The following is a 72,089-nucleotide window of genomic DNA, read 5'->3' as shown; positions in this document are numbered from 1 at the left end:
TAGAGACCCCTCCAGAGGAGCAGAGCCAAGGTGATGCTCTACATCACCCAGGGATTCCTTTTTGCAAGGGGAATCCTCAGGAAGCTGACTTAAGCCATCTTTTCTCCTGCTTTGCACCACCGGAGTTTAGGGAAAGATCCTTGTTTGTATCTTTTTTCCCAAATAGTGTCAGTGATTGAACTTGACTTTAAGATTTTGGTTTCAATCAAACCTGAATGTTAAGTGGACCTGGGGTGGTGCAAACCCATTTGGGCTGAAACCAAAGAAAACTCTTGCAAACTCAAAAACTATTATGTTATGTACTATAATAGCACAAATGATACTAATAAGCAGGGTTAGGTGAAGAGTGTGGTCCTGATTTTCATTGTTTTGCACCTCTGAGTGGTAATTCACATCTGTGCAAAGTAGGCTAAATCAGGAGCCCTCCTGCGGCTGCTTAGCAGCACTTCAGCCAAAAACCTACTTAACTTGCTACCCAGAGATTCTGTTGGCATAGGGGAGTCCCTGAGCGATGCAGAGTCAAAGTAGCTGACTCCACATCACACCCCCCATTTAAAGGGTATTGGTAAAGAGGGTATGGCCAGAGTATTAGAGTGCTGCTGTGCTCCAGTGATCGCTGGTTTCCAGAGCTGCCCCTTTGGGATCATGAGAGAGATCAGGTGGGTGAATTAATCTCTCTTAGTGGACTAACTTCTGTTGGTGAAAGAGACAAACTTTTGAGCTTACCAGAGCTTTGCTTATACTGCAAACAGCCTTAGGAATCAGCAATTTAGAACAGTCCCAATGCTTCTGCAAATTTGCTTCTCAGGACCAGAGCAATACCCAGCAGGCTGACCGTCAAGAAGCCTCAGGCCAAGCTGTGCTGGATGCCAAGCCGCTGAGCCTAAGGATCTTGCCCAGTGATCTTGTCTGTTATTATAGAGCCAATAAAGTAGATGAACAGTGCTGCTGATCCCAGGAATTCAGTCATATTAGACTTTCAGGCTTACAAAAATGACACTGGCACTAGATTTCCCATATCCCAGTGTGGGGTTGTCAGAGAAGAAATTCCAAAGGGACTGTCCATCACACGGGTAGCATCTGTACCAAAAAGAAGAGTGGGAGATTATTGGATGAACGTTTCCCCAGACTGCTGAGAGAGTTGAGAAACCAAACCAGCTATAGGGTGGTGGTTCCCCCATATACATCTAAATGCTGATGGAAGTGTGTGTGTGGGGACGTGTTTTAATTTAAAAATAAGCAGACTGGTCTAGACCCTTCTGTTCCTCCTCCTATTTTCCAGCACACCTGTGCATGTGGTTATTCCAGCCCTAAGGATGGCTGTAGTAACTACCAGTGGCTGTGCAACTCAGTAGTGAGATTGGACTTGGGAAAGGGATGTAATGGGGCTGCAAGGGGTTCATATAGATATGCTCGCCTCCATCGAAGCAGCTCAGGAACTCACTTCTGTGAAGAACAGGTTTTTCTTTTGGTCCAGTTAGTCCATTCCAGGCACAGTACATATGTTCTCTGGGGCTTGTCTGCCCCAAAGGTTGCCTCTAATTTCTTCTGGATAAGCCTTTAATGGAACACAATAAAACTGATCACTACTCAGACGGCCCTGATTACTGATAGATATTCATCCTTCCCTGCTAGTGCTAATATCGCGGTTATGGTTGTCCTTTTATCCAGAATAAAATACCCCTAGTTACAGAGTGGTAAACTTGTACTGGGAAGAAATTTGGGCAGGGATTATATTCTGCTCTGCTTTGGGTAAACCATCATGTGTTCTATACAGGTGTGTCCCACTGAATTTCAGCTGCATTATATTTGGAAGAAGGTTGGAGCCGCTTTCGTAAGCTAATAAGAAACATCGTAGGAATGCTTTCACTTTTACTCGCACCCATAGCTTTCTATTTGTGTTAAAGAATAAAATAATTGCTACTTAGCTTGGACCAGCTATTGCTTTAAAATTTGGGGTTTTATAAAGCTGACAAAAGAAATAAAAAAAGAAACCAAAATCTGCCATCTCAAAAACTCAATTGAAGTCCCCTGGGTCGGTCAGAACTCACTTTCGTGTCAATCAGCAATTTCAGACGAAAGATGTGATATTTGTAAAGGGAAGTTGAAGCTAAAGCCTCAAGTATAAATATAGCTTCCAAGATCTTTATGAATTTTAATTAACCACACTATTTCCTGTTTCAGCATCTCTGAAGACCAACAACATCTGCAGACTGCTGCAGTAAGATGAGGCAAAATCATATGCTGATTCACCCTACTTTCTGTTCTGAGACATCACCCACACCCTCTGCTCTTTTGCAGTATTTCAAAGTGCTTTTTTCTCTATCTGCTGTTCATTTGACTGGTCACTGATTTGGGTTTTCTCTCCTTGATCTGTACGTCACAGTTGAATGTTCTTTGGAGGCTGCTGATGTACACAAGGGTTTCACATCCCATCATATTCATCTTCTGCATTTTATGTGTGTTTTTCTTATTATTGTTGTGCAAGATGAAGACTTTTGTTTTATGTCAGGTGTGGTGCCTGTGCATTTTCAGTCACTGGAACTGACACAGTGACATAGTGCTGTAGTAAGATTTGAAAAATTATAGATCCAATTCATGCCAGAGGGCAGCAGCAAATTTTCCTGGAGCCAGGACTTCAGTGGAACAAGCCATCTGCAACTCCTGCTTTGTGAGGGGTCCTGGAGTTGGTTGAGGAAGCCCACAAACTGTTAGGCTTGCTGGGGAGGCCACAAGGCCAAGACTCTCCATCTCCCAGACAGTCTCTTATACTACAGCTCCATAGAGCTTTAGACAGAGTTTAAAGCTGCCCTGTCCACAGGACCCACCAGATGAGGGTGGTGATGAAACTGCTGTCTACCTTGCCCACGCTATCCCCACATGTGTAGGCTGATTCATATTTCATCCTCCGGCACCTGTTAAGGGATATATCAATACATAAAATATGAATATTGTAATAGTAATACTTACATAGATTTTATTCTTTAGGTGATGAAGCAAAAGCACCTTAAAGATACCCAAAACAAGCAGCTGCAAATTCCCCCACTGGGGAGGAGGTAGAGACAGAGTACTCTTCACTTAGATGATACTTAGCTAGCATAACAGTTTGTAACATCCCACAGGGAGCTAATATAACTTAGAGCAGCCTTAGTGTCGATTTGGTCCCCAGCTGCCCCAGTATTCAGTGAAGCATGAAGGTGGCTTAAAGCTCTGGCATGGCTGAGCAGCAAGGCCTTGGTGTCTGTTGGTAATTTACTTTGAGTAGAGTTTTTACATCTTTAGCATCCTGGCAATCCTGGTTGCTTCAATCAGACACATAATCCCACTGGGCCTGATTTTGGTATCTCTTACCCTGATGTGAATGAGGAATAATTTCCTTGAAGTTAATGGAGTTGCACTGGCATAAAACCTGTGTACTCAAAGTGACAGGAGAGTCAGGGCCAATAGGACAACTTGCATGAATAAGGCAAGCAAGATTTGGCCCCCCATTTGTGATTCAGTTTTTAACTTTTAATACCAAGTCTGTTGAAACACTGGATCACTGTGTCATCCCAGTTTACAAAACCCTGTCTCTTTTATGTACACTACAAAGAGTTTTCAGTTTTACCAAGAGTGAATTATCTGTTGCAGATGAAAATAGCAGCATAAGAATCTCCAGAGTACACCCTGCACCTAGACCTTGTTTGCACTAGAACGGATGCAATGCTGCAGTTGTGGAAAGGGACTTTGTGAAAGGTTCTTTCCAAGTTTCTGTGGTTCTGTTTCAGAGCCTAGATTAAATTCATAGATTAAAATTATGTAATTTGTCAATATATCTCAAATCTAAAATCCAGACATGGCCCTTAAGCTACAGCTTCCTGTATGCCCACATATGGAAAAAGACTCACTCTGATTCACTAATGCTGGAACAGAGCAAACACTTAATTATGTATGCATATATAAGGGATGACTCTACGAGCCCTGACACAACCATAAGAGATAGTGTGTGTTTCACCCAGAGTATTCTGTGTATTCGAACAGGGACAATATTACTTGTTTGTTTATGTATTGAGCACTGACAGTGTGCTTGTCCATCTACATGATATAGAGGAAGACATGCTTTCTTCTGCAGTGTGTTTACAATCAAAGGAGATATATGTTCTAGATGGGACACAAATTGCTCTAGAAGGCTGCTATTTCACAAGGTCATGCATTTTTAAAATAGATACAGGTCCCAATCCTGCAATCCCCGATCCACAGGGCCAGAGCCCTGTACCTGCATGGGGCTCCATTGAAGGCAGGGGTCTGCCTGTGTGAAGTAACTTGGAAAATCAAGGCCATAATATCACTTTTGTAGTGATAGATTACTGGTGGTGGGCAGTGAGAAAAAAAGTGGTTCTGCCTCATGCAAGGAATGCATTGTGTTGCCCAGCTACTGCTTTCCACTTGGCTCAAAAACTAAGTATTCTCTGTGTTTCTATTTCTGTGAAGAGGAAACACACACAGGATGACCAGACGTCCTGACGTTATTGGGACAGTCCCTATATTTGGGGCTTTGTCTTATATAAGCGCCTATTACACCCCACCGTGTCTTGATTTTTCACTCTCGCTAAACACACCTTAAACACACAGTGTCTGCTAGTGTGACATGTTCATCAAAATATACTTCACATACTCAGTGCTTGTCCACATCCTTTCACAGATGTGTGGAGCCACTTTTTTAGCTATTATGTAGCCCCATATTCCTACTGCTTTCCAGGATACTGCAATGGCAGTGTGTCTGGGATGATCAGTGGTATTTATTGCACCACTGAGATGCCGTCAGGATATGCTGCCCCTGCTTCGCACTCAACCTGTCTGTACCTGGAAGGGTTCTTGCAGAAGAGGACTATAAAATGATATGAAAACTACTTTTGACAAGTAAAAAATGATAGCAGAGAACATAGATCCTTATGGCTATGGCTCACTGCTGCTGAGCAGCAGCCGCAGGTTTGCCACTGGCACAATGAACATTTGCCTCGATGCTGTCCCACAGTATGCTCATAGCAGTTTTGGGAATTTAGAAATGTTATTGCCTTTGGCTGACAGCTCAGCAGCAGAGAGCTATAGGCCCAGTGAAAGCCTGCTTAGATGCTTTTCTAATACATGTGGTTTACTTGCTGGCAGGCAGTCATTAGAGAAGGAACTTGAAGGCCATTCTGTTTGCTGCTTAGAATACTGTGTTGATTCTGTTTAAAAAGCTAGCACCATTCTCAGTAGGTAACAGGGCTCTAGCTGCTAATAAGTATTCGTAATGGAAGTTCCTCAGTTATTGAAGAATTGATTAAAAAAGCCTTTGAGTAGGAAAGCATTCTCTATGGAAAAAATATTTTTAAAAATTCCATATAGCTGTGATTAAAAAGCAAACGTAAATGAGGATGATCATCATTCCTGAGTTCGGCTATATTAATTAGTGCCAGTGGTGGCAATAATATAGTGTTAGTTTAGTCTCTGAAATTGTTAGCTTGTTACAATCACCTTTAAGATTTTAATGTAGACCCAATGCCTAGAGTGTAGCAAGGCAAATGTCTCCAACCTAATTTTTGATCAGCACACACAATTTACCTCTGCCTTACAGCACCATGCACCTTTGCTTTACCTCACCAATATTCCATTGTACATTTTTGTTTACCTACTGCAAATCAAATGATCCTCTTAACAACTGTAATCTAAACAACAAATCTGTTTCCTATTAATCTCTGTTGGAAAGTATTCTCTGTACCATGAGTGATGTAGAAAATCTTCTCCCCTTGAAAGCATGTGAATGTGCTGCAGGGTGGCATTGAAAAGTGAAATTCCCTGCAGCGAAGGATTTGTGAGACTGTACGGAATCAAGGAAATCTCTGTTATAACACAGTGTTTCCTACAGAAAAAGTTTCAATAAAATATTGGTCTTTAGAATGGTTGCTACCATATCAAGATCACCAGCCACTAAACATAGTAGGTAAAATTTGATTTAGGATCCTAGGTCCCATTGATTTTTAGTGAGACTTGGGCACCTAGACACCCTAAGTCATTTTTGAAAATGCTTTTGAAACTTTTATCCACTCTGAATTTGCATCCTTATAATGTTTTCTTGCATGTGCCAATCACAAGGAAAAGTCACTTAATATTTAAACCCTTTGTAGTGTCTTGTCCTTCTACTGCATATTCTTTCTGTCTCTTAGTCTCATGTATTACTCTCATCCTCATCAACATTTCATCCTCATCTGTGTCTTGCTGAGATGATAGGAACATCTATTTTATGGTCTCTGAAAAGTAAGCACAAAGAGAGACAGCAGCAGGACTTGGCAAGGAAAGGCCCAGCTTCCTAAGAAGACCGAGACTCTGTAGCCACATTCGTTTTAGTGTCCTTTGACACTGATATGTCAGAAATGTAAACCTTGAGGTTTGCAAGGATCCTCAGCATTGGTCAACACACAAATGGAGAGATGTGTATAATAGACAAATTTGAAAGATTTTTGCCTACATGTTACATTTTTGGTTTTTCCCGTATAAGGGTTTTTTGGACAATAAGTAAATATTTTAATGTTTTTGTCAGTGACAATTAGCAAAATTTAACTGACTTGGACAAATTAAAAATCAAATTTTTTTCTGGCAAAAAGTATTTCATAAGCTTTTCAGAACAGTGACAACTACTAGTTTGTACTACTTAGTTTGTACCTGTTTAAATATTTTAAAATAAACTTTCAGATAGACTTATGCCCCCTGAGGTGCCCCTTTGCTGCTTTCATCCTATCTTTTACAAACTGCCCTGCCAGTTCCTGGATCCATTGTTAGGTCACTAAAATCTCTGTTCTAAGCCATAAGTAAAAGCACTCAGATTTATTGATTATTATTAATCTGCTTTTTATCACTTTATATAATTGCTGTTTATAACAAGCCCCTTATGCGATGAATACTGATAAAAAAACAAATGTACTTACCACTCTGAAATTGCTAGTAAGGAGAACATTGACTATAGAGGGCTGCACCTATGCATATGTGGGAAAATCCTAATACTGAAGGTCCTGGCTAGGGGAGTAAGTTACTGTATCTATTATCTTCATCTGTTTTCTTAGAGAATTTAGTGCTTGTGAAAGGTTTGAAATTCAGTTTTGAGACTGAATTTTTTTATTTATCCACAGAATATGAGCTGTGGTAATGCGAGCTTTCCCCAACATGCCCCAACTCTCATATAGAAGGACCATCAAGAAGGGTGGGAGGTAGTTCAGCATCCTTGCCCATTTAGTCTTTGATGTTTCTTCTGAACTGCAGAGGGCTCATCTGGGGCCAGCTGTGGTATGATGGTATTTTTTGTTATGTGGCTACTTGTCAAGGGTAAACTCTTTTCAAGTAGGCCACTAAAAAACCATCACTATATACTTAAGAGGTTTGGTATGTAATTTTTCCAGTCTTTAAAACTAACCCATTTAATGCAAAGGTCTGTGTCTAAACAGCTAATAAATGTATAAAATCAAATACTAACCGTGATACTGACTGATAACTGTACTTGTGGTAGAAAAAATAATATGGAAAACATTGTGATAAACTTCATCTTGTTTTGTTTTGGTTTTTTTCCTACCAGGACCAGACTGCTAGTTTTGAAGACGATGAATTCATCCAATAATTCACTGAATGATACAACAAAAGGAAAGGAAATAGAGATAGTACAGGCATCTCTTTACTTGGTTGATTTCATCTTCATTACTGCAATTGGTTTGTTAATATTTAAGACGGTGCGGCAGAACTCTGAAATGAAGAAAAAAGTTCAGTACTTTCTTCTGTGCCATCATCTTCTATGTTGTTCTTTATTCTGCTGTTTTGGGGTTACATACAATACAATACGAGCACTTGGTGTGAAAAGTCCCCAAATTGTATTCTGGATAATCTTTGGAGTGCAAGTAGCAATTGGAGAAGGAGTACTAATAACTTTGACTTTGATGGCACTTAACAGATGCTTTGCTGTTTGCTGGCCTTTTAGATACCTATCACTGGTGCACTCAGTGAAACACAAAGTCATGATTGGTGTTTGGATGATAACAATGATCAAATCTATGTGCTTGTTGATAGAAGGCATAGGCAAGTCTCCAGAAGATATATTTGAAGTGGTACCTTCTTGCTCAATTGTCTTAGGTGGTCTTTTTGCCAGAACAACGGGAATTACTTTAATTTTATTTCTTCTGACCATCATCATCATTAGCTACTGCCTCCTATATAGAGAAGGAAAACGTGCTGGCCATTTCAATAGCTCAAATAGCAAGGCCAGAAAAACTATAATTATTCATGGATTGCAAATGAGTTTTCTTCTGTTTCCACCTTTGATAATAATTGCTGGTAAAAGAGACCACTATTTTATTTTAAATTTAACAGCTTTTGTTGTTTTCTCACTTGCCCAGTGCTTTAGCCCTGTGGTTTATGGTCTGCGAAACAAAGAACTGCAAATCAAGCTATTCAACAGGCAGAAAACTAGTTTATGTACTCATTACATGAAAAATGATAGTGACATAGAGCAGTCTGAGAGGCCAGAACAGTTGAATGACTCAGAGTTAACTGATACTAGATGCTGCACTCCTGGTCCTTACTTTTCTAAGAGAACGTTTGATCCATCAGTGTAAGATAAAGCTTCGCGTACGTTAACACAAACTTATTCCATTACGACAATGATTTAATTTAAATGAAATTGAACTGTGTAACTTAAACTTTCTAACTTCGATAGAATGGCTATACTGTCCTCTCAGATGTGATTTGCAATACATATGACCATGGAACAAGGTACAGTAGAAAACTCTGTGAGAGGGCATTTAGATCCTGTCTAGTGTTTGATGAGGCTCTTCTTGAATAAGAGAGGAACCACAAGTCTGCTTTCACTGGACTGCAGTAAGACCAGGAACCGTATGGAATGGGGTGATATTCATCTAAAGATAATTGCTCATGTGAAGGGAAAATATAAGCTGTGAAGTGGGTAGAAGTCACTGTCTTTCCAAATGAGAAATCAACTTGCTGCAGCAACCTTACTTCTTAAGACCTGGAGAGAAGTAAAGACTCTGGACCCAGATCTCAGCTGATGTAAATCTCTATAGTCTCATTGACTTTAGTGGAGATGTGACAATTTATACCCTCTGATTGTAGGAGCCTTAAGCCTTAAGGGGCTGTGGCAATAAGAAGCCTAATTTTTTTCCCTTGAAAGGGCTTTGGCTGTAGGAAACTTCATTTCTCCTGGGTATTGGTTGATGAGGCCATTTTTTTTGTTGCACTTTGTCTAAAGAAGGACTGGTTTTAGTTTGTGTGGCAGCTGCTCAGGGCATTGAGGCCATTCACTGTCTTTTGCGAGCTGGCAGTGTTCCTACACCATATTTCCTGATGCTGCTGCTTTTCATTTACATTATGCTATGGCAAAGACTCTTGAAAACTCCGTGAAAACAAAAAGTGTGCAAAAGGTTGCACTTATGCATTAACGTGAATGTAGGACATTCCAAATATGTGCCACTGTGGTTATGGGAATGGAATTCTTGAAAGGGGTTTATCGCAGATACAAAATATTAAAATATGCATTCATTCCAAATCAGTTTACTTCCTAGTTTGGAAGTAGCCACTTTGCAAACACCAGTGATACGGACATCATTCTCCATACTGTGGAATTTGCTGGGATGACTAGTTGTTGTTGTTATAATTTATTATTTAGATTACCATAGCGCTTAGGGGCCCTAGCCATAGATTAGGACCCCATTGTGCTAGGCACTGTACAAACACAGACCAAAAAGATCTTCCCTACCTGAACCAAGGCACTAAACCAGTCTGTACGACCACAAATGGTTCAACAGCAGTGGTTTTGAATCGAGCAGAGTTTGAACTTGGTTCTTATAACTTTTAAATTTTTTTAAATGAACACCATATTATAGTTTAAATTATGTAAAGCAGTTCTTCATTGCTTCTTTTCATAACATGGTTTTCAAGGTACAGGGATTATTGCTGTGGTGGTGGTGGTTTTGTTTTTTAAATATTCACTTTAATAAAAGATAGAACTGGTTTTGGCTGTGTTTGCTTTCTGCAGATCTTCTATGTACAGGAAAGCTCTCAACTTCAAATCTTAAGTGAATATTGGAGAATAATGCATAGAAAGCAAATTTAGATTTCCTAAACATTTTTAACCAGAAAATTTAAGCCAAACAACTGACATGCAGGCACAATGCAAGCTTCCTTGTACATATCTGCTATTGCATTTCTGTCCTAACTTACACCTATATTATTCTTATTCTGGGACCCCTCCAAGTTGTAGTGTCAAATTGTATGGTGGTTTTGAAATGTAAATAAATAGAGACTAAGGCCTTTTGTACCATGAGAAAATGACTCCTTGTTGATTGTGAGCGATATTAGCGAGTCATCCCTCAAGTAGTGTTGGAAATGGTTCAGCAAGTAGCATAAGGGATTCTCAATAGCCTGCAAAGTGTCCCATAAGTTCTCTAGCTCATTTTCTGCAACAGATGGTCCATTGTTGGCCAAACAGTTGGGTTTGAGTCAGAGCTCTTATCAGATGTCAGCATTAGATATACCAGTCTTCACATAACTGAACTCAAAGTTTAGGCTACCAGGCTCATTTCTGACACACCCTATGTATATGTGGTAAATATAATAGGACTTGTCTAAATATCAGCAATGCCATTTTATTTTGTTTTGTGGTTCTGAAAAAACAAACTTGAGAATGGTACCTGGCAGCCCCAGAAATTGAAAACCTCTGAGTAGCCATAGACAAAGTACAGGACTGCCTTGCTAATATGCCTTATTCTCAGGCTGAAAAGGCCCATCAGCACTTACAGGGCCAACAAGAACCTGAAAAAGAATACAGGCAAGTAGCTTATTTAGAAAAGGGCATAAATGCACCAATGAGAGCCTTGATTGAAGCTTGCAGTATATAAAAATAAGGAGGAAGTATGAGGCCAACCAACCGTCAGTTTCTTCCATGATCTAGAGGCAAAATAGCCTTTTTGGCTTTGTTTCTTAATTTAAGATAAGAATAAGGCAACATTACTGACAAAATTCTTAACGAATATTTGGAAGAGAAGAAAAACCAGTAAGAAGCTAATTAGATCATTAGTAGTCCAGGACTGTACATCTAAAGGGAGACATCACCTTTCCAAACCCAAGATATCATGTCTATCTAGAGCACTTAACTAGCATGCTTTTCAACCTGTATTTCTAAGGGAGCTGAAGTCATTGCATCTGCCTTTGCCTTGCTTTCTTGTTTCTACATAAGCATTCTCAGTGATACTGATGTGCACGGCTCTGGAATACATGTTTATTAAGTTGCTGCAGAGCCCAGGTTAGAGATCATGTTCCTTCTGATGTGTCCAAGAAAAAGGGTTGAGTTCTTTGGTTTTTTTTCTTTTTTCACAGAACAGTGGATTTTTAAAAGGAAGACATTTTGAAGATAGAGAAGATACCAGATTATAGCACTCTGAAGGTAGATTTGGAGATTCACTCCTCTCTTGTGAATGGAGGAAACAGGCCTCTTCTCTCCCCTGACTAAACATCACGCCCTCCAGGAAGCAGTGTCTCATTCTCTTTTTGCCTCGCTGTTAACTTCTCAGTGGGATACCAGCACGTCCCAGGTTCAATCTCAAGTAATGATTCATGGTGGCTGTCTTTAGGCATAGTTTCTAATATTCTGAAATATTTTCAAGGAACAGTTCTCCAGTTAAGCTGTGAGTTCGAGGCTGCCAGGCTTCCATCAAACAATCCTCTGTGCAATACAGTGAATTTTAGGTGCATTTATATAGGAATACCAGAAATGGGTGAATATTATTTAGTAGCTATCTTATAGGGCTAATTTTTCTGTTTTTGTCCAACCATTTATTCTGTGAACACCTTGTGGGGAAGGGACAGGCATTATTTAATCACCTCAAATGAATAACATAAAGACCAGAGTCTTACACAAATACAGAAATTCCAGATCTGCTCACCATCAGGTTTGTCTGACATGACGATAAAAGCTCCAGAAATGCCACAGCCTTACCTAAACTTGGACTTTCCCTGGTGCAGTTGAACTAGTGGCAGCACCAGAATTTTTTCCTAAAAGTCCACAGTGTAGATGATAGCCAGTGAGCCCAGCAAAGCTGGAATGGAACCCAGGAGTCCTGACTCTGTCTTCCCTGCTCTACTACTCCTCATAGCTGCCACTTTGCTATGTTCTTGTGCTTATTTATCCAACCACCAACGGCGGGACAGATTAAGGAGTGGTACTTCTCTCCCTGTTGTTCCCTAGCATTCTGCAGCTAGTGCTCCACTCTATAGCTTCAGCAGAGGTGTCCCAGGAGGGGGAGCAGAAATTGTGCTGTCCCCAGCTGAGTAAGTGGCAATAATTCAATATAAATAGGCACCTGTGGGAAAAGTTGAAAGCCCACAGTTAAACTCTGTCGCCATTGGGAGGAGGGGGGTGAGTGGGAAGTGATAGCTCTTTTGCCATAAGAAAGACGGCCTGACTAGCCTTTCTAGCCTGGGAGAGTTGGCAGGGATCAGTGGTACTCAACCTATTCACCATTGTGGGATGCATATGCATCTCTTGGTGTGTTAGGCGGGCCAAATCCACACAGTATATATACTACCTGTATGGCCCTGAGGATGTCACATGGGCCGTAGCTGTGTGCTGATTGAGCCACAGGTTGAGAACCACTGGTACAGACAGTATGCAGCTGGAACCCCTGGCCATGCCTGAGCACTGCCCAAATGGGGCGGTGGGGGAGAGGCAGAGAAAGTGTGACTCCAAACCCCCTTCCAAGTTTGGGGATAAGGAGGAAGGGAAAGGCAGATATATGCTCCTGCCTCTTGGGTGGAATTTGTGGGGAAAGAGCTGAGAGGGCAGGGCATGAATTGTGGCTTCAAGGGGTTCCTCTGACCCTGTCTGCATTTAAGAGGTTGGAGGAGGAAGTAAAAATATGGATCTAAGGCCCCTCTACCCTGCCTGAGTGGGAGGTGAGAAGTAAGGTCCCATCCGGGGCCCCACAATGGGGGGAAAGGGTACACTTTATTGGACCCGGAGGCCCTGGGTGGCCTGGCCCAGGCTGCAACCCCCCACTACGGGAGGGGGCCCATGTTAAAAGTTTGTACTGGGCCTGAAAAAATTATGCTTGGGCCTTGGTCCCACCCCCCTTCCCTGTATGATGCAGTGGCTATGTCTCTTGAGCCCACCCTCAGGCTTCTGTAAGGTGTCCAATGTATTTTTGCCCCTCTCCCCCAGTAGCTACCACTTTCAAAAACATTTTATGAAAGATTGTGACACAGAAAATACAAATTTGCACAAAACACAGAAGCAAATTCGTTGTAAAATAGATTGAGAAAAAAGGGGTGGGAGTGACCTTCGAACTCCAGTTTCGTCCCTTCCTGCCACTTCGTACCTGGAGAAGAAAGGAAAATTATGATGGGGGTGGGCTTCGTGTTTTGTTTTTCCTTTTCTCTCTCTTGGGAAGGGGGAAAATACTTATCTGTGACTCTCCCTTCATTGGTAAGGAAGGAAAATGTGTCCCCAAGCCCAGTCCCCCTTCATCTGATGTAATAAAAAGAGTCAGGAAGCCTCATTGTCCCTAGCCCAGTGATTCTCAACCAGGGGTATGCATATCCATGCGAGTACGCAGAGGTCTTCCAGGGGGTACATCAACTCATCTTGATATTTGCCTAGTTTTACAACAGGCTATGTAAAAAGCACTAGTGATGTCAATACAAACTAAAATTTCATACAGACAATGTGTTTATACTGCTCTATGTACTATACACTGAAATGTAAGTACAGTATTTATATTCCAATTGGTTTATTTTATAAATATATGGTAAAAATGAGAAAGGAAGCCATTTTTCAGTAATAGCATGCTGTGACACTTTTGTATTTTTATATCTGATTTTGTAAGCGAGTAGTTTTTGAGTGAGGTGAAACTTGGGGTTCACAAGACAAATCAGACTCCTGAAGGGGTACAGTAGTCTGGAAAGGTTGAGAGCCACTGCCCTAGCGCAACTCTCATCCCTTTCCATTGGGGGCAGGGGCCTGGACGAGCAGCCGCACAGTCTCCCCCAATAATCAACAGGGGCAAAGAACTCCTCTGGTCCCAGGACTGTGGCAGGGAGCGCAAGCAGCTACTCCGGCCCCAGGACTGCAGAGAAGAGAGTGAGCTCCTTTGGTCCTAGAACCACAGTTGGGGGCACATTTTGTGCCCCCTCCAACAGGGATCAAATTTTTATTCCTGCACACACCCCTAATTAGGGGAATGGGACTCAGTTGATTATGGTTACAATGTTAATCTGTTAGTGGTGAGGGTGTGCTTTGGCATATTCATAGAGGGTTTTGGAGTGGTGATGCTCCGACCCTGAATGAAAATGATCTGCTGGTGGGCCTGTTGCTTCAGATCATATGTACAGGAGGTGGAAGGAAGAAGTTTGGTGTATTGAAGCACCATAGAATAGCCCCATAAGGCCATTCTCACCACAAACATTCCACAAACCTGAAAGGCTTTTTTGCATCAGTTCTTGGAAGCTCTCTAAGGCAATGTTGTTTTGCCCACCTATCATGATGGGCTGGAAGTTTTCAAATAAATGGTTGAAAACAGTTTTTCAGTCAAGTGAGCCACTTTCAACAATTGCTTTAGTAAATCTGGCCCCACAGTTACCAATCTGCTGACAATAACTGCTTTCACTGAAACAGTTTTCTCACGCTGATTTCAAACACTTTCACGCGCAAAAAATTTTTGTAGTGTCCGTAGGGCCTTAAAATGTGTTTCCACTCTGAAAACAACTCAGTAAAAATGGCATCATTAGGTTCCCTGATTATTGTGTCTCATTGACCTCAGATCAAGCATGTTTGGATTACAGATAAAAGGATGCCTTCTTTCTCCTAATTGGCAATCTAGCAAACTCCACCTGGGTTCTGGAAGTGAAGCAGGATGCTTCTTGTTAATTGTCAGGGCATAAAGATTCTGCAGATGAAATTATGCCCTCATTAACACCTGTGTGACTCCACTGCCTGCAAATTAGACCTTTAGTGGCACCTGAGCAGTACTCCTATTACCTTCACTGAGGTTGCAGTGATGTTACAAATCAAAATTTAATACATCATTCTGATGGATTTGTTCAAGGAGGAAAAGGATCCAACTTCTGCTTTCTTAGCTGTGTTTATTCTGCAGTTACAGTAAGAGTAAAAATCAGTAAAACCTTATTTCAATCATGACTTGTACACATGTAGTTGAGGGAGAAAGTGCTGCTCCTAGGCAATCTCTTTTCAGAGAAGATTCAAACTTGGTGTTTGTCCAGATAGCACCCTACCATTCAAAACATTTCATTTTTGTTTGAATTTTCTACTTGGCTAGTGTAATTTGAAACACAATGACTGTTGTTTAATGAAACATAAATGATCACTTACACGGGTTAATACAGTAGGTGGGGACAGAGAAAACAAGCACTTGTTAAACAAAGGTTGTATTTCTTCTTCCCAACCCTGACTTTGCTTTGTCTTTAAATTTATCTGGAATGTGATCTCTTTGAGGCGGTGACCTGTCTTTTAATGTGTTTGGAAAGCAGCTAGCACAGCTATGTAAAGAGAAAGAAGCCTGACGTGCAAAATCCATTTCTCTTCTAATGGAATGTTTCTGTGCAATGACATTTTGAAGTCCTTTAGGACCTTGTTAAGTAAATAAAGCTGAAAACAGAAACATCTAGCTCCAATCCTGCAAGGTGCTGAGCACACTAAACTCACACTGAAGCTAATGATTGCTTGGTGGGAGATGCTTAGTACCTTCAGCTATCAGGATCTGGCAGAATCAGGATCTTATAACTGCTCTGTGCCTGGCTTTGTTATTCTGGTTGTGTGGGGAGCCATAGCTATTAGATGACAATTTTAATTATTAATGTTTTAAGAATGTAACATTTCCATTGTTCTGTTTTGTTCAGTAAAAAGGTCAGTGTGATTTAAAAGTGGTTAGGTGAAGACACTAGACATCTCAGGACATTGGTAATGTAATGAATAACAGCCTTTCACTGCTAAGTCACTGGTTCAGATCTGATTCAGGTGCGTAGAGCTCAGAAGCCATTAGCATGTGAAGGATCTATCTACAGCATAAGACACTCTGCAACAACTCATGCCCTTGTTGGCATCACAGCAGGGACATTAATAATTGATTAGGCATGGAGACTGAGTGACTCTATCGTTTCTACGGGTAGTATCTGCAGGTCTGAGTTTAAACATGCTGGCAGGGTTTATGGGGAAACTTCGAACTGTAGCTGACTGCACTGTACTTGTTTTGTGGCTTCAGTATCCTGCACTTTCATAATTCTAAATTAGTTTTTAAAAATCCCGTGGCCTCAGTTGCCTCTCTCAGACACTGATGAAGAGGAAGGGAAGATTTTATAATCCTGTCAAGGAAACAAATATGATAAAGCCAGAGTGCAAAAAGAAGAGGGGGAGAGAGGACATGCAGCATAAGTAAATGAGAAGCTGAATTCTGCTCTCTCACTAGTGTACATCAGGTGTAACTTCAGTTAAGGCAATGGAGCTACATCAGCTTTAAACTGGCATAAGTAGGGGATAATCATGGCCTGTGAGAACAAAAAACAGTGAAACTAAATTCCTGGAGGAAGGTGTGTCCTACTGTCAGATGTCCTGAAAATAATGTTTTCTTAAGACTATTAATATATTTGGTATCTTTTTCCTTGAGTGGTTTAATAAGGTGGTTAATGCTTGAAGTTGGTCTTAAGAGGCAGTTGTGCTGTAGGTGTAATGGCTGCAAGTTGAGCATCTTTGTAGTTCTTTACAGAGAGCTAATGTTGGTTTTGTATAGCGTAACCAGTAATAAGAACCAGTAACCAATAAGTGATGTTTTTCATGGATTGGACTTTATTTAGTAATTAAAGAGAGATCAGATAACTCAGTTTTGACTGAATTTATTAAACAATTGGTAGTAAATAACAGAAATTTTACTTTATACTTTACCGAAATCTGGAGAACCAAGCTTTGCAGTTAACGACAGTCTGATTTGTGTACTGTCTGATTCTGTTATTTGCTTACAACTTGGCATTCTTACTGTTTACAGTTTCATTTCTATTATTTCTTCCTTTTCACACACAGATGGATCTTATTTTTAGTATCTTTCATAACTTTTGTTACATTTCATGCATTTCCAACTGCATCATCAGACATGTTTGCTTATGTCCTTTCGGTGAGTACATCATATTTTGCTAATCGAAACACTTATTTTGATTAGTACATTGCTAAAATATTTATTCTTTACTTCACAATTCTTGCAGAAATATTGCACAGGTTATCATATTTTTCTGTAATAATGCAAGAAGCTAGTATTCTCTCTTTTTTTTTTTTTTTTTTTTTGCATAGCTGCATGATGGGAATCTGGCTCATAGGCACTCTACAAATGTTTATGAGAGTCTGCCTTATCCAATCATTCATAAATATATTAGCATATTGATATTGTTATAATTTTAATATGTAGCTAACACAACTGCTGATTACTCAGAGATCTCAAATCTATAGAGGAAGTTCCTGACATTCAGTTGTTGTGGTTCTTTCACAGATGTATCCATAAACTCCATCCTTTTGTTCTGTTTGTCCGAGATCTCTGTGTGGGGTCTAGTCTGTTATGTGAATTTCCAAGGATTATGACTTCCTTTAACTCCATACCAAGCTCTTCCAGGCCACGGATGAGCAGCAGCTGCCATGTTTGCATAGTAGGTGGTGGAGCTTAAATAACTCTCTAGGTTGAAAGACAAGGTAGGAGAGGTTATATCTTTTACTGGACCAACTTCTGGTGGTGAAAGAGACAAACTTCAGGTCCTGAAGAAGAGCTCAGTGTCACTCGAAAGCTTGTCTTTCACCAACAAAAGTTCGTCCAGTAAACGATATTACCTCACCCTTCTTGTCTCTCTGATATCCTGGGACCAACACAGCTGCAACAAAACTGCAAACAGTCTCTAGATTGACATCATCTTCTTCTGAAGGAAGTTGGTCATTACTTAATCACTGAAGGCAGAATGGGCAATAAAGGGGTGAGATGTGTGCCATCAGCTCAGAGCAGAAAAAAGACATCCATCGTCTTCACCAATGTACAGTGCTGGCGCTTCCCCCGCACTTTATATAATGTCTATTAGAATGGTATTTTAACATACACATAGCAGGTTCTGTCTGTTTATAGCAGAACAGGCTGAAAAACTCTGTAAAGAATATACGGACATTTTCCACTTTTTTGTCACTGAAATTTTGAAACATTTGTAAAATTGATTAATTCTAATCGCTAGGGCCCCGATCTTACGTGAAGAACAAAGTGAGAAGACCCTTATGTCCATATCGAGCGTCATTGAAGTAACTGGCAACCAGGGTGCATCTGCAGTTCTCTATTCAGGGTCAAGGCCCTGGTGTTGTAGGCCTTGGGTTGTAGGTTGTAGGTGCAATGCTAATTTAAATTTGTAAGTGGGCAGCAATCACAGTTTGGGTGCTAGACAATATAGAAATTGCCTTTTGACAAAAATATAATGATCAAAGTTCCCTGGACATAAACTACCAGAGTGATAACTATGAATACACATGAATCTGTTTTACCACAGGCAATGTGCTTGCTTGTTTCTGCTTACAAATAGCATGAAAATAATTTCTGAGGCCCTTTAGGCTGTGGTGGACAGCTGGCTGATAGTTATTCCCCAGGATCTGATTTATTTTAAATTGTTTTTCACGTTCACATACTGAACTGGTATGGATTTCAGTCTTTTAAAAAAAAATAAAATAAAATCTAAGGCCCTAGTGTTTAATCTATGTATCTTCATAACACCCCTGTGAGGCAAAGAAATTCTGTTATCTTCATTTTACGGATGGAGAACTGAGGCACAGTTATTTGCCCAAAGTTACACAGGCAGTCCACGGTGGAGCAGATAATTGAACCTGGTCTCCAAAGCTATCACCTTTGCTCCTGGACTATCTTTCCTCTCCTAAATGAGCGTATTTAGTTGTTTTTGGCTTTTGTGACACATCTAGGATGTTATTGTGAGTTAGGCACTGTAGATGGAGTTCAGAAGGTTTTATTGATGGATGTATTTCTTATCCAAGGAACATAGATTTCAGGGTTGGGACAAATGGAAGTATATTTTATTTTCATTAGCTATTTATAATTTTAAATTGGAACTGCACACAAAATAAAACTGGTTACAGCAAAAATGTACTGTATATTTGGCTAAATAAGACATATTTAAAATCTTCAGATATACCTTCTTGGTAGACTATGTTGAAAATTCTGCACTAATTGAAAACTCTAGCTCATCACCTTCCCACCTTCTGCCAGCTGGTGGAGAGGGTTATATATTGCCTACTTCCTGGTATATCTTTCTGATTTTTGGGTCCCGACAATATTTTGCCTCTTACCTTGATGCCATATGTAAAACCTAAGAACTATTAGCTACTAGCTTCTGACAACCCAGTAAAGATTTCAAATCTCTGAAACAAGGTTAGATCCCATTTAAGTCAGTGTAAAACACTGTCCTTTTATAGTGCCAGGCAAAAGGAAAAAGGGAGCTAATTGCCAACAATCAATGAAAATTAAAAAATTCGAGCTAGTGTCATGAAAACAGGAGGAGCAAGGACAGTCACATGGCTAGAATTATTGAAATCGGTACAATTCAGGGGATCCGGTAAAACCCAAATTAAGGTACAAAATATTGTACAGTTGTACGAAGTATTCAGTGATGTGGGTATTTCACTTAGGGTAGTATAAAATGAGATTACACAATATTTTGTTACTAAATTGTATTTTTCCTGTAGACAGTGTGAATAAATGAGGCTTGTATCAATAGTGTTTAACTTCAGTATGTTTCTACATTGTCTGTGATTATGTGAGCCCAGAAAACTCAAACACACACAAAATTAAGCAGCTGATGGAAGAATGACAAGCAGGTGCGTGCTTCAGTGGTTTTGTAGGAATAAAATTGTAATTGTAACCCTGTAGCTTAATTCAGAGGTTTTTAATTGTAATTGTAACCCTGTAGATTAATTCATAGCTTTCAATTCATACCCTTATTTGTGTCAACCTCTATATGGTTATTATTGAAATCGTGTAACATTTGAACTTCTCTCAGTCATACTCCACATTGTGAATATAAAACCCCATTTTGACCTATGTACTCCATCTTGTGTAAAAACCCCATTTTGACCCTATGTACTCCATCTTGTGTCAAACCCTTTCTAAACCTTTAGATGAATAAGATAGTTATCTGAACAAGGTATGAATGGAGGCTGTATGTGTGTGTGAGTCAGACCCAAACTGCCAGCTTGTCTTGATGAAGTTGTCCTGATGAAGTGTGAAGTCCATCCTAGGCTGAAGAGTGTGAACATAGCCCCAAAAAGCAAAGAAGGATCCACCCCAGAAAAACTTAATCAAACTTAATCAAGACATCAAAGAACAAGCTGAAAGTCACGTCTGCTATTGTACCAGCAATCAAGGGTCACAGAGAAGCGACGTGACACAGCAGAACTGAAAAACCTATAAAAGACTGGGTGAGATTTCAAGGCTTTGGGGGAAAAACAGCGTTCTACATATCATCTAAAGAAGAGCATCGGTGCGCGCCCGACAAGGACCCTGCTCTCCTCGTGCCCAGCTTCCCTGGCCAGGTAGCTGCCACGAGCCATGAACTCCAGCAACGAACCCTAGCTACGATCTCAAGCCACAATCAGGACTGGTAGCTATATATAAAACTATAGAACGCTTTCTGGTATGTTTGGGCGCGTGCATGTATGTGTGTGTGTGTGTGTATGTGTAGGTTTAAGTTAGTTATTACTTTAGTTTCTGTCAATAAATGCGGCATACTGCCTTTTCCCCTTGAAAAAGTCCCGAGTGCTTAATTTTGCACAACAGTTTATGCACAGGCCTGAGAGTCAAGTAGTATGAAATCTATTCTTGGCCCTGACGCTAATTTGTTGGGTGATGCTGAGTTGCTCAGTTAAGCTGTCTGGGCTTTATTCAGTGTTGCCCTATGGCCAGTTTGCCTTAACTACTGCTGAAGGAAAGTGGTCGGAAGGCAAGTGCAAACCCCCATGGAAAAACACACTGGCACAGGCGGCTTCTGTACCTGGTACAGAACTGTGTCCACTAGCTCTGCTCTGGCTCCTCGGTCAGCATTCCAGAATGATACAAGGCAGGCTGGACAAGGGAAGAGACTGATCAGGGCAGTGGGAGCATGAACAGGGTGGACCTATGCTTCAGTATCCCTGCAGTAGCCCAAGTTAAGTTAGCCCTCATGGCTTCACTAACTTACGCCAGGGGCCCCATCTGTCCACAGTATCCTCTAAAGAGGAGAGGCACAAGCTTCCCTCCTTTTCATCTCTGTGTTTGTGCCCCAAGACAAACTGGAGATCCATTGGCTTATGGCCAAGCTTTTTCAGGGTTCATGCTCTCTGCAGCTTCTCCAGGCTAACATTCCCTCCCAGCTTTGCATTTCTACCTGTCCTTAATTGTGTGTGTGAGAACTGCACTTGAATTTTTGGATATGTCAGAGCTCCAAGGTTCTTTGATTTATTTGTCCCTCCCCCATGTGTTTTCAATAGGAGAGAAAAATGAGTTACCTAATAGTTTGTCTGAATGTTGGAGCCAGTCGGCACAGCCAGCAACATTTCAGTGCTAGAATATGGTAACTCAGTTTGGCAGTGTTCCACTCCATTGGCTCTGTATGTGTATGTTGAGGTGTGCATGGGCAGAAGAAGTTCTAGACATCAATCTATGCCTGTAAGAACAACTGCAAGACTGAATTATTTCAGTAGGTTCAAATATAGCCAGTCATTGGGGATGGATTCCTTCCCACGGTCCCTCAGAGTCAAAGTTCTGTAGAAGTTTTAGCATTCCACACTGATAGTGCCTCTTTGCAAATTCAACTGGCTCCAGAGAAACTGGTTGAGTTACCTTGCACAATTAGTATACATACTATTCTTTAATGCTTCTTTGCAGAGCTACTGTCACTGGACACACAGGACCTACTATTCCACCTCAGTCAAAAAATCCATTAGCCAAACTGTTAGATTACACCCATTCAATCCCATTGATCAGACAGCATTGTCTAGTGGCTACATGGGTGTAACAGAGAAGAAATGAGTTGTCGAGAGGAGACTCTTATGCATCTGTCTCCTCTTACAGGCCAAAAAGAAAATCTACATCAGTAGCCAATCAGCTGTGTACAAATAAACTGTGCTTTAGCCCACTAAATTTTCCTCCATTACCTTGTCATCATGCTACTGCATGATTTTATCTCAGAAATGTTGATCAAAGAGTCACCTGTTGGTTATTTTGTGTCAAATTTTGTTGCATGAGAGACTTAGCTAAGTATAGTTTAGGATATTGGCTTTTCAAAGCCTTCAGGAGGAAATGAAAGAGCATCACTTGGTTTCCAACAGATTTCAGAGAACAATTAAGTGCCTAGTTTAGTGTAAGCTTCCTCCTAGCAAATATAGTGTGGTTTTGAAATCCCATTTTTTAAACTTTTGTATCTGACATCCCCTTTTCAGGTGACAAACAAAGATCTCTCTTAGCTATGAGGAGTGCTGCATAGTCTCTTTATTTTATACAGTGCAACAGTAAGATTAGTAGGCTTGAGCACAGGGTCCAGGATTCTGTTCACTAGCACCCTGTATGACATTGGGCAAGTCACTTAGCCCCTCTCTGTCTCTCCATGTGTAAAATTGGAATGATAATACCTTACAGGGCTGTAATGAGGCTCAATTAATGTTTATAATCAGCACTGAGATCATTGGATAGAATGTGCTATTGAAGGGCATTGTTATTAACAGAGCCTTTTCTGCAGTTGCATTTTAACAGGTTAGTGCTGCTAGTTTTGCCATTAGTTTTGTTCTTAAAATTAACAGAGTTTCATTCTGATGACGAGAACATCCTCTGCCTTTGCCTCCCTGGGCAGACCCTATGGGGAAGGGGAGAAGTAGTTTCACTTTTGGGAGGCCAGAAAGGTACTGAGCCATTGTTTAGAGAGAATGATTTCATTTCTCAGATGATATAAGACTGATTCTTTTTTACAGTAGCTAGAGCCCCATCTACGCTGACCTCATTGTCATGTCTAAGTTTAAACACAGTTCATGGTAAACCAGTCCAGTTTGGTTGGTTGGGTGAAGAGCTGAAACCCTGTTGGAACAATTTTTTAAAATGGTTTTCTTGTCTAGGTAGGAGCTGCAAAATGGCTCTTAAACATGATAGTGGGACCTGTATAGGATGGGGTGTGATAGGGTGAGGCCACTGTAAGATGAGGTGTGACTGGGTGGACAAACCCCAGACTGGAACATAAAAAAAGGGATTAAAAATCTGGAGTTTACAGTTAATATTCCTGCTCATTAATATATAACTGGTTAATAGTCATGAAACCAGGCTTGAAGCCAGCTCTGCCCAACAACAGTTGCCAGGAGGGAATAAAAAGGGAAAGCAAGCTTCAGAGCTGGGCTGCGCTGTCGAAGGAATCTTGGGTCAGAGTCAGGGAGGACATAGCGGATGGGCCTCATGGTAGGAACCTTAGGGGCATCCAATACAGAGGGCAAAGGCTTGCCGTGGACTTCATGTTGTCTTATTGGTCATTTGTTTGTTGGTAAGTAAAACCCCAACAAGAGAGTGAGTTTTGACTCTACACAAGTTGGTAGAGTTGTGATGTGGAACTGGTAAGAAAGTAATTTGTTCAAATAGGTTTTAAGATTGGGATCTGTCTGACCTCTTAAGTGACATGTTTGATTTAATGATAACTCTGTCAGATCCAAAACAATTTTTACTGGAACATCTGAAGACATTTCTCTTCTGCTTGCTCTGGCACTAGTACTGTTAAAAACATTCTTGCAACTTTTTTTTTTAATAATGGGGAAAGTATATTATTCTCATTCTCATTGTTCTCTCAAACAGCTGAAGAGTTTCTGCACAAACTTAAAAGAAAAATCATCTTTGTATGAGATCAATCCTGCAAAACTTTAGCCTGAAAGGCAAACTTTCAGAAAGCTGTGAGTGACTTCAAACAGGGGTTTATAAAGGCAAGTGTTATGCAACCTTAACTATAGGGATAGAGCTGATGAAATCTGCACCTACAATGAATAGAGTAAATATAGACTATATGCAATCCAAATTTTCCCTTTCCTAGAGTTTGTTGGTAACTCAAGCAGTGCAAAAAAAAACCCCACAAAGCTCACCATAAACTTTCTCCCAGGCTTGGCTATTTCTAGCATTTTCCTGTAGGATCTCCTTTGTCTCAATCCTGTTTCACATTGCTCTAGAACCAACTTCTCTTATCTTGGTTGACATTAATAAGCATGACTTAGCATGTATGCCTCTGTATCTCTATCCTGGGTGAGAGCATTTGGTGTGTTCAGAAGAACCCCTCCCTATGGAGGATCTTAGTAGGTATGTCTACACAGCAATTAAACACCCGTGGCTGTCTCTTGTCAGCTGACTTGGGCTGCAGGCCAGTAAAATGCCTTGTAAACATTCCAGCTCTCTCTCTGGAGCCTGAGGTCTGGGATCCTACTGGTGGAGAAAGGGCAGAGGAAAGAGGCAGAGCTCAGGCTCCAGTCCAAGCCCAACATCTACACTGCAATTTTATAGCCCCGCAGCCTGAGCCCTGCGAGCCTATGTCAGTGAAATGGGCCAGTCAGCGGTCTTGAACGGCGGTGTGGACATATAGGTGTCTGGTATTGTGTTACAGGGAGCTGCTGGATCTCACTATGGTCAGAGGAGAGAGGAAGTAGAGGATATAAAAGTAGAAGTGCCTATCAAGGCCAAAGGGAAAGGAAAATAGGTTTTAAAAAACTTATTGAGATGTGGGCTGACAAGTGACTCATGGAATTTAACATGAAGAGAAAAATAAAGTAATGATTGCAGGGTAAAAAAATTTAAAAAAAGGAATTCTGCCTTAAATGCAGTACACTAGTTGGGTATGGGAGTGATAGTGGGTAGAAACTTGAATGCATCAGTGCAATGTCTTGCAGCAGTTTAGAAAGCTACCAGGATACCAGGGTGTAGAACTAGAGGGTAGCCCACACACATGTCAAAAGAGGTCACACAGGCCAGCTTTTAATTGTTCAGAGACAGTGAGATAAGACCTCATCTTGAGTATTGTGATAACTTTGGATGTCACATTACAGGAAGAATATTGAAACAACTTGTAGTGCATTTGCACAGGTCAATAGAGCCATCACATCTTTTATATTCTGTGAAGGGACTTTTCTTTTAAAGGGATTCTGTTTGTATTTTAGTCCACACCAGTTTGTTTTCAGAAAATCTCAGGAATTGTAAAATGATTCTTTAGTTTGTCTATAGAGCAGAGGGGTTTGCCTGTTATGAATGTTTCACCAATTTACAACAGTGTGCACAGCCCTCTTTATAAAAAGATAGGTCTGAACCAAGGACAATGATATGTAACCAACCCCTAATCTAAAATTGAAGGTGAATCCCTTTAAACACAGTTTAAGCAGGGTCAGACTTCTTTTCCCATTACGTATCCTACAATTTTTACTGTTTTCTGAAGAATCTTAGCTTTCCTTTTAAAAAAGAGCAGTAGCCTTCTCAGTGTAAGTAATAAATTGCTGCTGCATCTAACCCAGCTATGCAGAAAACTATCCCGTACTATACAAGAAGAGCAAAGGTGTGAATTAATTTCTATTTACATCACTGAAGTGTTAATTTCATAGCCCATTTACGATCATGTGAATGCTCGTGTTGCGAATAGCAAAATACTGTGAAACAATCATTCTGCACACAAATGTACTGTGTATTTAAAAAAAAAATCTTAATTTCTCCTCAACCATCACTTTTCCATGACGGGCTCTTTCTTTGCCTCTGTAATACACTGATTTTTCTGACAGAAGTACATTAATTGGAGTTTTACCTGCCTCCTCATCCTTGGCGTTGTCCCTTATTCCTGACCTTCCTTCTTACATTAGTGATTGGAATATGGCACATCAACTACAGCCTATGGCATATACACCTTATCCCTGGAGAATCAGCAAACACCCTGGTAAAGCCCAGCAAGTGGCAGGGGACCCAATTTTCAGTGAGCCTCCAGTGTTCTGTGTTCTGTTATGGTGTTGTGTATATATGTTGGTCTATTCATTAAAAGGATGTGATCAACACCATCTAGCCTGCCGCACTAAGTGGTGGTGATCACAGTTTACCAAGCTCTTCTGTTTACCAGTCAGTTGTCCAATATCACCTATGACTATTGTGACCCTCCTGTTTTGGCTTGTGCACATCCCTTAGCTGGCAATCCATGCCCCTTTGGATCTGGAGAGGGCCAGAAAGCATGTTAGCTGGCCATAGTACTCCCTCCCTCAAGCATTAGGAATCCTAATGTTTTGCTGTGTGAGTGCACTAGAAAGAGAGAAGAGATTCCACATGAGCCCACTTTTCCTCTGCCTAGTCATCTGTGCACCCAGGCAGTAGACAGCAGGATTTGGCCCTGTGCCCGATGCATAAAGGTATACAACAGTTTAATGGAAAAATTACGCAGTGGTGGGGTACAGAACCCCTATCTATCTAAACTACTCTAAAGTCCTTATACCACGCTTGTCACCATGGTATCTAGGTTCCACCACAAAAAATAGGAAAAATTCCTTGAAATTATCACAGTTTTTTCCTTCAGAATTTTTAGTGCTCCTTGTTCTAAATCTCTGGCATCAACTCTATCTCAGGTTTCTTCAATTAAATTGACTTCTAAAAAAAAACTTGACAAGAATATTTTGAGAAAATTCAGCACGGTGGAGGGTTATATTGACACTTCTGGGTAATCTAACTGCAAGGTCTGATATGAACTTTACTGCACTAGCTGCAGTTAACTAACAGTTTTGTGTCAGGCAGTTTTATAACAAAATGTTCATTGCTTTGGGCTGAATTCTAATACATCTCTGTTGATATTTCATCAATTTACATACGTTCAGAGATTGTTCCAAAACAGAGTTTTAATTTGGGACAATCTTAAGCTGTAGGGAAGATTGCATTTGGATCTGAGGCTTTTGGTTTGGGTCCATCTCTTTATTTTCTTAGATTCAGCACTGTAACTTCTGACAGTTCAGGCGACCCAAACCAGTATTATGGGGGCTGGATTCTATGATTCAGTTGAGCCTAATGGCAATTAGGCCAGTGCGTATAATATTGGGAGGACTCACTAAATGTGGTCATAGAAGGGAAGACAGTCTCCTTCTCAGCCAAATGAATGTCAGTCTGCCAAGGGAGAAATTTAAATCAGACATGAAGCCTGAATCAATTTCTTTATGACTGAGCTCTGTCATGGACCTGCTAGCAGGAGAAATGAAAAGAAGACCTGTTAGAAAGATGATCAGTGGAAACTTCCCCAGTAGGCTTGCTAGCAGAATGACTCGTCTTACAGCTTTATCAGCAGGATGCAGCCCCTCCAGGGATGCTGTTCATTAGGAGTTCAAAGATTCGTAGGTTGTTTTGTTTTGTTTTTAAGGCCAGAAGGGACCATTAAATCATCTAGTTTGACCTCCTGTATAACACAGCCATAAAATGTCACCAGTCACCCTTGTATTGAGCCCAATAACTTGTTTAGCTAAAGCATCTTCAGCCCTCTCTCCCATCTATTTCTCCATCCCCACCTCAGTTATAAAGAGGCTAAACTCTACCAATAATACCAAAATTGTCAACATTAGACACTGGGTGGGATTTAAAAAGTGCTCGATGCTAGTTTAACTCTGCTCCTGTTCAAGCCATTGGTTGACTCCAATGGGAGCAGAGTTAGGCCAACAGCAAGCACTTCTGAAAATCCCACCTTCTTGTGTCATGTGGTTGATATTCTGAAGTGTGCAGTACCAGCTGCCACCACTATGGGAACTCCTGATAGGTCTGGATCTGCTCCTGCTGGTGGAAGCTGCGGTCCACCTGGCTGCCCCAGGGGACTTCCTTGCCGCACACAGGGAATGTCTTCTGCTGTAGTTCGCTCTGGTGATCAGCAGCCAGGTTTGAGTGCCCAGGTTAGCCTAGCCCAGAGGTGAGCAGCCATACTACAAAGCCCTGCCTGAGCTATTGTATCCTCACTGGTGCTGTGGTTCCCCCAGCTAAGACTTCTGGAGGAACACTGCATGATTATTTGTGCTACAGTAAGCTGAGTTGCTCTGTGATTCTATCCTAGTAAATTGTGGGAGAACATGTCTGTCCTGGGCACTTGGGAGGGAAGGGGCAGTGGAATCGGAGGATTGTCAGCTCTAGAGTGATTTGCATCACTGCTAAGTTCAATGGGTACCAGTGCGAGTGAAAGCCTCACACAGGTAGCCTATACCTCAACATGGCCCCGCTAGCCAGGTGTAAAGCACTATCACATTCAGGTGAGAGGTTTTGAGTGTGAACAGGACCCAATTTATAAGCAACCTGGAGTAGGAACCAGGGTTAGTTCTGCAATGAAAACAAGACTCTGGACTGAAGGTGGCTGAGGAAAGTGAACAAAGGCTTCTGTGGAGCTGATTTGCTTCAGCCCTAGAGAGGCATGAGTATTGGACTCCCTGCAGCCACAGTCTATCCATGTTGCCTCTCCTCCTGCTTCTGCAGACCCAGAAGCAAGTATCAGGGAAGTTTCTTAGCTGAAGGAAGGGGCATCTGATAGACTGGTGATAATGGGTATTAGGTAGGAGGAAAAGGATTTTGAGTCTGAGGCTGTGTTTTTGGCCGGAAAGCTTGCGTGTGTATGTGTGTGTTTAGGGGTTTTTCTAAGCATGAGTGGTGGGTTGGAGAACTTACAGATCTGAATGCATGTTTTTTTGTTTTCAAAATATACCTGGAGGGAATGGGGAGAGTTGGGGACAGGGAAGTGGAGGGGACATCTTGCTAATTGCATCCCCACCACTTATGTTGGGCAGCAGCCACCTCTGTCTCTGTCAAGTGAGAACTCCACTTGAATGGAAAGTGTATACCCATTATGTGGCACACACTTTCTGCAAGATCAGGTTCTCAGATTGTAACTTGCTTGCTATCACTTGCCTCTGTAGTGCAGAACCACTATAACAGCAGATAAATATGTAATTTAAAATGCAAAAACATTCTCAGTAACCAAAGATGTTCTAGTCAGTATCTGTTTTAGGTGGTGTTTGTTTTAAACAGTGCAAAAAGGCATACAATCTAATAACAGTAGTTCACATTTGACAAGATGCTGCAAATAAAATGAGGGAGCGTCTCACTTCCATCTGTTTAAAGGAGATTAATTTAAACTATAGAGTATAATTTTGCATATGATACTATGTCAGGGCAACCCAATTTATGGCCAAGATGGAAGTACCTGTACACAGGTACATTGACTTATTCCATGTATTCAGCAAGCTAAAATTCTGCCAAATTGGTTTAATCACATTTGAAATTTAGATGCAATGGTCGTGCATTCTGTGTAACAGATCTTATTTTCTATAACCACAGTTTTCACAGTTAGTTGGTTTCAGTGGATACAATCATATGAGGCAGACAGTGGGAAAGGTTCTATTCTGCAATTTGACTCCTTTGCACCGCTCCTGCAGGGAAAAGGGCCACAAAGCCACCAGATCTCCCCAGCTCAGGATTGTCCCGGTCTGCAGACAATCCCAACTGGCATAGCAGGCACAATCGGTTTGTATACGGCTGTGGCATTGCCTCCATGTTAGAAGTCACGGAGCACGGAAAGGAGTAATAGCTAGAGTGCTCTTGGCTGGAGTACTGGCTTTTAGGGTTTATACCCAGCTGGCATAGATTAGCGCAAACCAGGAAAGTACATAACTGGTTTTAAGTGCACAAGGCCCAGTGTGGAACCTGTCATAGCATCAAAGAACTAAGCTCTTTGGGGAGAGACTGTCATCTTGTTCTCTGATTGTACAGTGCCTACCATAGTGGGGTTCTGGTACATGCATGAGGCTCCTAGGTACTATGATAATACAAATGATTGACAATGTTAATAATATAGGAACTATAGTTGGCTTCTTTATGGTCCCAACCCTCTTAGCTATGCCCAGTGGACATTAGGCATAGCTGAGATTCTACGGTGGGATTTTCAAAAGTGTGTAAGGGAATTAGTCATAACTTTTGAACTAGTTTGTTAATTCCATTAGTTCCATGATAAAAAGAATGCTGGATACCTGGCATTAAAAACTGAGTGAAATTAGCTGTGGCTCAAGGCCATTGAAGTTAATGGATTATTTGAACATAATGGGTATCTGGCCTAAAGAGCCAGAAGACAATTCAACCAAAAATCATTGGGAAATAAAATACAAAAGGCAGAGATCCCACTTTTGCCATTTACTCTTATTATGTAATTCATATGGGGGTTAGCACAAAGTGGTCTTCCACAAAAATGCAAATGAGTATCCAGGAAGTTTGAGAACCCTCTTCTAGAGCATGGTTGTGATGGGTGAAACAGAATCGGAGTGAAACAGAATCAGATTCAAACAGGCCTTTTCTTAGGCCTTGTCTGCTACAGCTGGTTGGAATTATTTTTTAAAAAACAAAATCATTTTGGCAAAAACATCAAGTGTTACAATAGTGTCAAAAGTCTCATTTCGATGCTAGTGAAGCAAAATACTTCATTTTTTCATATCAAAATGACTTTTCAAAAATTTGTTTTTATATGATTTTTCAAACAAGTTAAAATATTTTAAGTTGGAACAAAATGTTTTGATTTTCTCAAAATGAAACATTTTGATCAACCCAAAACAAAACAAAAGTTGGAATTTTGTTTTACACTTAATTTTGAAATTCTTTGGTTTTGTTTCATTTCAGAATGGAAAAGTTTTCTAACTTAGAGAATGTCCCATGAAACTGAAAATCTGGTTCCACCCAGCTCTGTTGTCACACACACAAACTGTACTATTTTAACTCTACAGATGTAGTTAAAGCAGTATAACTCCCTCCCTTCCAGTGTGGACACAGTTATACTGGTATAAAAGTGCTTGTACCAGTATAGCTTATTCCCATGTGGGAAGGAGAATAAGTTGTACTGCTCAAAGACATCTTTATATTGAAACAACTGCATCCAAACTAGCTTTTGTATGGTTGTAAATATTTATATTAAAAAAAATCAACTCCCCCCAATCAAAAAATAGTTATACCAGAACAAAATCTGTATGTAGACCAGGCCTAAGTCTCTAGCTTAGCCTAAGAATTAAAGGGGAGATTTTCAGAAGTGTCTAAATTGCACCCATCACAATATCAGCTCTCATTGGTTATTTAAATTATTCACCATGAAACTTTCTGGAAAGCCTCAGAAACTTATTTCTTTACTAAAATTAACCTTTAAGAGAGCCATAAGTAAAATCAGGCAAATGCATAACCACGGGAATACATGTGAGCACTAAAAATGGCCCATTAGTGCATGCTTTGTCAAATGAATGAGACACACACAGGTTCAGGAGCAACCTTGGTCCATGATCAGTCAGTGGAGGTGAGGCACTTGCACATCAGATATGGGCTAATTGCTGTACAAGTGCCTCCTATTACCTGAACAACAAAACAGCAAAGCTTCTTGCCCTTCCTCAGGCAGGTTAAATAGTACTTGGACAGTTTACTAGGGAAATGGCAATCCCAAGAATGAAAGGGCAGATTATCTGCAGGACCTTATTGAAATCTGCCTCCAACTGCAGTTACACATCTTAAAGCAAACTTAGCAGCTGGATAATTGGGTTGTATCATCCCAAAAACTTAGCATGCTTGCCACACTTCCCAGTAAGACCAGTATACTTTACGCATGGGACCCAAATCCTCTTCCCTTAAAGTCAATGGGGGTTTCACCCTGGCTTTAAGATGGCTACGACAGGGACCATGATATCATATCTTCTTAAATTTCTTGCTAAGTCCTGAATCTTCAAAGATTCAAACACTACATGGAGCTAAACATTTTAATTGTGTATTGCAGTATTTGTATGACAAAAACAGACAGCTCCTAACAAAAGTACTAACTTCAATTATTTTGTAATCCTACATTAGAATGATGGCTGTTTTTGTAAGTCTGACTTCTTTTATTGCTGGCCTGGTTTCATTACTGCGTGACAGATGTGTTATTTATGGAAGGGAATTCTGCATATTTTAAAGCACAGACTGTTTGGATCATTTGATGCCCAGCCTTTAAACCAAACAGGACAAAATGCCAAAGCTGGATATATTTTCATAGCTAAAAATCTCCAAATTTCATAGAAAAATATTCACTTTAACCAAAATAAAACAAACAAAAAGACTATCTGATTAGACACTAAGGATTTTTTCTATTAGTTATTAGAAAGGGCTACATTTACTGTGTGTGTGTGTGTGTGTTATTGTGTGACTTATTTTCAGAATTAACAGTATAGTTATTATTAGCTGTCCCTTGTGGAAGATTGGAATTTACACAGAGAAGTAGTTAGCAATGCACACAAATATCCATTTATTTCAACACCAGGACAGAAACAATTTACATTTAATGATGCATTAGGCAAGTAAGAATGATTTTTAAAAATACCTTGATAAAATATATTCAGACTTTATTAGAATTTAGGAATAAACTGTCAGTTTCCCAAGATTTAAAGAGGTATTACTTGTGTGTAGTTCGGAGAAGGGAGGGGAAAAATATTGACGAGCCACAGAAAACATTTTCAAAAATAAGGAAATCTTCTTTCTGCAGCCAGGTAGATTTTAGGCTTTGCTTTACTTACCTGGCATTTCAGCCTTAAGGGAATGCAATTTGGATCATAGCAAGCTGTTCCATTTCTCTCTCATTCTCCCTTTGGGGACACATTGACAATGGAAATGTAGCACAACAGTTTTTGATTATTAGGCATTTTTTCAAAGCCTTAAATAAGCAGCTTTTTAAAATCTCTGTATATTTTTGTTCCACGTATTAAACATATGACTGTAATTTGAGTTTTTCAGGAAAATGAGGCATTCTTTGAAATGTGTACCTCTAATTATTTATAAAAATCTAATTCCCATGATTACTGTCACAATCTCTGCAAAGGGTGATACCAATTTAATGGCTACAGCCAAACAAGATGCACAGTATTAATCTCAAAAGATAAAGATATTCTGTGAGATTTTGTATTTCTGCGGATGTTTAATTTTTTTAAACCACTTTAGTCATAAAAAACCCGACATCACTTCAGTGGCTGCATTGACCTCCATGATGTTAGAATGTCATTGTGCAACTGTAGCTAAGAAAATCCTCTGAGAAAAAACAAAGAAGCATTGCATCTCACCATAACATGAGATGTGCACATACAGTACGTAGAATTCATACTGTGGTAATGAGTTGTTGCTTTCAGTTTGATTAGACAATCATTGTTTTGTTTTTCTTGCTTTGACAGTGAGTGTGTTTGTATGCTGCTTAAGTCTTCTTAGCATTATTTAGGTCAGTATACTTATGATGGCTTTCATGGTCTGTAATGTCTGATACAATGTGCGAAGGAAATCAGCATTAATTTTTCCTATATTCTCTTTTAGTTTATTACTTCTAAGGATGGAAGAACATTTTGTAATTAATCAAAATTCTAAACAACAAAGTATCTGCCATTTCTATATTGCAGATATATTTAGTTCTAACATTGCTTGTGGTTAACAGGGTGTAGCATAGACACAGACAGCTGATCTTGCAGTCAGACCCTGTGCTCTTGTGGTTTTGTCAATACTGCTCAGGATTTTGACAAGCTGTTACAACATACAGCATTTTTTAAAAAATCAAAATGAAATATTTAGCATTGATGGGAGGGTTTCTGATATTGTCTTTTTATTAATTAGAATATTTTAAAGGCTTAAAAATTGAGAGCATAGCAAATGAATCTAGAATCGAATACATACTGTATGAAATCTTTCTTCATCCAGGGATATTACTGTAGTCATTCCAGCCTTTCTTCAGTAAGCAAAAAGATTGGGTTATTTTCCTCAGCAGAAGGATGCTGTGGCTACACAGACAGGTTTTGATAAGAGCTTGAAATACCTACTACTGTATCATTGCAGAATTTGGAGTTTGCTGAACGGTGTTTAGTGACTGGGGCTCATCTTGCATCACCAGTTGATGACATTTTTCTTTGTTCCCTCCCACGCAGTTGAACCAAGACTGTAGCTGATGTGCAGTGTCACTTACAACATTAATCAGATACTGCATTTAAGGTGAGCTGTCCCTTGCCTCCACCCTTAACAGAGCCGTGCTGCAGTATGTATCTTACTCCTACAAGCCTAAAATGGCAGGCAGGATTAACGTTGCTTGTGCTGTGTGCATGCTGTGTATAGAATTCATTATACCATGCCTAGTATTTCAAATGTGAGTATGTAAATGCTCTATGTGCCATATCATGCAGTATTGAAGACTTGTTTATGCTTCATTACAGGCTTAGATATTTAAGCATCACCTTTAGAATTCTATTTCATTTGCAGTGCAGTGAGCTGTTAGCTTGTCATCACATTCAAAATACAGTATTAGCCCTTAAAAAAATAGCAAACTCTGCTTCCAGATGGTGTCACCTTTTTTCTTCTTATAGGTTAAATAATGAATGTTGTATTGTTAATTAATGTGAATATCAAATTAAAGCTCTTGAAAGGTACATATTTATTATGCAGGTAGGAGGCATGTCCAATCTATTTTTAACTCTTACGCAGTCCACGTTGTGCAATGGGCTTTGGTTGTCGAGTTTATATTTTCAGCAGTGATATCAATAGGCTGATTTTCAGCAAATGTGACAAGTGGCCTTTGCAGTGGTCAGCTTCACGCTTTGAACCCTCTGAGGGTAAGGGGGGACAACGTTGTGTTGCAGTTTTGGAAAACCTTGGATGTGGACATCTTTTTTTTTTTTCCCCCCCTCCCCACTCCTGCATTCCCTATTGATAAATTCAGTTCCTATGATCACAGTCTATTCAAGCTGCTTCCCATCTGATTTTTGACAACTGCTTCTAAAAATTTATCAAGAAGACCGAGAAATCAGTTGATCTCCATCGCTTTACATAAAAATGGCTGGGTATATTGCCATGTTAACACTGCATTAGGAGGTACACACAGGTAGGTTGATATTTGCATGTTTTATAGATTTCTCATTCAGTGCTGCAAAGACATAAAGTGGGTATAAAAATGTATTTAACAGTTAATTTAAAAAACCCCAACAACCTAATACTAAATTGTATGGCTTCTCATATTGGCATGACAATTGTTTTCACCTGATAAAACAATCTGTTGTGAAAGTGAAGCAATCATGTCTGTTAAAATAATCATTTGTAATAAGGGCGTGGCAACGCTTATGCAACAAAAGAATTTTTGAAAAGCCTATTGATTCAATTGCATTTTAAAATCTATTTTGAAAATTATTGAACTTGTAGTTAAAATGCAAAAATAAAACTTAAGATGGGTAAGAAAAATGAAAAATATTTAAATTCTACCATAGGAAGCGGTCTTTCAACATGTTTTGTGAAAGCTTAAATAAAGATTAATTTGCTTTGATAGAGATATTTTCTATATCAGGTACCAGAAGAAAACCTACAGTATTTCTTTTTATGTTAAGGTGTAAGATTTTTAGAATTAGATATAGATGGCCCTGTCAGATTAAACTGGACATCAGTTCAGTGCAGTATAGTCTATTTCAAACAAAAATGGTTTAGAAATTAAAACCAATCAGTTCTAGATACAAAAGCCTGAATTTGAGCAATTTTTAAAAATAAATGATCAGTATTGTACTTCTGAGACCAACTTCTGAAATATATTTATTTCAGATTAATACTGGGCCAGAATCTGTTTCCTTGGCAACCAAATCCTGTTACAAAGTGCGTAGTAGACATGCAAAGGAAGTTATTCTTGTTTCATATTATGCAAATGTAAATTTTGCTGTGAAGTTACTTTTCAGTTCTAAATGAGAAATTGATGTCATTTAATGTTTCCATGCGATTATCATTTCTTAAATGACGCCATGTTTGTAAAACTGCATATCAGAAAACAGCTTTTTCCTGTTTTGCATTGATTGCTTTCAGAAATATACCTAAGAACTCTTTTTAAGTATAGTATGAAATGCAGTTCAATGTTTGTGCAGTATTTGTATAAAACAGAAGTTTCATTATTACTACAGTACAGTTATCACTAAAATGATAGACATCTGAGAAATGTAGAGAATCGAAAACGTCCTTAAACCTTTTTTCACAATCGTTGAATTTAGCAATAAGAGAGCTGCGGCCTGTCATTAAACAGAACCCATTCTGAAGTCCAACCAAAGCATGTTTAATCATTCTCGAAAAGTACTTGTATGTGTTGGGACATCAGTAAAGCTTAATATAAGATCATTTGTGGTTTGCTGCAATGTACAGATCTCAGAGATACTGCACAGTTTGAATAAATAATTGCTTAGGTAAAACAGCTTGTCTAACATTTTTTTACAGTATCTGTAAAATCAAACCCCATCTGTGCTAGAGGAAATTGCTTAGGCAGTCTTAAATTGTGCTAAATGTCTCCACTTAGCTTATAACATGGTGTATCTCCTTATGAATATCCTTTGTACATGATTTGAGAAATTCTTACTGCAAAGACATTTTTGCAGCACGGTAGCCATTTTCCTTTCATGTCCTTGACTTTAAAATGACTAAGTACATTTTGTGTGGAAGAGACTTAATGAAAGAATCATAAACACAAAGAAAATATTAGAAGCTTGGTTCTACACACTGTTTATATTAATGAAAATAGCATTAACAGTTTTCACTGTTATAGAACTAATTTTAATTTCTTTCTAAACAGATCATCAGTTCTGTGCATTCCCAATATGCACAATATTACTGTTCAGGAAGATGACTTTTGTTTTAATAGGCTAATGCTGAATAATCATTCTACACCCATTTGATTTATTTACTAGATTAGCTTGATGCAGTACAGTCATTATTTCCCCATTCCATTTTAGAGAAACTCAGGTGAAAGCATAATATATTTACCAATGTATGTTTCAAATAACATTTTAAAGTATAGTTTTTATTATATTCATCATTTCATTCTCTCTGGTTGCAAGAATTTTATGTACGTTTTATCCTTGGAACATACTTTGTAGATGGTTCCTCGTTGCTTTTATTAACACTCTATTTCTTTGTTGGTTTTTTCATTGCATGATGTTATTTTAAATAAATTTTAGTTGCTACTGAGGTAAGCTGTGCAGTGGCGATCTATTTATTATGTTTTAAAATACTTTTATTATATTGTACCATATCTCAGCGGGAGGGAGGAGCCACTGTACAAATAAAATTATTTTTTATTCTTTATTTTGTCTCTTTGGTTCAAATTAGCATATCCAGAATGTTTAAAGAATGAAAATGCTGTTCTTGGTTAGATCAGTATGTTTTACTCTGGTTGTTTTGACTCTATTTGCAAATTTTCTCTTTTGTCAGACTGTAAATCATTTTTTAAAATTGATATTACTGAACTCTCAAACGGTGCTTCCTTGGCTTCTGTGAAAATTCATTGTCAGCCTGAGAGCAGCAAATTGTTGTTGTGCTGAATAAGCTGATTCACTTATTAAAGGGGATTCTATTAATTATCAAGCTGTTCCCAGTTTAAACGTCCTACATGGATTGCTGTGTGTATGGTATGCTTCTAATGAATGGGAGGTGCCCAGATGCTATCACGATGGGCACCATATGTAAATCTTAACTACATACATTTTGCTCTCTCTGGCTCTGGGGCCTGAAAGGGGTACGTTGGAGCAGATGTACATTTTCATTCCCAAAGTACAACCAGTCAAATGTTGGGTTTTTTGGGTTTTTTTGCCAGTTCCGCTCTGGGTACCAAATGTCTGACACTCCCAATTTTTATAACTGAAAACTATTTTTAAGTCTATGAATTCCAATTTCTGCCTAGCAGAAAAACTCAGCAAATCTTGAGTAGAAAGGAAACCAAACAAAAATTGAGTTCCAAAGGGGTAGCCGTGTTAGTCTGCTTTTAGCAAAACAGTGAGAGTCCTGTGGCACCTTAAAGACTAACAAATGTATTTGGGCATAAGCTTTCGTGGGCAGAAACCCACTTGGTTGGATGCATGAAACAAGAATTGTTCATCCAGCTATAACATCTGCAATCCCACCTACTTTTAAGTAATCTTTTTCAGTATGTCTATATCTGGCTGTAGGCCTTGTCTTTGAAATAGCACTGCTTACAGGGTGAAGCCATCTATGTTCAGTTGAATTTGTCATGGTATCATGGCTTTTGATACAGGTTCTGATGATCATGGAATTCTTGTAACCCATCTTGAACATCTGGTGGATCTTTTAGCACTTCTGACTCCCAGCACTACCATGTGTTGTTTTTAACTTTCATATGACCTTATACCAGATAACTGTAGGATTCCTCAAAGTTGTGTTTTTAAGCTTCATGCTCATCAGAATCTTTGGCATGAGCTTATGAATATAAGAAGGTTTATTACTGTATTGCTATTTCAGATTATCCTGCTGAGTTATCCAGTTTTCTTTTATTCTTATCTTACTTAAGTTAAAATGTTGGTGCCACAGAATAGCTATATCAGTGATATTTCAACCTTTCTTCATTTGCAAACCCCTAAAATATTTCAAGTGCTGATCCTTTCAGAAATCTTAGGCATAGTCTGCAGACCCCAAGTTGAAAACTACTGTCTGTATGAAACAGAAGTATTGAAAAGGGACTCTGCTCAAACTGAAAATAGAGATATAATGGGCTCAGCTTTATTATTTAAAGCTCAGAGGTCAAATTCTGCAGTTGTTGTGAATGTTTTTACAAAGGTGATTAATGGTGCATTTGCAAATGGAAGATGGGCACCTACATCCTTTATTCTTACCTGATTCTTACTTATGAATCACAAGGCCTGTGCCTTGCCCCTAATACTTATCAGTTACTATAAAACAACTTAATTTTCTTTAGTATCTTTTACACAAAACCTTATCCCAAAATGCTTTAAGTGTTAAATAATAGCAGATGGAGAGAGAAACTAGCTAATATTTGGAAAAAGATGAAGAGTCAACTGACCAGAGAGAAAGAGGGAGTTTGCTCCAGAGGGCAGGACTTGCCTAGGACAAGGGACTTTCACCAGCAGTGATGAGAGTGTGTGGAAAAGGAGGCCAGAACAGAGGAGAGAAGAGAGAGAAAAGAGAGAAAAGACTCTGTGAGAGGTTTTAGGAGGTTTTAAAATCAAGGACAATTTCGAATTGACTTCCATGGGAATCGATGCAGTTCTCTGAATGATAATGTAGATGTATCTTGTTATGAAAATACCTTGCAGTCCCCAGTCTCTTGGGTCACGTCTATTAAACTGTGTTAACTAAAGCCTGTTTAAAAGTAGCTTGTCTGGTCATTGAGGAAAAAGCATATCAATTTTAAAAACCGTCCTTTAACCTAGATGAGGTCCTATGTTTCAATCTAGAGCACAGCTGGTGAAACACTTATGCGTACTTTATGCTAAACAGGCAAACCACATTGAAACCCTACTAACATGAGTAATGTTTTAAAATGGTTTGGTTAGCACTTTTTCATTGCCAGTATGTTTGAGGCCTTATAGACATAGATTTAGAACTGTCTATTTCTCTTGATCTGTGCACAGAACTCTAGATGATATTTAGGGGAATTGCTGATATGGCTAGAAAATAGTACTGGTGTCTTGTCCTTAGTTCAACTTCTAAACTTGGGTTTGCCACTTAAGCAGTGTGGAGGCATAGGTCCTCCGTGCAAATGGCTATAGTCTTCATGAAACTCTCAGGATCCATATGAATCACTTTCAGGTCCAGGGACAATACACAAGCTCCTTTGCTCTTGACAAAGTGGTATACAGAAGTCTCCACCAGTTGGATCTCCTGTCCTCTGGGAGGGATTTTTCCCTCATAGAGGATGACTTAATCCATAAAACAGAGGTCCTGATCACTAGTGAGCATTAAAAAATCCCTTGGCACTTTTGGAAAAGGTAGCAGAAATTAACCCAATGTCCTGGTCAGATGCTAATATAGATAATTATACATTGTATTTACCTAAAACTGTCCTTGCAGTTCCAGTTGGCTTCTATATTGTTCATCTCATACGAGGCTAAACTACTCGTAATGTTGCTCTGTGATACTGAACAGTTGCTGCATTCTACCTTTCTATGTGACTGTATTTTGGTAATGATAAAGCAAGTCCTTTATACAGTATGTAAAATTTGTAAAAGTGCATTGGAAGTAATTTAGATGAAAGGTAGATGGTATACAAAACAGATATATTATGATAGATTATTGGATTTTTTAAAGTAATTTTAAATTTTGTATGGCAGATACACTTTTGCCACCTGCCCCTTTATAGTGAAGTTGGAACAGTGTGACATTAAAATAATCATATCTATTAAAATAAACACATCTGCTATGCGTTTTGGGCAGAGTCATATTTATAAAACAAAATAATCTTTGAAAATCCTGAGAATTAGTTAATTTAGGACCTGATCCTTCCCACCTTTATATAGATAATCTTGAAACAAGGGAGTTGTCCCACTGATTTTAATGGTGTTACTTTTTGTGTGTTTGTGTGTGTGTGTGTTTTTGAAGGATCATGCTTGTAGTCATGTTCAATTGATGTGGACACAGTGGACATACTCATGCATGGAATTAAGTGGCAGAGCACAACTGTTATTAAACTTTAACACAAGAGAGGGGCACTACCCGCCTATCAACCCTACTGTCCTATACCGGGTGTTTAATTGGTTCCAGTGCAGGGGTTACAGGGCTCTTTACCATTAAACCCATAATGTGGGGTAGGCTCTCCTCAGCCTACCCCCAAGGAGTCAGTTCTCTCTGAGTCCTAGTACCTCCCCCTGCAAGGGGGACAAAGGTTGCAACAGATTGGGGACCTTAGCCCGCAAGGTCCACAAGGTCTGACCTCGGCCTGAAAAGGCCATAAGGTCTCACCCTATCACATGAGCCCAAGGCCCATCATCAAAATCTCAAGTCTTTTACTTCTGGGAACTGTTCAATTTATTCTCTTACCTGCACTGGAAACTGGTCAGAAGTTGCGACAAACAAACAACTCCACCCCAGTACCTCAGTTAAGTAGTAACTGCATTCCTACTTAACCCACCCTGGCTTGCGGGTGCTGTGAGGAAGGCAAAAAACTCCCTGGTCCTCTGTCAATTTGGCCCATGGGAGGAAAAATTCTTTCCTGACCCCTACACAGGTGAATGGCTTGACCCACAGCATCTGTCAGACTTGGTTCCTGTTCCTAGTTCAGGTGGGTTGGATGGGCTGCTGGAATGGAGCAAAAAGAAGCTCCAGATTGCCCCTGTGTTGGGCTAAATCCTGGGAGCTGGGGAATGCTGGCCAATCCACACTCTTTTCCCCAGATGGCCAATGGGTGCCAGAGATTCCCAGGGGATGAGCTACCCATTGCCCCTTGGCAAGTGTCTCCCTCCCTTGCCACTGGGACTGTTCCCCTTTCACTGCTGGCCCCATCAATTTCCCCCACCCATTGATGCAGGTGTGTGGCATGTAGTTTAAAATAGCAATTATGGGGCTTAAGATTACAGGGGAAAAAACATGATATAAAGGAAATGAAAAAAATACTTTAAATTCCAGAAAATAGTTTTGAAATGTGCTCTGTAATAGCTATACATAAATACACTTTTACTAGACAGTTTTATATGATGTACAGAAGGAAAGATGCAGTTCATTTTCAAAAAGAATAAAATAGATGGCATTGGCAGTTTAAACCAAATATCAGTGAAATACTAAAATTAAGTTATTTCAGATTATACTGTGTATATATAATGGGGGGATACTGTATACTGTAAAATCTAAATCTTACTTATTTTTAATAAATGGTCATAGAACAACCGCTCAATTAATATTGGACCACAATCTGTTTCCTTAGCAACCACATACTAATAAAAGGTGCATTAACGAAGCTGCAGATGTGCATTGGTGAACGCATATTAACCAGCGGAATTCATTTGCATAATATGTGCTCATAGTAACACACGCATAGTGAAAATTACTATGAAAACAATTTACTGAGCATGTCCAGAAGTGGATTTTAAATTCTCAAAGGACCTGATCCAAGCCTTATTGACTTCAATGGGTTTCAGATTAGACCCAGAATTCCTAGGCAAAACTGACACCTGAAAGCATTCTCTGAGAGCTTGATACTGCAAAGAGCTGAACCCTCTGCGGTAAGTTCCTACAGCTCCCAAGACAGTGGAAGCTGAAGTATTCAGAAGATGCTCAACGCAGGATCAAGCCTAGAACCAGTGTTCAGTAATAAGTAGGATCATATCATATCCGACTAAGATCCAGCTCTAGACACGTGGGTCTCACATGACAACCCGTTGCTTGTGGCATGCTCTCTCGGCCCAAAGCACCAGGGCTGGGAGTTGTAGCAATAAAGTACTTTTTCTTCTATTTTAAAGATACATTATGGAAGGGATGAAAGGGGCAGTTGCTCAGGAGGAGAGATTAGAAGGAGGATTGAAGAAACAGGCTGTGATCTCTAGGCAATTCTCGCACTTACCATAACACGTGACTAGTACTGCTTCTTCAGAACAAAGAAGAATATCATGCCAGTGCCTCCATTGACAAAACATAGGCCAGTAACATGTTTTAATGATACATTAAGGATACAATTTGGTCAGGGCAGTCACAGATTCCGTGACTTCACTGAACCTCTGTGGCTTCTTCGGCTTCAGCTGACTGCAGCTGAAGCTGGGGCCAGAGCTGGGGCTTTGTGGCCCCCTTTTTCCCCCATGTGGCTGCCGCCGGGGCTGGAGCTGGGGCTGTGCACCCCCCTCCCCTGTGGCTGTGGGCTTTCGTTCCTCCCCACCCAAGCCCAGTCCTGCCCCCTGGTTATTTTTGTAAAGTCACAGACAGGTCATGGGCTCCCATGAATATTTGTTTATTGCCCAGGACCTGTCCCTGACTTTTACTAAAAATAACCATGATAAAAATATTAATCTTATTAATAATCTATTGAATAAGAATGGAAAGATTCCTCTCAATTATAGTGGATTTTGAATCAGGCCCTACAAAAGATGTTACAGTATGTAACATTAATTAAAAAAATCCATTACCTTAAACATGGTGAACATGTTCATAAATCTCAACAGCCTGTCAAATATATGGTATTTATCATGAGTAGCATTCACTTTTGTACAGTGTTTTTCTTCAATAGAATGAGACCACACACAAATATAGGTGCAATAATTAAAGGTGTGTGATTTTTAAAGAAAACGAAGTACTATATCCTATTTCTGCATTATTTTATTTTAACTGGTAGCATTAGAAGGGACGTATCCATGTTCTGTTATGCTGATATACAGTTGATAAATATAGCTTAAGATCATGTCTGATATTTGCGCTAACTGCAGCATAAAGTCTCTCAGGTTGTGCCTTTGTAGTACGTGTGCAACAGTTCTGTGGAGAGATGAGGTCTGTGTCTACTCCTGCAACTTAGCAGACACCTGTGCAATGTCCATACTTACTTGTTTGGCTGAGGTCTGCGTATTCTCCCAGTTACACAACTGTAAATCAGGACTAACTCCACTGAAATCAGTATAAAACTGGTGTTAGTGAGAGGAGATCAGGGCCTAGTTTTTATGTCTTTATCTAAGACGGTGGTCAGTGGCAGTTTTGCCCGAATAAGGACTTCAGGACTGGGCCCATATTGCTGACTCCCATTGAGTATCTGTATCTGAGGGCAGGATTTGACACAGAACTCAGGTCTAAAATAGACTCATCAAGTCTGCAATATGTTCTGACTACACAGACCCCTAGCTGTTACTCTGCAAAACTGAATTTTGCCTGAGAGTAACTGCACATACCTACCATTTTAAAGAGAAACTAACATTAAGGGATTGGTTTAGGAAAGGAAACTGCTAGTGACCATCACAATCAGTTGGAAAATATGTTTTGTTTTTTAGCTGCAAATATTGGGCCAATTCCCCAAAATGTTCAGCAAATTTTCAGTTTTTTCTCCACTTTGTTCCATTGGCCATAGTTTACAAGTGTATAATGGAAATACTAATAGAAATTTAACTACTGCATAGATTCATAATAGGCAAAATATACAGTCATCCTTATTATATATGTTAACATAGCAGACTAATAACTGTCACTTTGTGCAATCTTTTTACATTAAAATAAATTTGATCTGAGTAAAATTGTCAGATTATTTTGTAATTTTACAGACATAAATTGGTTCAGATATTCAGAGAATGTTTGTTTAATCTGAAACTGGAAAAGGACAGATTAGACTACTTTTATCTTGCCTTCTGCTAGTTAAATGAGTAAAAAGAATTCAGTACGATGACTGTTTTTGTTTAAAGCCATGCAGATGTATCAATTGCCATACAAGAACAGGGGGAAAAAAACCAAAGAAAACTTTACAACAAAGCGAAGATGGAAATACTATTGAAACTATTCAGCAGAGACAGTAAAATGCAAGGTCTGCTGTGTTTCTAGTAGTAGTACGACAGGTCTCACATCTTTTAACTTTCTGTTTAGCAGAAGAATTTGTATTTATGCCATTTAATGAAGTTGCTTGACTTTCTTCTTCAGGCAGAGAAAGGGACAAATGTCAATTGTTCTGGAATATTGGAATGTTGTCTTTGGTTATTTTTTGTAATACCAGAAGTTGAGATTGGAGCACTATTTGCCTAATAAATAGAAGATTGACTCAAACCTTTTTCAATCTTTGAGCCACATTCTGCAGTTAAAATTAGAAGTTATTCATGGTCTCATGTTTACTTGTTTCTGAAGGGCCCAAACCAAAATGTTTGTTTTGAACTTCCTCAAATGTTGGGATTGCTGAGATCTGGTTTCAAATTTTGTGGCTTGGCCCTATCTCAATTAGTTGTATAATGTTATCTACATGAACAGAATGTCAGTTTTTATAATGTATAACAAAAGTAGGTGAATTAATGTATGTTCAATGCCTAAAGCAATATTTTCACTCTCTCTCTTTAGGCCTTTAAGTCCTTTTAGGATGAACAGGTGTGGACACTAATGTAAAAACAATGTAGGACTCAGCTGTAGAGAGCTCAGGAGTGGGCCCGCAATCCCCAGAGAGTTAACCAGAGATTACTTACCGCATGGCTCATTCTAAGAGAGAAAGGTATAGAGTGCATTGGAGTTAGGTTGTATAATGTGTGGACTATCACTGAGGCCTGTCTTTGGAATGCCTCCTTCCTGTATCTGGCAGTGGAGAATCTGTGGAGTCTGAACTCCATCATAGGTTTACGGGGAATGGCACAAAAGTTGTCTTGTGTGGTTTCTCCCCTCCCCCGAGTCATGGTTTATGTAGCATGCATCTGCGCATTATGAAAGGCAACCATTGGCTAGCAAATGCTTTGAATGTATCGGTATGAGGAATAACTGCATATATTTGAACATAGAGCCCTGCAAAACCGTGGATATCTGTGGACCAGTTTTTGGATCGTGACTCGGATGCAGATACAAATTTTGTATCCACACAGGGCTCTGCAGCACATGCTCACATGAAAGCAACAGCTGTCACCCAGCCCTCAGGCTCTGGCTTGGCTCTCTGAATCATGCAGCAGTGGCCTGCAATGTGGCAATAGCTTGCTGGGCATTCTGGGAGTTGTATTCCCCAGCTTGCTCGGACGGAGGAGGTAAACTACAACTCCCAGAAGGGAGTGCTCCTGTGCAGTGAAACGCTATTTTGAAAGAAGTGACTTTACTTTAAACTAGCGGGTGGCAATGGCAGGCGCAGTGAGCAGAATAGTAGTCACCGCTGTCTCTCCCCACCAGGTCTTCATGCAGTAGAGCTGCTGTGGCTGCATAGGAGTGTTTGAGCCTCCTGGTGGGAGGGTGGCACTGCACATAAGGGTCCAGGATGTAGCCTCCCTTCCCAGAGTGGGGAAGGAGGTACAGCGGGGGTGGAACGAGCTGCAGGGCAGGAGGTCTCTGGGGAGAAGTGGGGCGGTTGGGGGTCGGGGGATTGGCACAGCCCTATGTCACTGGTGCGCAGTGACCTGTAGAGCTGTTAGTAGAGCCCTGCAAATCCATGGATTTCCACTTTATAGCCACTGATTTCGCGCATCAGATGTGGATACAAATTTTGTATCTGCACAGGGCTCTACTTGTATTACATTCTGTTTATATTGAGCTCATTTATTGTTTCCCACTATTCTTTAAGATTGAAACTGCTTGACTGTATTGGACTGTCTTGGAATATTTAGGCCTAGGCAGTTTAAAATATTCTTTAAAAAAGTACTACATGGCATAATTTCCAGATGTAAGGTTCTCAGACCGCAGATGCGTAGCAAAGCATCTGAAACATACCACTCTTTCTTAGTATCAGCAGGCAAGGAACAGTGGTGTCCTCCTTATAAAATAAATATATACATTTGCAAACTATTTTTTACAATATAGTTATACCATTTAAAAGTAATTTACTTCTAAAATACCATGGGCTTATATGTCAAAAAGACTAAATTTGTTCATGCACAATCATTTCTATGACTAAATAATAGAATTGGTGCACGTATACCGGTTGAAACTCTTGACTACTCAATTCATACATACAAATACAATCTGTGTAAGCAGATTGTGGCTCACATCTAGGGGCATATGCAGGAATTTAAATTTGACTGCTTTTGGAGGGGTGTGTTCTGTCCTCCTGCTGTGGTCCTGAGGCAGGAGGAGCTCTGGGTCCCTGCTTGTCGTCCACCCCCCCTTTCCCTCCCTCCCCCCGTACACACCCCTGTTCACATCCTGACATCATTTGATTGGGGCAGACCTTTCTGCTTGTGTAGTTCCCCACTGAAGTTAATAGGGTTCAATGCAGACTCAAGGGTCCATCCACGCAGATATGATTGCAGGACTGGGGCCTCTTATCTCTGCATGCAAATGATTATGCATGCAAATCACTCATGAAAATTTTAAAGTTTAGTTGAAGCCCCATTGACAAGATAGCTCTGTGAGGGCTTTTTGTTCAATTGAAATATATTTTAAATACAAAAAAGGGCTAAAGCTCCTGAGACCTTGAATTTACATATTGAAATCAGCAACTTCAGGTACTTCAGCCAATGCACCAGCATCTGTTGACGGAAGACTTTGAAGTGGGTTGAACTAAAGTTACTCTAAAAAATAAACCATCCGTTTAAAAACCATGCTTTTGTCCAACTCTCAGTTATGTTAGCTGTTTGAAATATTAAGGCTCTCAGGGGAATCAAATTGTCAAGAAGCTGTCTACGCTTGTGCCATCAAATCAGGGCATATGAATAATTTTGCATATAAATTGAAATTATGATTGAGATTGTCAAAGCAAACTAAGGATGTTAGGCACCTCAGTGCCATTAAAAATCAACTAGAATTTGGTGCCTAACTCCCTTAGGTTTCTTTGAAAATCCCACAAATTGCACAGTTAAACATCTAGTTGCACAATTTCCCCTCTAAAATGTGATGGAAAGAAAAGCATTTGTCTACCCTAATAACCGTGTCAGCAAAATCATGTGTGTAAATTTACAGGTGCCTTTTGAAAACTTAGCTCATTTATACCTGATCAAAAGATGAGCCGATGTATATTTTTTAGATGATGGTTGTCCTGTCCTGGCTTGAATTGATGGAAGGGTATAAGAAGTTATGAAACCCCACTTCTCTTTGTTGCAGGTTGAAAAAATGAGAAGGCTGAGAGAGTTTGGGAGCATGCTCTTGCTTTTAGGGACATAACATTTTTTAACCTAATTCAACCTCCTCTCCAGCATTCATTACCATCTGTTTCTGACAGCAGAAGCTCAGTATGTGATAAGATGGCTAATTACTAAGGGGAAGGAAGCTGCCCTTTGGTAGGAGTGAGTCCTTGTTTGGAGGAAGTGCCTTGCTTCAGTGAATAGAGAACTTCTACACTGGATTCTGTCTGGGTGATCAAAGGGTGAAACTGATGTGCTCCCCAGGGAGCCTTGTTCATTGTTTCTTGGCTGGAACATTGAACTTTTAAGGTTAGTCTTGTGAAGCAAGTGAAATTGAGGGATGTCAATAGGGACTCTGATAACACCATGAAAAGAACATAATTATTTTTGTATATGTATTTTAAATACATAGCTACAAACCAGTATGCTTTTAAAAAAGAGCACCAGACAATGAGATACAAAGAAGTTGGGCTAGTCATATGGATATTAAGCAGTGGTTATCATGCAGAGGGCTCAGATAATATTGCACATGCCGGAAGGGAATTGATGCAGCAGAACACACATCTGAATGTTGGTCAAATTGCATTCATAGCTAAGTAGTCCAAAACCTGAAGCTACTAGTTTCTGGAGGAGGAAGATCATGACCTTGTTTATGTTTTTGAAAAATGTGTGTATAAAATAAATCATTTCCTGCTAGCAGCCTGCACTAACAAATTTAATTTTTTTAGATTTTGAAACAAAAAGCATCTGTTCAATAGGATCTTATTCATTATATTATACAAAATAACTGCATACTGTCCAGTCAGCCCAATGCAGTGGCCAAAGCAAAATGTCCATTCAGAATCACAGAATAAAGAACCCTCCATTCTGACTCAAAGCCCCATTCACCCCAAGCCCTACAATCCAGATTGTCTGGGAGAACAGGTTTCTCAGAAAGATGTCTGTATGGAAGGTCAGTAAAAGCAGACTATTTCAGACTAAAGAGCAATATACACTGTACAGGCAGAAGATAACCATTAGTTTATCCTGGAGCAGAAAGAACCTGGCCAAACTAAATTAAATGACTTTCTTTCCCCATCCCTTCTTCATTGAGCCAGACACTTGTCTACCTTTCCTAGTGCCAATAGTAGCATTGCACTCTTTTCTGAGGCAGTAAGTAATCTGATGAGACCAAGAATAGGGAATAGAATTACAGCTAAGAAAAATAGCCAAATTATACTTTTATGGATGTTATTTTGTATATGCTTTAAAAATAAGATAACCATTGTGTTCAGACTAGGAAAGGAAGATTGGCTTTGGGGCATGTGTGGAGATCAGAGCTATGTTTAGATAGGACATGAGCATTTTGGGGACCCCATCTGACCCCTCCTCTGTGCAAAGGATCCTGGATTCAGCAGTACTTGCATGCTGTGGTACACAACTCCATGGTTGCTCCCTGTTGCCAGCACAAAGGGAGGTTTTGAGGGAGAGGTGAAGTAGTGCCACTGGCCAGGGCCCAAGCATAATTTTTTTGGGCCCAGTACAAACTTGTAACACAGGCCCCCACTCCCACACACATACCACAATTCCTCATCCCATACATACAATCTCATGAGCCAGGGAAAATGTTTTCCTCACAGTAATGGGGGTTGCAGCCTGGGCCAGGCCCCCCAGGGCCTCCTGGTCCTGGTAAAGTGTACCCCCCCATGTGGGAACCTTGCCACAGAAGGGCACAACACACAGAGGGGCTAATGCAACCCTGAGGCTGCATTAGTGACCATACAGGATAGATGGGGATCCCTTTGCTTCCCAACCTTGTGGAACACACTTGCAACACCCTGTTTAATGCTCTGAAAACAACAGGATGGTGTGTATATTCTGTTCAAAGCATTTGGAGTAATAATAATATATTCAAAGAGTACAGTGATAAGTAGGAGAAAAGAAGAGCTCAAGGAGCTGAGAGGAGATCGACCTGCATCTGACTATCTACAGAGCAATCTGATTATCAGGGATTATTCTGAAGTCTCAGCCAGTCAGAGCACAACGGCTGTTACGCTGCTACTGCCTCGCTACTGCATAGTAGTTATCATTGCCCATGCAGTATGTAAATCCCTGCACTCAGATTCGCTACTGCCCTAGGAACCTATCGCCTGTATACTGGCAACAAATATGGCCACCAAAGTTTAGCTTTTCATCCAATGACCTCTTATGCAGTTCCATAATGTTTCTACTTTTCTTCCAGTTAAAGAATAATTACTTTAATCACGCTGTATCTGAAAAACAGTGGACTATTCGACATTTCAGTATAATAATAACTTCAGGGTAATTTCTGTTAACAGCAGTAATAATCCTATTCTAGGCTAATAAATAGCTCAGATTTTGATCACAGCCTTAATTTAACCCAGGATGTAGTTATTACCACCTAAACAGGAAGCACCCTCAAGTTATCATCTAGAGCAGTTGTTTTCAACCTTTTTTCATTTGTGGACCCTCAACATTTCAAATGGAGGTGCGGATTCCTTGGGAAATCTTAGACATAGTCTGCGGACTGCCGGGGGTCTATGGATAATTGGAATGCTGCCAAACATTCTGTTGGACTGAGAAGCTCCGTTTCAAGGGTAACTAAAAGATTCATTAGAATTAACTACACTGAAGATGAGTGCAATAAAACAAACCGCTCTTACATAAACAATAATACATAACTTGATTCAATCTAGCAGGCATAGTTTATTCATTTCATATTCTTGAAATTGTGTACTCCATTGTTTCCCCAGTTGTCGAACACAAAAGAATACAGTGCTTCCTTTGTGTGAATCCAGCTCCACCTTGTGGACGACACACACAGAGTGAGACTGGACTAGGTTAGCAGCATCCGTTTGCTATGAGAATTTTTATGGGAAGAACTTTGAAAACTTTACAGTTTAAATTAATTCTAGGGTTTCAGCAAAGACCTATTTTAACCTCTTGGTACCAGAAATATTACTTGCATTGGGAAATATATTTTTGAAAGGTTTTCACAGTTAGGATTTATGAGCCGGCCCAGTGATGTGGCACGCAGGACATAGTGACAAGACTTTGACTTTATAGGTGACACTGTAAGGGTTTGTCTGCACTGCAGTAAAACACCCATAGCTGGCCTGTGTCAGCTGCCTTGAGCTGGCGCTGTGGAGCTATAAAATTGCAATGTAGACATTCAGGCTTGCGAGGAGGGAGAGTCCCAGAGCCCGGGCTCCAGCCCAAGGCCGATTGTCTACACTGCAATTTTATTGCCCTGCAGCCTGACTCCGCTGCCTGGCCCTCTGCAGGTGTTTTATTGTGGTGTAGACATATCCTTAATCTGTATGGAAAGGTGTCCGTTGTTGTACCACTAGGGTTGTCTTGGGACATTGATGATGGGCTTTAGTGACTCTTCCCATCTGCATGGGGAAACTTTACATTTGAACTTCACAAGAAGTGAATGAAGGGTGAATTGGGAGTGATGAACCGCAAAAAGGAGAAAGTGAAACAGTGAGTGAGAAGCTGTTTATGCTCATATACCTGAGAGATCTGACAGAGTTAACGTAATATATTTAGATTTAGATTTCTACGGCATTCCTGTCTGAATTAAAATGTAGGGAAAAAATTATAGAAAAGAGATGACTGAGAAATATGATTAGGAACCGATAATGTTGCTGAAACTATAACAAAGAAAAGGGAAGGAGTATCCTATGTTTACAGTGGAGCCCATGAGAAGCAAGAATCTAAAACAGGAAACGTAAGTGGAATTGTAGAAATAATGCATAAACTGTAGTCCATTAGGCAATAAACTACAAAGGGAGGTTGTTGAATGGCCACCTTTTTTTCTTTTAATGAACCAGAGTGAGCAAGAGTTGAGATTAAAATGCTGCACTTGGTATAAGGCATTCTTTTAAGAAATAATTTGAATAAACATTTACCAAAATTGAGCAGCTCCCCTCCCCACAAAAAAGGAGGTGAATATAAAATGCAAAGATAAATACCCAAGTACAGTTGTACAGTCTGATGTTGGTAAGTAACAGAAAATACGAGCACCTCTTTCAAAGTTTTGTTTTTAATAAGGAAAGCTAGAAATGTAGTAAGAAAATGAAAAGAGAATAGTTCTCACCATTTTGTCAAGAGTGTTGACATTTATTTTTTTGCATAGTGCTATACAACTGTAACTTCTCTGTTTTTGTTCAATGATCCCCACCTGCTTCCATTCCAGGCTTCAGACATGGGTTATAAAATCTTGACTGAAACACCACAGGGAGCATTTGAGCACCTAGCACTTACCTGGCAGTGGTTTTCAAAAGTTTAACAGAAGGAGAGAGAAATAAATGTTATTTATTGAATTATTCTTCAGTAGTTATTCTTCAGATATTTTGGTATGCATTTTTATCTGACATTGGCAGGCCTATAAGAAACCCTTTGATCTGCTTGCATAAGAACATAATAATGGCCATACTGGGACACACCAATGAACCATCTAGCCCAGTATCCTGTCTTCTGACAGTGACCAATTCCAGACGCTTCAGAGGGAATAAATAGAATGGGGCAATTATTGAGTGATCCATTCCCTGTCATCCATCCCCAGCTTCTGACAGTTAGAGGCTTAGGACACCCAGAGCATGAGGTTGCATTCCTGATCATTTTGGCCAATAACCTGGATGGACTTATCCTCCATGAACTTATTTAATTATTTTTTGAACCCAGTTATACTTTTGACCTTCTCAACATTGCCTGTCAATGAGTTCCACAAGTTGACTGTACATTGTATGAAATAATACTTCTTTTTGTTTGTTTTAAACCTGCTGCCTATTAATTTCTTTGGGTGACTCCTGGTTCTTGTCTTACCTGAATTTGTTGAACAGCAGTGATCCGAATACGGATCCCTAGGGGACACTGCTATTTACCTCTCTCCATTCTGAAGACTGATAATTTATTCCTACCCTTTGTTTCCTGACTTTTAACCAGTTACTGACCCATGAGTTGACCTTCCCTCTTATCTTATGACTGCTTATGAATTCTAATAGATTGGTGAGGCATGATTTCCCTTTACAAAAACCATGTTACTCTTCCCCAACATATTATGTTCATTTATGTGTCTGGTAATTCTGTTCTTTTACTATAGTTTCAACCAACTTGTCTGATACCGAAGTTAGGCTTACTGACCTGTAATTGCCAGGATTGCCTTTGAAGACTTTTTTAAAAATTGGCATTACATTAGCCATCATCCAGTCATGTCATAAAGAAGCTTATTTAAGTGATAGGTTACATTCCACAGTTAGTAGTTCTGCACTTTCATATTTGAGTTTCTGCCGAACTCTTGGGTGAATGCCATCTCATCCTGGTGACTTATTACTGTTTAATGTATCAATTTGTTCCAAAACCTCCTCTATGTGGGACAGTTTCTCAAATTTGTCACCTAAAAAGAATGGCTCAGGTGTGAGAATCTCTCTTGCATCCTCTGCAGTGAAGACTGAGGCAAAGAATTAATTTAGCTTCTCCACAATAGCCTTGTCTTCCTTGAGTGGTCCTTTAAGACCTCGATTGTCCAGTGGCCCCACAGGTTTGTTTGGAAAGCTTCCTGCTTCTGATGTGCTTAAAATATTTTTGCTGTTAGTTTTTGTGTTTTTTGCGTACTTCTCTTCAAATTCTTTTTTGGCCTGCCTAATTATACCTTTATACTTGACTTACCAAGAGTTTGTGCCTTTCTATTTTCCTCAGTAGTACCTGACTTGGTACTTTGGGGGGCATACGTTTAATTTGAGCCACTGTTACCGTGTTTTTAAAAAGTTTCCATGCAGTTTGCATGCATTTTACTCTTGTTACTATACCTTTTAATTTCTGTTAACTAGCTTCCTCATTTTTGTGGTGGTCCCCTTTCTTCAGTTAAATGTTCTTATGGTGGGCTTCTTTGGTATTTTCCCTCTCACAAGGATTTAAATTTAATTATACTATGGTCACAATTACTGAGCAGTTTAGTTATATTCCCCTTTCAGATCAGATCCTGTGCAACACTTAGGATTAAATCAAGAATTACCTCTCTCATTGTGCAGGGCTGTCCCTAGGGTGGATCTGGGCAACTGCCCTGGGCCCCGCACACTGGGGGGCCTCACTCCAGACTGGGCGGGAGGCCCTCCCAGCTGGGAGCAGAGACCAGGTGGGTGGCTGCAGCCTGCCTCCTGGCTGCACACCAGACTGGGTGGGAGGTGGGCAGTTGTGTACCGAGGGGGGCCAGGCCCCCGGGTACCAGTCTGCCGGGGGGTACTGGGCCAGCCCTTCACAACACGCAGTGGGGGTGAGGAGTGCAGCCACCTGCTCCTCAGAGCCTCCTGTGTCCTCTGCCCCACTGCGCGTTGTGAAGAGCTGGCCTGGCCACCCCGTCCAAGCTGGCGCCTGGCTGCAGGGCTGGAGTGGGAGAGCTGGGTGTTGTGCGGCGGGTAAATGTGGTGGGAGGGCGGGCATCCCATGCAGGAAGAAGTAAGCAGCATGTTCCCCCCCTCCCCCCCCACAGGTACAGACTCATCCTCCCCGAGGCAGCTGGGGTACAGTGCTGTCTTGTGGAAGTTGGGGACCTCTCCTTTTCTGCGACTGGTGGGGGGGCCCTAAATGTAGGCTTGGCTTCTGGGCGCTGGAGACCCAGGGTATGGCACTGGAGCTGGGCGGTGGGCCTACACAGTGTGGTTTGCCCTGGGACCCACCCCTCCTAGGGATGGCCCTGCTTTTGTGGGTTACAGCATTTGTATATACTTCTCCCCTTGTAGATTCTAGCATTTGTATATAAGCACTTATAAAATTTGTCACTTTTTAGTTGTCTGCTTTCATGTGGTATAATTGAATGGAACTCTTTTTTTTTCATTTGACTGTTTCTCTTCACTTTCTACCTATACTTTATCAAACTCTATCTTTGCCTCTTTATTAGTATATAGTGAATCCTTGTTAATAGAGCCTCCCCTGTGGGATGTCTCTATCCGAACTGTGTGTTCCTCCACACCTGTCTGCTTTCCCCCAGCCCATATTTCATTATCCAAAGTAATGATGGGTCACAAATAGTTTCTTCATTCTACAACAGTCAACATCTTCAAACACACACACCCTTAAGGTGCCTGTGGTGTTGGCTGTCTGGTACATTATTATATAATTATCTATACCTTGCAATATAGGACCTCCTCCCTGCAGTATGATTAGTCAGATTTGTACTTACATTTCACAATTTTCAGTCTTTCTATTTATTTTTAATATTGAGATTATTTATAGTGATGGTAACTTGTTTCCAGGTAAAAGGATTGTCCTGGAGTGATCTTCATTTGGTGCCAAAATTGGCAACCCTACAGGTTTTTGTCTTATTGAACATTGTACTTAATTAAGGTCCTTGATGTGTGAAACATGTTTATGAAACTATGTCAATAGCTTTACTCCTCTGCATCTGCAGAGGCTAAGTAATAATTTCCTACATACCGTGGTACCCACAGCCATACACACCTTACACCCAGTGTGTACCATTGGCAGTTGTGAGGTGGAGCAGCACTGATCAAACCACTGCCCACTCAGATTTGGCCCCATCCCGTCTTTGTCATGATGGGAGGGCTATGGAGCCAAAACTAAGTGAATGGCATTGCGACCTGGTGCATTGTGGTCACTGTGCCACTCAGGTCTGGCTGAAATAATGGAAATGGGATTATATTTAATTGTACGAAGTGCATGCACTGATAACAAAAATTTCTGCTATGAACTGGAGGCTCATATGCTGGAAACGATGAAGGAGAGAGACCTGGGTGTATTAGTCAATCACAGGATGACTATGAGCCACCAGTGTGATGCAGCCATAAGAAAGGTAAATGCAATCCTAGGTGTATTGGGAAAGGTATTTCTAGTAGAGATAGGAAAGTATTCATGTCATTGTATAAGGCATTGGTCAGACCTCATCTGGGATACTGTACACAGTTCCGGTCGCTCATGTTCAAGAAAGATTAATTCAAACTGGAACATGTGCTGAGAACGAAGAACCTATTTTATGAGGAGAGACTGAAGAGCTTGGCTGAGAGGGGATATGATTGCTCTATAAATACATCAAGCGGATAAACACCAGGGAGGGAGGAGTTATTTAATCTAAAGGACAGTCTTGGCACAAGAACAACTGGGTATAAATTGGTCATGAATAAATTTAGGCTGGAAACTAGAAGAGTTTTTAATGATCAGAGGAGTGAGGGTTCTGGAATAGCCTTCCAATAGTAGTGGAGGTGAACAACCTGTTTTTAAAATAGAGCTTGAGTTATGATAGAGGTTATATTAAGAGGCTGCCGGTGATAGCAGGTAACTGGACTCAAGACTTGAGGTTCCTTCCAGTTCTGTACTCCTATTAGATCCTCAAGGACCAGGGACCACAAAGAATTTGAACTGGTACCTTTGGGTCAGACTTTTGACCAGTGTAACCCAGAAACCTACCATGACTATGGTGTTTATATATGATTTGGGCCACACTCTGTAATCAAAACTACAAGTTCCATCCACATCTCTATAATGAAGGACAGCAGACGCTCAAACAATAATATCTCAGATTAGCGTACAACATGAGTAGTTCCTTTAGAGAGTATGTAACTGTGTAGCCCATTAAGAGTTCTTGATTTACTTTCACAACCATGGATCCCTTGGGAACTATAAGCCTGATTCCTTACTCCCTTGCATGTTGTATAGTCATTTACACCTTTTACAAAGTGGGTGTAGAATACTACAATCAGTATAAAGTGAGTGGAGAATTCTATTAGGGTAGCATTTAACACTCACTTTGCACAGTTGTAAATGACTCAAAGTACAAGGCAGTGGAGAATCAGTGTGTTTACAGGCAAACTATTCTGGGATTGTATTAGCCAAGACAAAGGTAAGCAAAAAATATTGGATGTGAAAACCAGCTTGCTTCGTATTGGAGATTTTCATGTAGTTTTTTCAGTGAGAAATATACCAGATAGCGTAGGGCATAGTACAAGATTAATGTCTAAATAAGAAATCATAGTTTATGCTTTCTCCAAAACAGCAATGCAAAGAGATATTGTACTAAGCAGACTGCAAAATCCATATTTCAGAGACTACAAAGGCTTGTAATCTGCGTGCAGGTACAAGTCTAAACCATGAGTATTTTCCCCTAAAGATGGTATGCTGAATGAAGTAACTGGCCGAAGAATCAGTCATTCTATTAAGAACATTTGAGTTCACTTTATAGGTTTTGTCTATAGATTAATTTGAATGTAGATATAACTGTCTGGTGTACTTAGCAGCAATATATCAGATGATTTTCCTTTCAAACTAATGCTAACTATGCTACTACACAGAATGATTAAAAAAGATACTGGCAAGCTTCTCTTGGGTTGGTCACTGGGAGGTAGAGTTGGCAGCATTTTCCCCCCTACACATGAAGTAACTCTGTCAATAGCTCCTGTTGTGAGATCTATTTTTGACATCTGATGCTTGTTTCTAATACCATATCACATGAGCAAGTCTGATGTAACATCAGAGTATGAGAAAAATAATTGTTAGTACAGTGTGGCTATGGGACTGTAGCTGCTTGCCTGAAGCAAAATGTTTTTGTCAGTACTCTTTATGTAGAAGATAGTCTCATGTACTAGAAACTAATTAATTATGTATGGGTTTTCAGATAGTAGGCCAAAAGAGATAGCAGTGTTAACTAATCTCACAGTATAACTCTCACCGTATATTGTACATATCATCATCATATGAATTATCTTTCTTTACCTGCTTTGGTTAGCAGTGAACTTGTTAAAGTTGCCTTTTAAATTTTTGTCATTAGGCTTCAGAACAATGCTGGACTGGGGTAATTCACACTTCTTTCAGCACTTTTGTTTAAGGCTGGCCATAGACTCCAGTTGACATCGCTCTATTGATATATATATTTGATTCACATTCTGGAGATAATCTTTGTAATCATAAGGGCTAGTGACTTAAATTTTTTTAAGCTGAAAGCTTACATTTAGCACACAAGTTGCTCCAGAAAACAGTTCTGGCTCACCAACGTATCACATAGTGGTACAATTTAATCCCTGATTACAAACCATAAAAGTGTCCGTATCAATCATTCTCTTTTGTATCTATTATAGTTTAAATAGACAGTGTCATAAATTAGTAGTCTTGCAGATCTTTGGCTCTGGTGATTGCTAACTGAATATGGAAGTGTTACTTCTTACTCTGACAACTTGAAAGCAGAGCTCAAAGTGGAAAAAAGAAGGGGATTCATGTTATGCTGCAGTACAGATCTAAATTTGAACAGAACACAGAGCACATATTCAGTCAGTTCCACCAATTAACTGGTTTCTCTTTTCCTTTAATATACTGTTTCATTCTGAGAATCTTGGCATCCTTTCGTCTTATTGAAGTGAAATAATAAGAAACTTCATATAATAGTGCCTTGCTTGTCTGAACACTTCATAATCTTCAATAAAATAAAGTAAAATTGAGGCATCTTAATATCACTCGGCAAACATTTACCAGCAGCATATTGTAATGAGATCACATTATTTGGTATAAATAAAAAAAAGGCAAGCATAGTTACTAGGATACTGTGAACTGCCATTACAAATAAACCAAAAATAAACAAAATATATTTTATCATTTCCCTTGCTGTTTATTATTATTGTATTTTTAATTCACAAAACTCAGTAATTCACAATGAAACTGTCATTATTAATGAGGTGCTGTCTAAGAAAGCCCAACTAATTTAAATATTTAAATATATAAAAGAATTGGTTACTGTTTCCATTGATAGTAAAGCCATGACTTATGTGTTTTTATCTTTTTGTTTTTAAAACAGTATTTTGTCATTGGAGTTTTTAATTTCTGGAACCTCTAAGTTCTCTGTAAATATTTAATTAATGAGATCAAATGCCATTTTACTGTTAAATGTGATTTTTTGCCAAACACAGCCCTAGAGCTCTAAGTCCTCTGTTATCCATGGAACAGATATAATATGGGCACCAGCAGTTCAAGTTTCCTAACACTGTGTCATCAATATATCTCAACCCTGACCTTGTAGGGACAATCTTTAGGGTTGAGTTCAGTTTCTTTGTTCATTCAGGGTAAACTTCATCACCTGCACCATTGGCCATTCAGATTGCTCTGATTTTAAATGCTGATGTCAGCCAGATTGCAAATATAAAGCATTGATCTGGTTATTAAGGAACAAGAGAGATGCTTGATCCTATCACTGTTACTGAGGACCTGCCAGAGCACCTCCATCCCTAATCTTTTTGTAAATATTATTTAAAGATTCGTGTAGATCCTGAATGAAACGTTATGACAGAACAAACTTTGAATATATATCTTATGGAGTATGTAAATGCATTTGAATTACTAAAGTATGTTGTTTTCTTTAACTCCATGAAGAACTTACCCATTTTTACAGAATGGATCAACTTTGGTATAAAAATTGAGCGGGGGCAGAGGGGAGCCCTTTAAAGTTAATTCTGAAATAAAGAGCTTCACCCTGCAAACACTTACTAGTCTAGTAGGAATTATAGTTACTTCCCTGAGGAGTCATCCTATTACCGCCAATATTGTTTGCAGGATCAAACCCAAGATTTTTGAAATGCTATTGCATAACTTCACCCTCCCTTTTAACATGACTTCAAAACAAAACCAAACAAACCTGAAAAAATGTCCCCAATTACAAACCTGATATTTTTTGTAATAGATTTTTAAAGCAATTTTAACCATTAACTTTTTTTTTTTTTTTTGGTAGATGACAATCATGTCCCATTCAAAGGACCTCAAGGATGACTTCCATAGTGACACGGTACTCTCCATTTTAAATGAACAGCGCATTCGGGGTATTTTATGTGATGTCACTATAATTGTGGAAGACACCAAATTTAAAGCCCACAGTAATGTACTGGCAGCTTCAAGCCTTTATTTCAAAAATATTTTTTGGAGCCGTACTATCTGTATTTCTGGACATGTCCTGGAGTTAGATGATCTTAAGGCTGAAGTATTTACTGAAATACTTAATTACATCTACAGTTCCACAGTAGTTGTTAAGAGACAGGAAACAGTAATAGACCTTGCAGCTGCAGGGAAAAAACTGGGAATATCATTTCTGGAAGATCTTACAGACATTAATTTTTCAAATTCCCCTTGTCCATATGCATTTTGTATTACTGAAAAAGGGTTGGTCAAAGAAGAAAGAAATGAAAAAAGACATGAAGATTCAGCTATCACAAACGGGCCAAGAATCACAAATGCATTTTCAATTTTTGAAACTGAAAATAACAACAATTTGTTTTCTCCACTTGACTTGAGAGCAAGTTTTAAAAAGGTATCTGAGACAATTAAAGCAACCAGTGTTGGCCTTGATAGGGATGACGTTTGCAAAGATGCTGAGCCAGCCAGTACGTTAGCTGAACATTCTTATGCAGTTTCTTCTGGGGGTGATGCTTTTCAAGGAACTCCTTTTTCTGAACATGACAACAGCCCCCTCTATAAAATGGGTGAAGACAATTATGAAACTCTTCAGACAACACCTCTAGTTCAACCAATAAAACAAACATGTAGTACACCAAAGATAGCCTTTAAACCCCAGTGTCCTGGTTTGGCTATAGCAAAAATATCAGCTGCCAAAGTAACCAATTCAGAAGTTCAACAAGAAGCAGTTACGGATCAAGCGATTATTCCTTTCCCTCATGATAAGGCAGGAGACTTGCTTTTTTCCATAGAAGAGGAAAATAAATCTGCTAACATCCCTGGATCTATAGCAACAGTTATTCCACCTGTTTACAGATGTAACTGTTGTACCAAATCATTTGATGATGGAGCTTTACTCAGTACCCATCTTCAGCTTCACACAAAGCATCCGGAACATTTAATATGCAAATTCTGCAGCAAACGATTTGTAAATCTTAAAAGACTGGAGAATCATGAACAAGTCTGCAGGAGTACAGGCAGTATATCTGTTCAGAGTGGAAACGAACAAAATTTTTCAGATAATTATGCTACTACTACTGATGACAGAAATGGAAGCTCATATGCAACCACTGAGCCTCTGTTGTCTGAAAACAACATTACAGACTACTCCAGTGCAAACTGCACTTTGCCAGAAACAGACCATTTGGTTAAAGTTGTTGATGGGCAGATATTATATACATGCATTGTTTGCAAACGTAGCTATGTAACACTGTCTAGCCTTCGAAGACATGCAAATGTGCATTCATGGAGAAGAACTTATCCTTGCCATTACTGCAACAAAGTATTTGCGTTAGCTGAATATCGTACCAGACATGAAATCTGGCACACAGGGGAAAGACGTTATCAGTGCATTTTCTGCCTTGAGACTTTTATGACCTATTACATACTAAAAAACCATCAGAAATCTTTCCATGCAATAGACCATCGACTTGCAGTAAATAAAAAAACAGCTAATGGAGGCTTAAAGCCTAGCATGTATCCTTACAAACTTTATAGGCTTTTACCTATGAAATGCAGAAGGTTACCTTATAAGTCCTACCAGAATTCTTCATATGAAAATGTACAAGCAAACAACCAAGTTAATGAAGCTACTTCTAGTACCTGCATTATTCAGAATTCTCTCAATTCTGAACTACCTTCGCTGAATTTTCAAAATAATATATTAACAAACAATACCACTATTTCTCTGAATACATCTTCATGCAATGACACAACATCTTCTCTGAACACTCGGAATGTTTCATCTTGGGCAGTAGGAATGTTAAATTCTGACCTACAAAGTGACTTTTTTACTGCAGAAAAATCAGTACTCTCAGCTGCAAATGAATTTACTTCTGGTTCTCAGGAATGTGATTCCTCCATGCTGGCTTTCAGTAATGTGAGTGAAAATTCCACCTCTGTTATCAACTATAGCAGCTCCGCACCCTCGGTTATAATGCACAGTAGTAGAGTTTCATCAGTAATAATGCACAGTAATGCAATTACTTCTATGGGAAGCAGTAAGATAGTATCCTCAAACAATACAGCTAGTCAATCCATAAAAGATGATAATTATGGAAAAGGCATTACTAAAGCAAAAGCCATTAAAGAAAAAAAGAAAACGCTTCTATACAATAGAGGAGAAACACTTGAGGAGTTACAGTATGTTACAGGATCTGGAGGTTCATCGAACAAGACTACAGATACTGTTCAAGAATCAAGTAAAACTGAAACCTACATTGCGAAGCCTGCCTTACCTGGAACATCTACTGATAGTAATGTTGCTCCTCTTTGTCAAATAACAGTAAAAATTGGGAATGAGGCTATTGTAAGAAGACATATTTTAGGATCCAAACTGTTTTATAAAAGAGGAAGAAGGTCTAAATGTGAGTCTGAACAGGACAATCAGCAGCAGGAGACTGAAACAAAGAGAAAAGAAAGAAGCCCAGCCAGGCTTTGCAGATCAGAATGTATGGAATTGACCGAAATGTGTGATGATGTTAGTGATCAGGATTCCAATGACAAACCCTGGAGACCTTATTATAATTACAAACCAAAAAAGAAATCTAAACAGCTAAGAAAAATGAGAAAAGTAAAATGGAGGAAGAATCATGGAAACAAGAACTCCAATAGTGAAAGTCAAAAAACATGTGATAAAGAGTATGCACTTAGAAACATTCCAAATGAAAAGGGCATCAATAAAGAAGAAAATACAGAAATTCCTAATCTTCATTGTGAGCTCTGTGACAGAGAGAAATCTTCCACTGAAGAAATCCAAGAACCTGTACATTGGCACGTACCTACTTCAAAGCCTTATATTTGTGAATTATGCCAAAAGCAGTTCCAGAGCCCATCCACACTAAAAATGCATATGAGATGTCATACTGGGGAAAAGCCCTATTCTTGTAAAACCTGTGGTAAGTGTTTTTCAGTTCCAGGTAACCTACAGAAACATGAACGCATTCACTTGGGCATCAAGGATTTTGTCTGTCAATATTGTAATAAGGCATTCACTTTAAATGAAACGCTCAAAATACATGAAAGAATACACACTGGAGAAAAACGCTACCACTGTCAATTCTGCTTACAGAGTTTCTTATATCTTTCTACCAAAAGGAATCATGAGCAAAGACATGTACATGAACATAACGGAAAAGGATATGCTTGTTTTCAGTGCCCCAAAATTTGCAAGACAGCAGCTGCACTTGGGATGCACCAGAAGAAACATCTATTTAAAAGCCCAAGTCAACAGGGTAGAAAAGAGTATTTGTGTAATGAAAGCTCTAACTCTTTGGAGAATCAACATTTCATTGACTCAAATGCAAATGAAGTGAATAGTATACAGAGTATGACTCCAAAAGTTATACTTTGAATGACAGTTGTCAAAAACAAGAAAAAAGTGCTGACAAACATATTAGAGAAAAATATAGAGAAGAGTGGAATGCAAATGAAACTCCAGATTTGGGAAAGTTCAAAAAATGAAGATGACATTTCTTCATCCAAATAAGTTTTTCATATATTAGTATATGCAAAAAATATACTGCAAAAGAAAAGCTAGGAATATTTGCAATAGTGTAAACATAGGGAAGAATGAAAGTCTGATCCAAAATAGTTCTGCAACAGTAGACAGCTGTAATACATAAATAGAAGAAAACAGTAGGTCCAATCAAAACCCTTCTGTTAGGAGTTACAAGTAACTAGCCATTGAACTCTCTTAAATGTACAATACTGTATTTGAGTCTGAATCATTCTGGACATAATAAAGGCCAAATATATAAGTTCAAAGTACATTCACGATGAAGAATTTGTGCTACAAAAGATGTGATGCATTTATAATTAAGCTTTAATGGTAATGTGTTATAAATGAAAAACAAAATTTAAAAGATTGTGGCTTAATGTATACAGTATCTTAAAGTAATCTGGTAAAGATGGAAAATGCTTATTGAATGTGCGTATGAAGTATAGTTCAGTTCTGGAAAACTTTTCTGTATCAAACCTTGTAATATTCATACAACAGTATAAATGATTTTACACTATATTTAATGTTAGTTACATTGATAAGCAATGGGTCTCTGAGTGACAGTGAGGGTTGGAAACTCTGATTCATGACACTTCTGTGGTATTCAATAAATGTACAGCTTACATATTAACAGTCTTCCAAGGTGCATAAGTCCTGGAAGGTCCAGCTATCAACTGTATGGCAGGCCAACTAATCTAGGGGCAAGTCCTGACTGTTGTAGAAGTCAAATGAAACACTCACACTCCAGCTTTATGGTTAAGAACTTGTGGAACTGTCCAGTGTAAAGATCTTGTGTAAATACATTCCTCATCCTCCAGTGGCTCTGCAACTCTTGAAATTTTATCATCTCTCTCCTCATTAGGTAATGCTTAGTCTAAGAGAGTTCCTCCAGCTGGAATAACTCCACACATTGCATGAGCAGGAGCTGGACTAACTCTTGGTCTTCAAATGAGTGGGCTAAAACCAACAAATAAAAAATTACCTTTTTACATTTGCTTTTTTGAGTGGGGTGGGGAATATTTAGTTTCTTTCATCCATACACACATTTGAGACAATCCACTGTGGAACTGGGACATACACCAGTCTAGCGTGGAGAAGGAGTGGCCTCCTGCCCTGACAGTCTTCTAATTTTGTGAGGATAGGGGCTTGCTGTACCCACAATCCAGTTGCTGTTTCTTGAAGTATGGTGCATTAACTCTTGGGCCACATATTGGTCTAATTCTCTGGCTGATAACTAAATAGAGACCTAATTGTATGCTTTGGGTTGCAGTCTCTTTAAGATTCTTCCCTAGATGAAGGCTATTCATCCAGGGAAGAGTACCCCACCACCACCATCAAACTGCATGCCATGATCCTGATTTCTATATATATGCTGATCAGCTTGGTAGAGTCGTAGACTCTGTCTGAGTAAGAGATGAGCCAGTATTCTGAGTCTGTTTGTTAGAAAGGGAGTACAACCTCTCTCTGAATAAAGGATTAGTCCCTGGGCTACATGGTCACAACCTGGATTAGTCCTCTCTGGACAGACATCAAGTTTATGGTGAACACAATTGTTGGATCTTACATGCTTCTGATCCCCTGGGTCCGGTTAGAGCTGGGTCAGTGTTCCTAGTTCTGCATCTCTGAGTACTTGTCTACAGGAATGTGTAGTTTGTGGCAAGTTGGGATGTGAATCTACCCCACAGGCTTGCAACAGACTGTCTGTGTGGATCCTGCTGATGCACATCAGAGTGCATGAACAGATTGTTAATGTGTGTCAGTAGGGTCCATGCAGTCAGTCTGTGGCAGGCTAGTGCAGGGTAGATTCATACCCCAGTTTGCTGCAAACTAATTGTTCATGTAGACAAACCCTAAGGTGCACTCCTAAGTGTAGACCTCATGTCTATCAGCTTTCCTTGGGATGTGGGGTGCTGCAGCCTGACTATCTTGAACCCTGAAGCTAGTGCCTCAGCCCTCACAAACTCCCACTGGCTTATACTAGTCCCCTCAGTGTGGGAGCTCTGAGCTTCTACAAAATGGCATACAAGCAAGAAATACAGGCTTAGCAAAGGAATTTCTTAACCACAGTCACTTAAAAAAGCACTAAAAAGTTACAGTTCTCTCCAAAATAACAGCCTTGATATGCCCTCCTTTGGATCTAATCCCTTCTGTAAGTCTGAGATCTGATCATTGTTTCAGGTGAGGCAGACTCTTTTGCCTTCTCTCTTGCTCCAGCCTGGTCTTCTGGCTTGTGGCAATGAACGCCCCTCCCCCCACCACTGTAAATACAGTTGTCCCTTTTTGTCCTTGTGCTCCAACTGGGAAATTCCATCCTGTTCTCCTAGTCAGGCTTCTCTTTGCAGAGTCCAGTGTCCCATGATGATGGCTGGTAGTGGAGAGACTGTCAAAATTGATGGCCCTAGATTGCTAGATGATGGCTCCTCAGCCATAGTCATCCTCCAACAGCTGGAAGACATGAATGTTCATTTGGTAACTCTATAAGGTCCTATGTTACCAATGCTGGCAGAAGTCAGCTCAAAAGAGACATGCAGTAAGACCAGAGTTTTACGGTGACTCTTGTTTTGGTGACTGAAACAAAGGATCTAATTTTGAAGAAGGTGAAGAAAATACTTTTTTTAATTGGTCAAGGAAGATAAATGACTGTTATCTACATTTTATACCATAGGGCTGCTCTGATAAGTATCCATGATATTGTATCTGTATTATCTATTTTTCATGTATTTTCATCTCTTTACAGTATTATAAAATAAAAGGCAGGATAAGGATTGGTTAACCTCCGCTTCATTCTATATACAAATATGATATACTGTTTACTTATTTGGTTTTTATTTATACATTGTAAAAGAAGTGATAGCTTGGGTATGATAAAACTACACAAACTAATAGTGCAGTATTGAATTAAGTAGTAGTATGGTTCACTTATTTATTCTGCCATGGATGAATTCTATGAATCAATGAGAGTTTTGGTTCCACAGCAGCTTTAGGTCCAGACAACTGGGATTATGAAATAAATACAATACAAATATGATGAAATACATGGGGATATTTTCTAAGTGGATTTATATGATGATAATTCTAGACCAAAGCAAATCAGGTAGAATATTTATAAATAAAAGATAATTTTACAAATATTTTGTATAATTGTATGGTTCATAAGAAAACATTGATAGCTTGTGTTAGTTTTGGGGTGGGAGGTTGCATATTTTGATAAAAACATGACTTTATAATTCTGTATATTCTCTTCAATTTATAGCAAAGTGTTTTTTAAGATGCCCATGTCATGTTTATAGTTAATTGTTGGACTTTTTATTGAGAGTAATATGTTAAAGTAATGAGTCAAGTACTAATGACCAAACTGGAATTTAAAAAAGTAAATGATGTAACTACTGTATGCTGTAAAAGACTGTAATTTGTTATAATGGCATCTGAATTTTTGTTTAGAAAATACCATTAAATGCAGACATTAAGGGTTGGAAAAAAGTCTTATTTTTAGAAAGAGTGATTATAATTCTGGTTGTACTTGATTAAAGTAACCCGTTCCTATTTTTTGTAAGTCTCTCCATTTTTTAAAATGATTTTAATGACTTATTTTTATAATTTACATGATCAGATTTGTATCTCCTCTTTTATTCATCTGCTATATTTAAGATTTTTTTATTTCAGTATAAGATTTTTATTAAGTATAAAGAAATGGCAACACAGTAACTACCATATTTATAAACTCAAAATAATACTATTTTGAAAAGTTTCATAAAAAGTGGACAGCCGTGGATACAAAAGTGCTTAGTTTATGCACAAAAAACAAGTTGGGCAGCAGCACTGCAAGCTTCCCTATAGCAACCTCAAAACTATTATTTGAGGTGGACCCTGTAGAATAAAAAGGGGTAATTCAGTCTCCATCTCCATTCAGTTCCAGGCCAATTGGGATGATAGCTTTTGTGATATAGATATTGGTCCACTAGGAACTAGAATAAAAGCATCAACTCAATGTGGAATTAGCTTGTAACATTTCTACCAATCTGAACTAATATATTATTGGAAAAACAGCATATGATTGTGTAATTAAAGACTGTATGTAATGCATATCCACAGATGTACACTATATTATAATGCATATGCACAGTTTTAAGTTTGTGCAACCTTTAATGGTCATTTCCTAGCTTTTTTATGCTTATGCATGCAACCTTAATGTTCTATAAATGTAGGTTTAATAGTTATTTATTAATAAACATTTTAAATTATTTAAAGATAAGGACATTTTATAGGACATGGAAAATATGGGGTGAAAGGCTGGTCCCATTAAAGTCAATGGGAAAACTTGCATGGTCTTCGGTGGAGCCAGGATTTCATTCAGGGTTATCCTGAAGACTAAAGGAATGCATCATTTGTAGTGTTTTGCTCATAGGTTCCAAGGTCAGAAGGGACCATTTTGATCATCTAGCCTGACCCCCCGACTAACATAGACAATAGGACTTCCCCCAAAAAAAATCCTACACCGTTTACTTTAGAAACACATCCAATCTTAATTTTAAAATTGTTGATGGAGAATCCACCATGACTTGTGGTAAATTGCTCTAATTGTTAATTACACTAATTTGTTAAAAATCTGCCTTATTTCCAGTCTGAATTTGTCTAGCTTCAACTTACAACCAGTGGTTCATGTTGTACCATTCTCTGTTATACTGAAGAGTCCATTTTTAAATATTTGTTCCCCATATAGGTATGTATAGACTGTGATCAAGTCACCCTTTAACCTTCTCTTGGTTAAATTAATTAGATTGAGCTCCTTGAGTCTATCATTGTAAGGCATGTTCTCTAATCCTTTATCATTGTTGTGGCTCTTCTGTGAATCTTCTCCAATTTAGCAACATCCTTCTTGCTCACCAAAAGTGGACACAGTACTGCAGCAGTGGTCCGTACCATTGCCAAATACAGAGGTATATTAACCTCTTTACTCTTGCTTAAGGTTCCCCTGTTTATGCATCCAAGGATTGTATTGGCCCTTTTGGCCACAGAACTGCACTGGGACCTCATGTTCAACTGATTATCTACCATGACCCCTCTGATGCTTCCCAGGAGTATCCAGGGTTCTGAGATACTTCCCTACCTCCTGCTCTTAATGTGAGGAAGTCTTATCTGTGCCTCCTGTAGATTAGCTTCCTGAAACTACTAGCTTCTAGGTCTCTGCAGGCTCATGCTCCATACAGGTTAGCAGTAGCCACATACCAGCCTCCAAATCCTCAATGTGTTCCATATAGTGTGCACCTCTTATCCACTGAACACTCACCACTCCACTGCACCACTTTATTGACTGCTAAGTGAGTTAGGCCTTGAGTTAATGAAGAACTCTTTATAATAATTTACCTCAGCTTCACTTCATATGCAATAGGCTGAATCATTACCCTGAGAGACAGCTAATATTCAGCCATTTTCTGCCTATATTATATTTTCAATCTCATAATAACAGCAAAAAACTCTAGAAAACTCCATATATTTGTCACATCTCTGTTGCAGTCCATGGGTTCTGTACCACTGTGTGCAAGAAATTGGAGCAATGTATTCCACAAACTGAAGAAGTAGCCAAAAACTCCTACTCTGATATGACAAGCACAAGATCTAGTGTGACTCTGGTGCCTAGGCTAGTCCACACTGGAAATACCAAATCAGTGCTGACTACAAGAAATGGAGCCATCACTCCCAAGAAGTAGCAGTTTACACTACAATAAGATTCACCAACCAGAATCAAAACTGTGCCTGTGTTACTACACTGGTTACCAAGAAGCCAAAATACAGCCCCCTTTAGGCATCCCTGCCTTTGGTTCCCATCTAGACAACTGGTCTTGTATAGTTCAAGATTATTAAAAACCCTATTCACCATAAATCAAATTCTTCCAATCTCAAAAGATCAGTCCCATTACTCCCCAGGTCAATGAATAGTTCAGATCTTCCCCAAATACACGCTTACTGCCAATCCTTAATAACTAAATCTAAGATTTATTAATAAAAGGAAAAAGTTATTAAATGGCTAAAAGATCAATATACATACAAATGAATGTAAAGTCCTTAAGTCTGTTTCATAGCAGCGATGGTGAGGCTGCTGATTTATAAAAGTCTCTCTGGAATCAATTCAATAGGTTATAGTCCAATGGGCAGTTCAGGTGTAGAGTCTGTTACAGTTTGTCCATGAGAATTCCAGGATAATCCAAGTAACTACCTGGAGATCTTGTTCCTATGGCTTAGACTTTCCCAATAGTCTGTGATCTCTATTCAAGGATCCTTCCTCAGACAATACCTTTAGTAACAACCATTCAAACTATCAAGATCAGGGGTGGCCAACCAGTGAGAGACAAAGAGCCGCAGTTACCTTGCCCTCAGGCAGCACATCAATTTCACTCCCCCTCTTCTCCGGCGCGCTGCATTTGTCTGAGCAAAGAGCCACATGCGGCTCCCGAGACACAGGTTGGCTACCCCTGAACAAGATAGTTCACAGGTGGTTTACTATGTGGAATTACCATTTTTAAAGAGAGATGAGAACAATAATATTATTGTACCACAAGTCCCATCTAAATGATAATATCCTCTTTTGATCACCGAATGAATAGAATATAGTAATGAGGTATTATAAAACAGGAACAGGATTTAGTGTCTACAAGCTAATTAGATTGCATTATTAGATTTCTAATAGAATGCAGGTAAACAGATACATTTAGCACTTACTTGTTGATTCTCTAACAATACAAGCAAATGGGTTAAAGATTCTATTCTACTTAACATGGCTTTGATCTACAAGGAATGGCCCTGTTTACCATTAGAACACCCTTTTGATATGTCCTTAAGGGCTGCTTACAGGTCACCCAGCTTGCTGATTTTTTTTTTACCTTTGCTGGTCCAGCATTACATCTATAATTAGGTGGTGATAAGCCTAAGGCTGTGTCTGTACTACTGCCTCTATGTCAGCATTACTCCTGGGGGAATTCTGCATATGCACAGAATTAATGTCCCCTATAGATTTTTTTCCCCTTTGCAGAATAATTGATTCTGAGAGGGAGGTGAAGGAAAGCTACAGTTACACCTTTCACCCACCACTGGCTGATGTGGCACCAGAAGAGAAGACAACTGTCTCACGGGCTGGACCAGCCAGCTGTGCAGCGCGATGGGGCAGAGATTGCCCTCCTCACACCCCCCTACCTCCAGGGCCAGGTGAGGCGGCACTGGACGGGGGCGGGGGGAAGATGGACAGAGCAGGGAACATGGGGCTGCTGTGGGGTCACACAGACGGGTTCAGAAGGGCTAGTGTGGTGGGACAAAACTGATATGGAAGCACAGGAGCTAGTGGGGTGACAATATGAGCCAAGGGCATGGGGATACAGGGACACATGGGGCTAGGGGCAGCTACGCTTGGCTGAACGGAGAGTGGGGGTACAGGAGCACATGGCGACAAGGGAGAATGGAGGTGCAAGACCACATGCAGGCATGTGCAGATATGCCTGGTTGAATGGGGAGTGGGGTGCAGGGATACACGGGGACAGGGTCCAGATATGCCTGATTGAATGGGAGAGATTAGGGGTCAGCTAGTATCTGTGGGGGGGAAGACTCCCAAACAATCCCTCCCCCCCACAAAAAAAAAATCTGTTCCATACTTCTCCCCACCCACACCTAACAACCCTCCAGGTTCGCTCCCAGGATCCGTACCAGCAATCACTTCCCCCTTGCTCAGCTTCTCCGTTATCCCTGACTCCCCCAAGCCTTTCCACTGCTTCTTAGGGGTGTCAGAAATACATTTCTGTACTGTAGTTTAAATGAATTATTACTCAAAGTTCTGTATTAATATGTCTAGAAAGGAATCTATTTGTCAAAAATCATGTCCTGAATCTTTTTTGTTGTCTGTATTGTTACAGACATACTTGCTGACAGGTATTTTGAAATAAATTACCAAAATAATTGAAACTGGCATAGTCATATTGTGTTATTTTGACAAATAAAAGGTGCAGAATTTTAAAATATTGTGTGTAGAATTTTTTTTTTTTTGGTACAGAATTACCATAGGAGTATCAGCATGGTTAAATTGGCATAGCCTCTTACAGTAGATGCACTGACAGAAGAAATTTTTCTGCAAGTGTAGGAAAACCACCTCCCCAAACAGCATTAACTGTGCTAACAGAAGCACTCTTCTGTCAGCATTACTGTGTCTGCAATGTGAGGTTTGTTGGCATCACAGGGGGTGTGGATTTTTCATATCTCTGACTGACATAGCTATGCTGCTGTAAGTGTAGACCAAACCTCAGTGAGAAGTACAATGCCAGCAAAATAACTGACTACAGGGGGAAAAATTAGCACTTGAGCAGCAGTAACTTACTATCAACAGATATCCAGAGCTCTGTACTTCATAACAAATTGCTGGTGGAGTCCAAACAGCTGCAATTAGATGCAATCCTTATCTCTGACAATGAGCTTAGAAGTGATCATTGCATAACACTTTTGTATATTTAGCACTGTACCTTATTTGCAATCACACATGAAAGGTCAGATTGCTAAAATCATCCTCAAAACAGGATCCCTGTGTTTTAGCTTTCTACAAGGGGACAGCAAGTCAAAACATTTTGTGGTTTGCTTGACAGTTTTCCTGTAGATCCAATGGTATTCATATTACTATGACTATTTCTTAAATATTTGTGGACATTTCCATGCCTTATTCTTCATAAAAGGGACTATATGGTCCTAAGGAAACGAATAGGAATACCACATTTCTAAATATTCCTTTCCACCTTAAAGTGTATTTGTTACATAATAGATCTGTTGCAACTGAGACCCCTAGTGTTAACACACACAAACTATGTCTCTCTACTGAGAGCAACTGAAACTAATATAAATGAGAAGTACTCCAAAGTTCCTTTTTTGTGGTCATCAGATTGTTTTCAGACTAACTAATGGGGTATCTTTAAATTCTCGGACTAGTGTGGGCCCACCAGTGCTAGGAAGTAAACCTACATAGACATAATCTACATGCCACTGAGGTGACAGATTCAATTTGTTGCCATCTTATAGGAGTTAATAAGCAGGGTGTCAATTTGCCAGTGGCTGAAATAT

At 39.6% G+C, this 72,089-nt stretch overlaps 2 protein-coding genes across 2 annotated transcripts; both read left to right on the top strand.

The window, feature by feature from the left end:
* Nucleotides 1-7,588: 7,588 nt before the first annotated feature.
* LOC137148672 (odorant receptor 131-2-like) lies at nucleotides 7,589-9,907 on the top strand. The gene has a single exon (XM_067541625.1). The coding sequence runs from the start codon at nucleotides 7,611-7,613 to the stop codon at nucleotides 8,613-8,615; it is 1,005 nt and encodes a 334-aa protein (XP_067397726.1). The 5' UTR covers nucleotides 7,589-7,610; the 3' UTR covers nucleotides 8,616-9,907.
* A 5,179-nt stretch (nucleotides 9,908-15,086) lies between these two features.
* Nucleotides 15,087-67,243, top strand: ZBTB38 (zinc finger and BTB domain containing 38). The gene is made up of 2 exons (XM_067558466.1): nucleotides 15,087-15,166; nucleotides 59,286-67,243. The coding sequence occupies exon 2, from the start codon at nucleotides 59,286-59,288 to the stop codon at nucleotides 62,853-62,855; it is 3,570 nt and encodes a 1,189-aa protein (XP_067414567.1). The 5' UTR covers nucleotides 15,087-15,166; the 3' UTR covers nucleotides 62,856-67,243.
* Nucleotides 67,244-72,089: the final 4,846 nt, after the last annotated feature.

The sequence above is a fragment of the Emydura macquarii genome, unplaced genomic scaffold, assembly GCF_026122565.2.
Source record: "Emydura macquarii macquarii isolate MOO-44397 ecotype Brisbane River unplaced genomic scaffold, CSIRO-AGI_Emac_v2 contig_18, whole genome shotgun sequence".
NCBI classification, from domain to species: domain Eukaryota; kingdom Metazoa; phylum Chordata; order Testudines; family Chelidae; genus Emydura; species Emydura macquarii.
The sequence above is the reverse complement of the archived record's forward strand: the minus strand, read 5'-3'. Positions and strand labels throughout refer to the sequence as shown.

What these genes read in the sequence shown, in the direction of transcription:
- ZBTB38 (XM_067558466.1), top strand. Translation starts at nt 59,286, where the DNA reads ATGACAATCATGTCCCATTCAAAGGACCTCAAGGATGACTTCCATAGT.
- LOC137148672 (XM_067541625.1), top strand. Translation starts at nt 7,611, where the DNA reads ATGAATTCATCCAATAATTCACTGAATGATACAACAAAAGGAAAGGAA.